The 72,089-nt window shown below is 43.8% G+C and overlaps 1 protein-coding gene across 1 annotated transcript; it reads left to right on the top strand.

The window, feature by feature from the left end:
- Positions 1-12,281: 12,281 nt before the first annotated feature.
- LOC147447479 (pentatricopeptide repeat-containing protein At1g62350-like) lies at positions 12,282-66,074 on the top strand. Its single transcript, XM_086523264.1, has 3 exons — positions 12,282-12,476; positions 12,544-12,821; positions 65,247-66,074. The coding sequence occupies exons 1-3, from the start codon at positions 12,347-12,349 to the stop codon at positions 65,637-65,639; spliced, it is 801 nt and encodes a 266-aa protein (XP_086379390.1). The 5' UTR covers positions 12,282-12,346; the 3' UTR covers positions 65,640-66,074.
- The last annotated feature ends 6,015 nt before the right edge of the window (positions 66,075-72,089 follow it).

The following is a 72,089-nucleotide window of genomic DNA, read 5'->3' as shown; positions in this document are numbered from 1 at the left end:
TATACAATAACTGATGAAGTGGCCGAGACTGTGAACCTAACACAGGATGTACCTGATAATGCCAATGAGCTTATGGTTGCTTCTGGCAATATGTTTGTCGATTCTATTATCACAGAAGCAGATTCCATAATTGATGGGTTTTTGGCCCAATCTGAAGGAGAAGGTTATAGCAGTATAGCTCAGCTTTGTGATGCATGTACCCCTTCAGAAGGGGTGCCTGATGAACCTTTTCAAAGTAATAATGGCTTGCTAAGTAGCATGGATGCAGATGAGGAAGCAGAGGATGATATTAAAGATTGCCTACATCATTGTGAACATGGTATTGACATGGATTTTACATCTACGTTTATATATGGGCTACAAGAGGAGCCAACTCCTATAGCTTTGAAGAATGTTGAGACTTCCAAGAGTGATTTTCTCAAGGATGCTATGGATGAAGATCTTCAAGATAAAACTATTATTCATTATCAAACTCAAAAACCAGGTAAAAATATCTCTGATGATACAAGTTCAGAAAGTCCTAAGGTTTTTCGTGATGGCTATGAAGCTAGAGGGGGTGATGATGATAAATCATCCTTGATTCTACATAAAGTGCACAGGATTTTTCATTTTCTTGGACAATGTGCCAAATGTGGCTGGATTTGGATACTATTCTTAGTAATTCCTATGTCAGGGATGTCCTGGCTACCAGTAAAAGGGAGTCAGAATTCTTTAATTCTTGCTGGTAAAGACCTTAAGTTACCGAAAGTTTATGAGATGTGGCTGTTGCACTATGCTTCTGGTGAAGCTCTAGTATATTGCGGAGGCCATCAATGCTATGTGATCTTAATCGTATTTGATCCAGGTGATCAGATCTTCAAAAACAGGTTCACTATGGATGGGTATTTTTTAGTATATAATGTGGTTTCTTTCTTCTAGATCCTGGAATAGCATATTTGGAGTAGAAATTCTTGAAGTTGATTGATACAGGATGTGTGTGCTCATGTGTATATTATGCTGCACCACTATTGGGGCAATTCCTTATTATCCCATTTGATCCTGGGAGCTATTGAAGAGCAACTTGCAGATTCAAAGATCTCGTTTATTTTCCTGTAGCAGGTTACTTGGCAGTAGATTTGTTTATGGATGTATGATAAGGCAGAAGTGTTTTTGGTTATATGATCAGTAAGCTTAGATGGCTAGCTTCCAGTTGACATCTTTGGATAATTGTTATAGTATCTTCACATCGTTTGAGATGGTTCTACTACCAGAACTTGACGACCATTCTGTGTGCAGACAGAGTAAGGCATACTTGAGCTTGGCAGGGTTCCCTAAAGAGAACTGATGGTCAAGCCGTGTGCATAAGTAACTGGAGCACTTGAGTCTGGTGGGGTTCACTAAACAGATTTTCATAATTGAATGCTTTGGAGATACGACCACTACGGTTCAAAGATTTGTGATGGGACAATTGCTAGATAATTGAGCTAGACTATTGATGCTATGATTTAAACCTTCTTTTGTTTTTACATGTCTTTACCAGCTACATGAGCTTGATGACAAGTAACTTAAGGTATTTATAGAAGATGCATCTTGAAGACCGATTGGCATAGACCGGAGGCTGTGCAGGTTCAGAGGGGGTGAATGTCGTGCCGCTTTGCTCCCATGACAAGAAAACGAGCAAAGGAAATCCAATCAGGTGTATTTGAATCCTACATGATTATTCAATAGTTATAAGGGCTTGCTAGCAAGCCAATTTATAAGATAAAAGTGTACCAGATGGGGATCTAAGGGCCAAAAGATGTCTTGGTAATGCTAAACAGTGAGTATGCTTGAAGTGGTCATGGCTAGGGTTTTATTAATCAAAGTCAAAGTACTTGACGGGCTCTACGTGCCTATCTTTACGGCTCGTCAATCGGAGCTACGGATAAGAAGTTATAACAATTTTAATTTCAATCAGTAGCAGATCCGTACCGGATTGAGCACATGCTGATAAAAGGTCAAAGATGAAAGAAATGCATGAGTCCAAAGTTATCTCTTTCAGGAGCATGTCGATCTTTCCAGTTCGTCAATCGGGGTTTCGATTGGCAAGATATGGCCAATTTTAAGTATCATCAGGGGCCGGGTTCGAATTGCCCTGGTCTCCCTGATCAGTCACGTTCATCTGGCTTAATGCAGTGCGGTGCCCGATGTGTATGCCAAATGTTTTTTTATAATATGCCTAGCCTTGACAGGACAACTCTCCAAAAGCAGTCACTTATACTTGCATCTGAACGGCTGTGGCAATGTCTGCAACACTAAAACGGGCAACAAAACTCATGATGTGAAAGTCAGTCCATGGCTACTGGAGGAAAATGTCGTGCTTAGGAATGCCTTGCTAGATTATGTATGCTAAATGTGGTGCCCAACAAGGGCCAAGGTCCACCCTAATTAAACCCAAAATGTACGGCCAATTGAGGGGAACCAGAGTCGTGCTTGGCATTGCTGTGGTCGGGGCCAATATGTAGAACAAATGTGGTTGCCATTACTAGAATCTTGGCCGCCCAAAGGCACATCTAATGGTCGCCCGCCCAAAAAACCCAAAGCATGGCCGCCCAATTAATAAAGAAAAGGGCTTTAGTGTGTATGAAAAGGGGGAGAAAAAAGCGTGAGCATGGCGAGCAGTAAGCAGCACTGCGTAGGGAAGAGAAAGAGATCCGCACGAGGAGCATGGATGCTCAGGAGGCAACGAGCAAGAAGCGGGAGTTACTGTGCCCACCCATGCGGTGCTAACGAGGCCGATTGCGGTGCATTTCGCGCAAGTTTGAAATCTTGCCACGTTATCAAAGTGCCATTTCCATTAGCGATATCGCTAATGGGATGGCCGAAAATAGGAAGGGGCAAGCCATGCAAACTACAAAAGGGGAGGAGACGGCTCATTTTTGGGGGGGTGTTCTTTTGTTGGGTCGTCCCTTCTCTAAAAGCTCTCTCTTCGGAGAGAAGAAGCCAAAACCCGGGATTATCTCCTAAGCTCGGAATCATAAGCTCTCTTATTGGATTAACATAAGCTCTCATAAGCCAAGCTTGATCTCTAATCTCGCTTAAGCCAAGCTTTCCTAGGCCTTTAATCGGAAGCCATCATATTCATAAGCTCCTTAATCTAGGCCAAAGCTCTTAAGCTCTCATAAGCCGAGCTAATCTTTATATCCTTAAGCCAAGCCAAAGCTTCTAAGCTTGATTAGCCATTTGAATCCCCAAACTAAACCTCCATAATTCATCCTAAACCTATTCTAAGCCTCATTAGCCATTCGAATCGGGAAGCAAATCATCCACAACTCGTAATAATCCTAAGCTAAACCTCCTAGTGATTCAAATCGCATTGAAGCCCAATAATCCTAAACTGAATCATCTTAATCCTAAGCTGTTTCATCTCAATCCTAAGCCGATCTATCATAATCCTAATCCAAAGCTTGATAGTTATGGTAATTCTAAGCCTCTCTTATGCAAAAAACTCCCAAAGCCATAGCTGAAGAGAAGATCAGTCTCTCTCTCTCTCTCTCTCTCTCTCTCTCTCTCTCTCTCTCTCTCTCTCTCTCTCTCTCTCTCTCTCTCTCTCTCTCAGCAGCATGAGGGAGCGAAGCAGGTCATTATTGATTTTTTTCGATTAACACTTGGATTAAGCCAGGTTCCACCTTGTAAGAAGCATTAAGCCTCCATTAACGATTGATTAATGATGGTTAGAATTGGTATTAAGAGAACTGTTTGTTTTGAGCTCTGTTTTTGTTAATTGTGCCTGTTGCACCTCTTTCCCCATGCCTCTCATAGCTAGGGGCCTGAGGTGTGGTGCCTTCCCGGCTCACCTTTCGCACAATTATCCCTTGACATCGCCTTGCGGGAATTTGAGCGCTTCACTTGTCGTTCGTTGTAAGAACACCTTTGATGATTCTTCACAAAAACTCGTCGTTTTTGTGAAGGCTTTTCTTCACTTTGAAGCTACCTCCTTGAGGAAAAAAGAATTTTTGGAGGAAAACTTGCCTTCCTCCAAGAAGTGAAAAGGAAGGGTGAAGCTACTTCCTTGAAGTTTGAAGCTTTCCCTTTCCTTCTAGATTTCCTTTCAACACAAGTAGACTATCTTTCCTTGTTATACACAACAAGGGCCAATAGCTTGATGGTAAAGTGTTGGCCTCTTACCCTCATGGGGTGGGTTCAACCCTCCTTCATGCAAGGGTTAAGCAAGCCTTCCTATGCGTGCAGCCAATGATGCCTTCGGAGCCTCGGTGTCGTCGAGTTTTCGCTCGAGTTTGCCTTGGTCGCCCGCCTTGGTCGTGTGCTGTGGGGGCATAGATGGATCTGTTGCTGCCTGTCCACACGATGCTCACACAGAAAACTGTGTCTGCCTTCTTTTTGCTGCACAGCGAAGACGTCGTTGTCTGCGGAACGTGGGAGAGAAGCTGAGCATTGCACGCACATGCAAGACTCTTTTAGCCTCCTCCCAAAAATAGCTCGGATATCAGTGAAAGTGCGGTGGTAATGCATGTGCTAGCCTCCACCCAATTGTGCTATCTTATAGCTTCCCCCTAGCGTACACATTGTCCGGCCGTGCCGGTGGCCTTGCCCATAGGACCCATGTCCTTACAATAATGTTGAGTGCTACTATTGCCATAAGAAAGAGTGTATGAAGCAGGATTGTTGTGCTCCACAAAGAGATGAGAAGTCTCCAGAGGCCAAGAAGTCTGAGAGTGATGCAAAGGGCAAGGCTAAGCTTGAAGAAATCAACATTGTAGAGTATCCCAAGAATCGTGATGTTTCTAGAATGACTCGTATCTCAAGCATCTTGGTTTTTACCTCAAATTTTATTACAGATGGCCTTGCCACACAAGATGCTATTTATGCAGCACATAATTGGATGATAGATTGTGGTGTGAAGTTTCATGCTATGCCACATAGAGAGTGGTTTTCCTCTAATGCAAATGGGCTATTAGGATATAATCAAATTGAGTGATTCTCATGCGCTTGAGATTGTTGGAATTGGAGACATAAAGCTAGTACTTCCAAGTGGCATGGAATTTATGCTAAAAATGTTAGACATGTTTCTAAGTTAGATAGGAGCTCAATTTCTATTGGTTTTGTTGGACAACAAGATAACTTGGGATACACAGATATGTTTGGGAACATTTTATGGATTGTCAAGAAGGAAACCTTGTAATTATCAAAGATCAAAGACCTTGTACTTTGTACTACATGCATGTATCTTTTGTAAAGGATGATTTTATTTCTTTAGACGAGCTCCGGCTAACCTATATAAGCTAGAAGGGAACAAAAACTCTAAAACATTTTGGTTATTTTCTAGTGTTGAGTTTTAGAGATTTTCTATGCATGGACATTGTATTTATGCGAAGCAAACTAAAACTGCTCATTTGCCATTGAATAGAAGGCGTGTTGGGTCACTAGAGCTCGTACATAGTGACGCATGTGTTTTAATGCCGACCAAGTCTCTAGGGGGGCTAGTTACTTTGTAACATTTATAGAGGACTCTGCCTGGAAGGTGTTGAATTACCCTTTGAAAGATAAGGATGAGGTATTCTCTACATTTTAAAAGTTCTTGACACTAGTTGAGAGTCTGTTGGGAGAAAAGCTTAAGGGCTCGAGGATTGATAATGGTGGGGAATATGTCTCAAAAGACACGATAGACTTTCGTGCCAAGACAGGGATTCGATGGTAGTTTCATGCACCATACACATCTACCCAAAATGGAGTAGTTGAGCTTTTGAATCACACAATTCAGGAGAGTGTTATAGCTATGCTTTCCATAGTAAATTTGGCACAATGCTTTTGGGATGACACTGCCTTGACATCGGTTCACATTATCAATAGATTTCCTAGTATGCCATTGAATTAAAAGATTCCATAGGAGTTATGGTTAGGCAAGAAATCACACTATGATAATTTATGTGTCTTTGGTTGTGAGGCATATGTTCATGTGCCAAAAAAGCTAAGAAAGAAGCTTGATCCAAAGTCACATAAATGCATCTTTGTTGGATACGGTGCAAATGGAAAGATGTGCTATTATCTCTGGCACCTAGAATCTAGTAAGATTATTCACAGTTCACAGAGATCTTTGATTAATCGTAAGAAGCTTGTAATAGAGGTTGAGTACAGAAGAGTCACATTTGAGGATGTTGCATGAGATTATGTAACAAAGAAGTCTCGTGAGGAGCCTTTCCCTAACAACACTCCGAAGAGAGAAAAGAGCAACAATCTAGCCTTGCAATGCTCTAGTAGAGCCTCACATCCACCTTAGTGGTTTCACCCATGTGTGGATTATACCATGCTGCTTGATTGTGGAGAATTGTCTCGCTTTTAAAAGCCCTGTAGATGGATGATAAGTTGTAGTAGGAGCAAGCTAGGCAATCAAAATATGATTCAATTGTCAAAAATGAGACTTGAGAATTGGTCAAGTTGCATGAGGGAAAGAAAGATCTACCTTGCAAATAGATTTAGAAGTAGAAGTTTACATTGGGAGATCTGAAGCCTATGTACAAGGCGAGATTAGTTGCTAAGGGTTTCAAGCAGTAGAGAGGTAGATTTTGACAAAATCTTCTCACCTATGCTCAAGATGACTACTTTTTGTATGGTGCTTGGATTAGTGGCTTTGAGAACTTTGAGTTATTTGAAATGGATGTGAAGATGACTTTTCTTCACGGTGATTTCCAAGAGATGTATACATGCACCAACCTAGAGGGTTTGTTAAGGCAAGCAGAGAAGAGCCAGTGTAAACTCAAAAAAGAGATAGAAAACTTGAGACAAGGCTCTAAATAAAGGTATAAGATATTCAACACATTTATGCACTCTCATGGATATAAAAGGAGTTACGAGGATCACTGTTTGTACACAAATTTGAAGCAAATGTTAAGTCAAGACTTTTTCTATGAAGGATTTGGGAGAAGCTAATGACTTTCTTGGTATGCACATCGAGCATGATAGATCCAAGGGATTCTTGAATTGTCTCAAGAATCGTACATTTGGTTCACTCATTATTCTTTTTGTGTTTTATGTCAATGACATGCAAATTGTTGGGACGAACTCTCAGGAAGTTGCCGATTAAAGCAAATGTTAAGTCAGAATTTTGCTATGAAGGATTTTTGAGAAGCTAGTGACTTTCTTGGTATGCGTATCAAGCATGACATATCCAAGGGGATTCTTGAATTGTCTCAAGAATCGTACATTTGTAAGGTTTTGCAATGTTTCAATATGTAGGAGGAAAGGCATTGAATGCCCTTATGCCGGCATATGTAAATTTTAGCAAGGATGATTCTTCTAAATCGGATGCTGAGAAGACCAAGATGGCTACAATTTTGTTTTCCTCAGTTGTGGGAAGTCTCAAGTACGTGATGGTGACTACAAGACTAGGCATTGCATTTGCAATGGGAGTGGTGAGGCGGTACATGGCTAACACTAGCAAGAAATATTGGGATGTAGTGAAGTATATCCTTGGATACCGAAAGGTAGGTTCTTATGCTTTGAAAACAGTGATGCATCCATCGTTAGATACGTAGATGCAGTTTATGCAGGGAATGTGCACAACAAGAGGTCTACATTTGGCTATACTATTTTCATTCTTTTCACATTAATCTATAAAACATTCAACTATGTTTATGCATGTTGTACTAAAACGGTTCAATTAAAGATAGTTTGTGACATGCTTTTCTCGTAGTCTCTATACCCCTCTCTCAATCAAACAATTGGTTAAGAAAATTTCTAACATCTCGCAAGGGTTGAACCATGGCGGGTGCGCTACGCATTCCCATAAAACTAGTTGTTGCTTCGCATAAGATTGCTTTAAAAAAATGAAAATAAAATTTCTAACATTATTAAATTGATATTGTCTTCTAATTAATGTTTTTGAAAACATTTCTCCTCCTCTCTTTCTCTCTCGCTCACACACACGAATCCTCACATTCTCTCTCTCTCTCTCTCTCTCTCTCTCTCTCTCTCTCTCTCTCTCACACACACACACACACACACACACACACACACACACACACACACACACAATTAATATCTTAATTTTCATGATTCTATTTTAAGCATATGCCGGTCATTTCAAATTAAAGGTTACATCTACTCCTCCTCGCTAAGGCAAATCAAATGCATCTAACGAAGGTCTCTCTCTCTCTCTCTCTCTCTCTCTACCATCTGCAATTAGCACTACAAATAAAAATACGCAATTCATTACAAACTACTCTTGTAACTTGTATCCAGCTATTTTCCTACCTCCCAAGCATGCATACATGGTGGAATTATATGACTTCTTTTTACATTAACTTGGAAACTTAGATGCTAATGAAATGTATATCATGCACAACATTTCATTTTGTGTCCAATAAGGCAAGACACATTTTTTTGCAAATAAAACAAGTAGTTCTTTAATTTCTCCCTCTTTCTCTATCTCCACTCCTACACATTGACTCTGTTCAAGCGCATTAGCATGTAAAATACTATATTATAGATAACAAGGCATTTGGAGACAGATGCTGGCACTTTTGTTCTCTCTCTCTCTCTCACTCTCTCTCTCTCTCTCTCTCTCTCTCTCTCTCACACACACACACACACACACACACACACACACACACACACAATATCTAGATGACATGCAGTGGCTGGTTTATCACACACACACACACACACACACATAGTAGCTATCCTTTGGCGAGGTTGAATCGCACACTTTCCTGATAATATAAGGTTTTACAGGAGTTCCCCTGCGTGTAAGTTGCTGTACCGAGCTAATATAAAGTTATACACACTACGGCCATGGTGACTCGCCAAGTAACAAAAAGCATATCCGTAGCAATTTCTTGTTCTGGTTGGGGCAACCAAACTTATTTGACTATCTTGATACATGAATGCGCTCCCTCAGTTTCTCTATCCCCAACTCCAAGTACCCAGATGCATGTGCAATTCTGGAATATATACATATACACGTCGTATGGCCTTTCATGAGATAGAACTCACAATGGCCTCACCTACACGAGCCTATTTTTAGATGGTTTTTATAAAAAAAACCTTCATACAACCTACATATAATACTTGGCATATGGCATTACCTACACACAAAATTGCCAGCCTATTACACACATACACACATGGCGCACATGCAACAAAGTAACTGCTTGCTTGCAAGATATAGTGTTTCCGTTTCTTCACACATACCCTATCTTTGTTCTCAGCCTACCGGGATCGCCATCGCATGATCTAATCCATAAGATCCAGGGCTGGTGTTCTGGAGCTAATCCTCGACGCGGGTGATTGTGATGGATTGGCGTATAAAACCCTTTGGTATGCCTCACTCCACACACACACACACCCCCCGCAATCAAGCGTATATACCTTCTAACTAGGTCTTAACTTCTTTCAATGCTAGCTTTCTTATCATACTGTTGTGCTATGAGCAGGCAACCGTGTTGAAAGCCTCATATTCATCACACACACGCACACACGCACACACACATGCGCATGCGCACGCACGTGCAGTTCAACGATTGAAAAAATCTGCCATCAGGCTCAAGTCAGGGCTTAAATGTATCGAGAGCAGGAGATGACATATACATGCACTTCGTGACTCTGACAAAGGTAGGCAATTGGAGTAATCACATCGGATCAGTAAACAAATCAAGAATGCATATGGAAGCACACACGGAACGTGATCTCATCACAACCTGATTTTGAAGAAAGCAGTCTACTATATTTAATTTTCAAAGCGAAATGTCCATCAGGTAGGTGCACATGTACCTACTTAGAACAAGCTGTGCTAGTTCTCATGTATTCAAAATTATATGTTCATTTGGTGTTTATTTCCTAAACCTATATATGCATTTCTGAATATTAGAATGAATTGACTGGAAGAGCATGATCTACATTCATAACATCTGTAGGTATGTATACATTAGCATCTGGTTGGAACGCCTTAAACCTCTCGTGGAGGATCTTGAGAGAGATGGCATATACTGATTGGGAAGTCGGTTAAGGCTTTTTTATATACTGTGATCATTATGATACATTGTCTGGTGGCTCTGTATGAAGAATGATGAGTAGAAAAAAACATTGAAGTCTTCTGCTTAGAACAAAACATTGAAGTCTTCTGCTTTGTATGAAGAAAAAACATTGAAGTTATAAAAGTTTCACACATTACATTGCAGTACAGAAAAGATGTGTTGACCTAGCCATGTCTTGAGAAAGATAGCAATTGGCTTTTTGTACAAACAGTTCATTTTGCAAAATAAAATGCATAAACTTATAAACTTAAATGGTTTAATGACTTTTGCTTTCAAAAATTAAGAAGGAATTTGGGTATAGCCATGAATGGTGACCCATAAACCTCCCGTGGGGGGTCTCATTGTGACATGGCACCAACTGAATTTTTAAAAATTTGTTCGATTTACAAACAAAATGTTGTCCGATTTTGGCTAGGTAGGTAATGTTAACCGTACATATTGAGAACTTGGTCTCTTTGATTCAAGCTGGAGTGACATAGTGACTCATACTTAGAAAAGTATAGTGACTCCTACCAAAGTGACAATGATGGTTAAGTTGTATAGATGGTGGCAAAGACCAGTCGTAGATAGAATCTTTGGTAAATTTGATACTACTTATGATTTTTGTATTAAACCTAATCCTCTTGTTGAGTGCCTCAAGAGAGATCGAGTTCATAGATCTTTGAGAAAGCTATTTCAAATTGCAGCAAATTGATGCCCTAAATGGGTTAGATTTGCTTACATAAAAACCAATGTTTTGGAACACACTTAGTTTTTATTGAGATAATTGGTGGAAAGGGTATAGACATTGCATTCATATTCTGGCATGGTGATTGACATTACATAAGCTGAAAAATCATTGATACTGATGGGTTCGTGAGGACTATTGATTCTCATGCATGATTGAACATATATGATATGACGGGATGTTCAAAAGGAATTACATGCAAAGTATATTAGTCTCTAATATGTTTTGAGGATGCTACCATATTTTTGAGCTAGTAACATGTGATATACTGTTAGTTTTTGAGACATGAGATATATGTTAGTTCTTGAAGTCGTAAACTTCCGGTGGGGAATCTCATTGGGAGATGGCATAAACTAAGTTTTTTGAAATACTACTCGAATTGCAAAGGAGGTACTGTTCGATTTTTGCCAGGTGTTCTACATTGATAGATAACCCAGAAATACATAGATATTTGCATCATATATGGTAATCGACACTAGTAGTTCTTTGAGAGAGCTCGGTGAGTATTGGGATACACATGTATATACATTTAGATTTTATCTTACTTGAAACCTTAACTTAATAGTCAATCCTAAGGGTAAGCTGTAAACTAGTTCTACAGGTGTGACATGGATGACAACTGGATCCAGTGTCAACACCTGCAAAACACACAAACATAGCCAGTCCTAACTGAATGTTTTTGTATGGATGCAGGTAACAGCTGGATCCTTCTCCATGTAGATGTAGTGGAAGCTCATCCCAAAGGGTGGACACACAGAGTTACAAATTAATATATCGATTTGTATTGATCAAAGATCAAATGTCTGATCTAACTGACAGTATTATCTATTAGATACAGAACGTTGTATTGCTGTATATGAAATGTTAATTGAGTTTATGACATCTTGTTTAAAAATATTGTTAATTAATATATTATTTAATACAATTGTCTAAGTATGGTTCAATTATGAGAGGATTTTCATACTTAAACACACACACACACACAAACACACACACACACAAAGAGAGAGCTATTGTTAAAATTTGAAGGATACACCACTTTACAAGGATTGAAACTCCCTCAACAATGGGCATATACCCTCCCTTTATGCCAAAAGGTAGGGTGGAGGAGCCAGTAACGAGATGACATCCAATGTTGAGCCAGTCTTCCCCCTAATAAAAAAGATGTTTTAGCTCCCATATTAAGACAATGGTGTTGGTGTAGTGGTCAGAAATCGATGATGCATCATTTCACATGAGCAAGGTTTGATCCTTACTATCATGCATTGCTCTAAACATCCCTAGTGCTAGCTAGCTTCCAAAAGGTTCGCATTTCTGCTACACACAAACGCCAAGATGCAGTGTACGCTTCTTGTCTGAGCGGCATCCTTGACCAAAAAATTTGAGGCAAATAGCCTTTCTCCTAAGCTTTCGCATGTGCTACTCCTTGCAAAAGTATGCGGGATGCAAGCGTGCCCAATTTCATCGTCTTTACAAGGGGACATTTACCCTAGGTACTGCCATTAAATTTTTCTCCACACTCTCAACATTTGGGATTTTTTTGGCACCGACAGCAACTGCAAGTAGGCTACGAAGGCTCACACCTCCACGGCTGGCGGCATGAGGTGGCATGGCCATTTCCCGCTCGAGAAACAAGCTTGTAAGGCTTGCGTTAATCACTCTGCACTATAAGTCCTTCAGTTCTACGACTCTTCGTGACCTTGGAAACCATCGCGAGGAAGACGAAGATGACGAGAAGGGTAAGTTTTGGTATGGTCGAAGTGTATCATGAAGTCCTTCCTGACCGCTGTCTTCATCTCAATGCAGTTGGATTTGTTCGAATCCCAGAAACCGCCAAAACTAGGGCAGAGATAGAGGAGGAAAGGCGTGTAAATTGGTTTTACCTCCAAAGAAGTCCCTTGTGGAAAGGCAGAGCTGGTAGCAAGGAAGCGTTACTGGTTGTAAGAGAGCTGAAGCGCGCAAAAAAGGACCCATGGAAACTCCATGTCATTCTGAGCACGAAGGTTGATCGCCTCCTCAAACTTGACCTTATAGCAGCCCTCAATGAGCTTCAGCGCCTTGAGGAGGTTGATCTTGCCCTCATGGTGAGCAGAGAGAGAGAGAGAGAGAGAGAGAGAGAGAGAGAGAGAGAGAGAGAGAGAGAGAGAGAGAGAGAGAGAGAGAGAGAGAGAGATATGCAAACATCACTTGTGAGATCAGAATTACACATCTAAAATCCTTATCACATCAAAACTATACAGCACTATGTGTACGTGACCAGATCACATAATGGTAGATTGGTAACGATGAGGAGCCTAATATGAATTAGATGGTCAGAGAATGTTATTGCATGGGCTGCCTTGCCTAATATTTGGTTAGCTAGGTGGGGGATAAAGTATAGGTATGCTTATAGACCAACCCTTTAGCCGGTGATCTGAAAAAATTCTTATGGGTGGTTTGGAGGATAGAGGGGGGATTTGATAGGAGTGATTTAGAATGTATTTCAATGATCCCTGATATTTGCCTGCAATGATGAAGAAGGGCTGGTGGAACGTTTTGTCTCTGTCCTAAGGTGGAGCTTATCTGTAGCTCTCTCAAGCGACACTTTCACAACCCTTGTTGTCTGGCTTTGCTCTTTGTCTTCCCATCAACCACCATTTTCTTGGACGGTTGGACTGACTAGTATCTACTTTTTTTTGGCCTTGGTGTATGTGGAGCTTGAGGACAAATTGTTCCAAGCATCTCTAGTTTGTAAGTTCGTGGACTCAGCTTAGGTCTACGTCCTTCATGGAGCCACATGCATTCAGAATGCAAACAGAGGTGATTACATTTTGAGAGAAGCCGAGAACTTCTAAATATCTTCCTAATGCCACATGCCTTCAAATGCAAGCGTAGGTGGTCACATATGAAAAGAAGCCTAGGAGCAACAATCGCTGAAAATAGCCCAAAATGTCCTGGCCCTACGTGCATCAAACACACCGCGCAAGAAGTCCAAGTCTAGGTTATGGAGCAAATGCACTGGCCCCAAAGATTGGCGCCCCTTTTGGTATTCCTTTAGTATTATACTCGCAACTGGCAGTGATGCTTCAAAGAATCCATAATGCCACATGCCTTTCAAGTGCAAGCATAGGTGATCACATGGAAAGAAGCCTAGGAGCAACAATCGTTGAAAATAGCCCAAAATGTCCTGGTCCTACCCGCGTCAAACATACCGTGCAAGAAGTCCGAGTCCAGGCTATGAGGCTCTTCAAGAGGATGTGCTTTTAATTATACCCCACATTTCAAACACACCAGCTAGAGGAGGGGGCAATGACTCTTCAAAGAATTTGTAAGGCTCGAAGCTGCATTAGGCTTTAGTAGCTTGGGACTGTGCTTCTCATCACCACACCTGCTGGAAGAAGTATGTTGCAATAGGCATTGCAAGCAATGTAACTTTCTAGTACAGCCAGGCATTGGGCCGCCTTACATTTGCTACTTGCACCGACGTAAACCTGCCCTACTAAGGAGTTTAATGTAGCTCGTCACATCCCCCATGATGTGCTATATACAAATTTTGCCAAGGCCATGTAAGTTGCTTGTCATGGCATAGCAATAACAAATGAAGTAGCTAGCATCCAAGACAAATCCTTCATTTTTATAGTGCAAATAGCAACCATCCAATGTAATTAGATCTCCCATGGAGTCTGTATAGTTTTGAAGGGCTTTTGGCACAAACTGAGTCTGGACTTTGACGAGACCTTTGCACTGACCGCACGGATGGTGACTATTCGGACATTATCTTCTCTAGCAACCTATTTTGGATGGCTCGTGTTTCGGATGGATGTTATTGCTAAATTGATTATTTTGAGTAACTTCTATTTAATGAAATTAAGATATTTAAATGTGTGCGCTTGAGAACTGTTAAGTTAGGAATTGTAGATCTTCACGAACTGACAAAAGCCATCAGGAATGGACATCTCTTGTCACGATTGTGACTATGTTGCAGTGTTACATCTACTCCTAGTTGCAGATATGCGAAGTGCCATGCCAAGGAGGACTCCTACGCTTGGATGGTCACACCTCTTCGCCCAAAAGACGCGTCTCTTCGCCAAAAGCCACACTCCTTCGACGACTGGTCACACCCCTTCGCTCTATGGGTGCGACTCTTCGCCCAACGGTTGTAGCTCTTCGCCGAAACGATGTGTCTTTATGTCTAAAGTCATGTCTCTTCGCCAGGAGATGTGTCTTTTCATTTGTGTCTCTTCGTCTCCTATATAAGGAGCCTATTGTACTCAGTTTCAAGCAGTCATCAATCAACACAGAGTCTTCTAAGTCTTGTTTCTGAGTTCAATTCAAGTTTCTTAAGTCTTAATCATGAGTTTAAGTACTTAATTAAGGATTAGTACCTAGAATTCTTACAGTGGTATCATAGCAAAATTTTTCCCGGGACCCTACGATTGTGAGCCTCTCACCCTTGATGCTACACTCTACCCCTTTTCCGGCGTTGTATGGAATCTGAAGAACGTGGCCTACGCACACATCTCGACATGAGGTAACTTAATTTACTTCTGTTCTCGTATAATACATATTACAACACACCAGAAACAACAGCATGGCTGTGTACCCGTACCGGTCGTGCTCGTGGTGATGTGTCACAAACTGCTGATGTGTCAAAGCCTAAAGAATGGAGCCAACTTACAGATGTGGCCGAGGGGCCCTAAACCCTAAGAAGAACAAGTAACAGAAGAAGTCCTACCAACTCATGGGGACCCCGTCCGATGGGGCCCCAAGTCAAAGATTAAAATAAAGCAAGACCTTACACACACACACACGTAAAAACTGATCACATGGCAGATTTCCGAACATTGCGCTGACATGATTACGTGGCAGGTTGTATGGATTTCTGCGTTTTGCGTTGGTTGCTGACGTGGCAGTTGTATGGATTTTCGTGATTTACGTTGGCAGCTTTTTGGCCTTGCTTTTTGAACCAGATGCTTTTGAGTTAAAAGGCTTTTCATGAAAAATTGCTTTTCAGGCCAAGGGCCTTTAAATATGAGGTTAGGACTCATTCTCTGGCATGCTTCTTGGAGAAGGTGTAGAGTCTGGAGTACCGGCTTGTACTTTGATAATGCAATATAAAGAAATACCGAAAGGGGCGCCAAGGTTTGGGGCCAATACTCTTTGGGGTGGAATTCCGCCACTCCGTGTCGCGTGTGCTCTCTTTCAGTTTCAAATGTTATTGAAGTGCTAAAAGTCTGTTCAATCTGTTCTTTTCTATTGGCACGTGGTGCCCGTCTTGTTACAGTGGTATCAGAGCATCAGGCGTGTGCTTTTCTGAAAGCATACCGGTCCTACAAAAGAGCAGACAGAGCTATTGGAATTTTATTATTCAAGGGATCTTATGCTTTTCTGAAAGCATACCGGTCCTACAAAAGAGCAGACATAGCTAATTTTATTATTCGAGGGATCTTCGCCCTCCAAAGCATACCGGTCCTACAAAAGAGCAGACAGAGCTATTGGAATTTTATTATTTGAGGGATCTTATGCTTTTTTGAAAGCATACTGGTCCTACAAAAGAGCAGACAAAGCTAATTTAATTAATTCGAGGGATCTTCGCCCTCCAACCCGGACTCACTAGCCACTCCCACCCTTACTACATCGTGCATCGGGCGCGCTCCCGTCTTCACCGCTCATGTCTTATAGGGCATAAGCCAATTAAGACCACTTGCAAGAGAAGGATCGTGATTTGTTTCAAATCACTGTTTTTCTCAGAAGCAGTGCCATGCAGATGTTGATGTCTACAGCTACCAAGCAACATACTCCAAGTACTTGGCAAGCTTTCAAGATTTTTTTTTTCCCTGAAGTTATATGGTTTTTGACATCCTCCTTCGGAGTGCAACTTCTGGCAGAGTGGGGTATCTTGAAATGCTTGCCATGGAAACCCTAGCAGATCATAACTTGAAATTTTTGGACAACTCTCAGTAGATGTCTCTTCACGAGCGGATGACCTTGGAGATTCGGTGCGATTGCTATGTCTTGGGACTACCATTGCCGCCAAAGAAACATTATCTGTCTAAGAGCTGATGGATCATGCTGTGCTCGGCTACGACCTTACGGAATGAACCTAACCCTAATTTTTGGTGCAGGTTCCAGGATGGAAAGTCGGTCGACTTTTCGAGCTCGACTAATGTGGAGATTGTTTTTTAAGTTTGAAATCTGTTTGAGAACTTGTTTGGTGATTCTGTTTGGAATTTGTTTGAAATGGATGGTATTTGTTTTGAACCTGTCTTGGTGCCGATTTGAATTGTTCGACTCTGGTTTTAATACTGGTTTCAATGATTGGTGATTTTACTCCCAGGTGGAGTAGTGAGAAATTATGTTTGAGAATGCTTGTTCATACTCATGGCCCGGACCCTTGTGGTTATTTGCGGGGGGAGTATTGAATGATTGAAAAGTGTTGTTTTTACTCATGGCCAGGACCCTTGTGGTTATTTACGGGGGGAGTATTAAGAAGTCTGAGTAGTGGCTACTCTCAGCACCTCCAAATGACGCAGGCTGCGGTCTGGGGGGCGTTTGGTTGTAAAAGGCCTCTATATCTCATGGCCCGGACCTTTTTAGGTTATTTGCGGGAGGAATGATGAGGGAGTCGTTGAACAGCTCATGGCCCGGACCTGGATGGTTATTTGCGGGGGGAGTGTTCATCGGCGGCTTTATGTTTCTATGTCTTGTAACATGCATATGTAAGCATTTGTGTTGCATTGTGATGTGCCAACCACTGAATATTCCTAATTGGATGAGATTGCCTGGGTATGTAATTTAGTGCAGCAGGACACTCGTGAAACACTGTGGTTTGGGTGTGATGGCTAATTTTACTACGTCGGAAAATCAAGAGTTTCGATCTGGATGAAAGGAGAAGCTAACTCCTTGATCAAAAGAGCAAAAACAAGAAGCTAACTCCTTGATGAAAACAGCCGAAAGGAGAAGCTAACTCCTTGATCAAAAGAGCAGAAAGGAGAAGCTAACTCCTTAATAAAAAGAGCAAACTGATTGTCCCTTGGAAATTTTTGAGCTAACTTGAGTTGTTTTGCAGATATGCTATAATCGAGGACGATTACTCTCTTTCAAGAAGGGGAGATGTCACAAATTGCTGATGTGTCAAAGCCTAAAGGATGGAGCCAACTTACAGATGTGGCTGAGGGGCCCTAAACCCTAAGAAGAACAAGTAACAGAAGAAGTCCTACCAACTTGTGGGGACCCCGTCCGATGGGCCCCAAGTGACAAAGATTAAAATAAAGCAGGACCTTACACACACGTGTAAAAATTGATGACATGGCAGATTTTTGAAAATTGCGTTGACATGATGACGTGGCAGGTTGTATTGATTTCCGCGTTTTGCGTTGGCTGTTGACGTGGCAGTTGTACGAATTTTCGTGATTTACGTTGGCAGCTTTTTGGCCTTGCTTTTGAACCAGATGCTTTTGAGTTAAAAGGCTTTTCATGAAAAACTGCTTTTCAGGCCAAGGGCCTTCAAATATGAGGTTAGGGCTCATTCTCTGGCATGCTTCTTGGAGAAGGTGCAGAGTCTTGAGTACCGGCTTGTACTTTGATGATGCAATATACAGAAATACCGAAAGGGGCGCCAAGGTTTGGGGCCAATACTCTCTGGGGTGGAATTCCGCCACTCCGTGTCGCGTGTGCTCATTCTCTTTCAGTTTCAAATGTTATTGAAGTGCTAAAAGCTTGTTCTTTTCTATTGGCACGTGGTGCCTGTCTTGTGACATGATGCATGGGTTAATGCGAAAGAGTGTGCCCTTTCAAGCGCTAGTGTGTATCTCTTCAATTGAGTACCCCTTGGTGTGCGCACCCTTTGGCGGGATTTCTGCACATACGGGCTGAATTATGAAAACGCTGGCCTGAATTTTGCAAATGCTGGGCTGACTTCTGCAAGCGCTGGCTGCAATTTTCTGAATCTCTGGGCTGAAAAAAACCCCTTAGCTGGCTACCTTTACACCTCTTCGCTGGCTGCCCTTGCCCTTTCACTGGCTACCCCTTGTGACCTTTCACTGGCATGCCTCTTTGCTGCCCTTTATTATACATAAAACCTCAGCAACGTGCAATGTCTAAAACCAGCAGCGCCAGCGTTTTAAGCAACGCAAGTTTTTTTTAACGTACAACTCCAGCAGCATAATACTTAAAAAAAAACTCAGCCCAAAGGTTTTTATTTAAATTGACCAGCTAGCCCCAATTTTTTAAAGCCCATGTGGACACACCTTTTAAGTGACCACCTCTAAACTTACCCAATGTGAACTCACTAAGAGTTATATTAAAAGAAAATGGGACAAAAATGTGGATTTTTCCTTGTGGGCAACCGTATTCCTTGTATGCTCTCTTCCCGCATAGCCCTCGCCACTGGCTCCTTGCACGTATGGGGCTCCCCTCTACCATGGACAAGGCCTTCGACGTTCCGGTACCCTATCTCTTGTACATAGATAAAGTTCCCACAAGCAAATTGTGGAAAATTTGTTCCCTTCATGAGGTTCTTGTCATTCCGGATTCACCCTACCCAAGCCGGAGGTATCATTATTCCCAATTCCCCAACTCCAAAGTCAAAACCCGTTCCAGACACAGTTTCTGCTCCTGAAGTATCAGTTCTTAAGCTTATTTCGGAGAAACAGTTACTTTCGCTGAACAATCGGCATGGTTGAATCACAAGATGGCGACGACAATATATTACCCGAGGATCTGATAGCGGTTCTCAAAAAGCAGATGGAAGCAATTTCAACAAGCCTCGCATAGATTCATACTCGCTTGGATCAGATGTAGATGCAAACCTCTTCTCGGAGTCACCCAACAGCTTCTCGGACAATACATGCATCTTCTTCGGACGCTTCAGTGGTCGACCAGGAAGAACCACTCAAACAAAGCCTTTGGAACTTAAATTTTCTCACCCAAAGCATGGTTTTTCAGAGACAACTAGACACAAAGTACCTTCGTCCGAGCAGCAAAAGTCTCAGCATGAATATTCTTAGAAATGCTACAGTTCTAAGCAGCCAACTTCTTATTCGAATCATCAGCAACAAAAGTAGCAATATGAAGCTTCCAAGGGATCACCAGTGATATCAAGATGGGCTTACTTAGTGGCACAGATATCCGATCCTAGTCGAGTACTCGGTCGTGAATGCCGCGACACTGGACAAGTTCCCCCTCGTGAGCCATGCCCTACATTTAAGTCTTTCTTATCTGTTGGTGGTAAAGTTGAAGATTTATTGATCCTTTCCTTGTGCAAGAGGATCCTTCAAAGGTTCAAGAGGCAACAGCTCCCTCGACCTCCCCCTTCTCAATTGGAAGCCTTAATACCTGTTGAAACAATTGAAGATTCAGAAGATTCTGGCTCTTGTGTGACAACGGATAAGCACAGGACCCCTTCTATGGCTGTGATCCAGGTAGGAAAATTCGCCTCATCACCGCCCTTGAAGAATATAGTCTTTGTCTCTAAACAGATACCAAATGCTATGGTGAATGATAATTCTTCAAACTTGAAGACTCCAATCCTTGCCTTCAACGGTGCAAAGGATAAAGCAGATGCAGACTATTGCAGCATGACTTCAGTCGCTGCAATTGAATCTTTGGACACAACTTGTTTCATGGAAAAACCTTTACAGATGGAAATACCTCTAAACACTACTCTGTCTCAGTCTACAACATCCCTTCAGGAGGATTTTACTGTTCCAAACAAATCAGTGGAATTGTTAGGTGCAGCGGAATGAATGTTTGAACTTTGTTTATGATCATTGCACTCTCTCATTAAGAACAGAAGGCTCTCCCTTCCATAAGAACAAAAAGGAACCTTGAGCACAGTTCGGAGCACTCATCTTGAGCAAAGTTCAAACATTCATTCCGCAATCTAAGGTGCAGCGGAATGAATGTTGTATTTTCTCAAGATTAGTGATCTTTATTGCTCAAGGTTCCTTTTAGTTCTTAGGGAAGGAGAGAGCCTTCCGTCTTATGGAGAGTGCTATGATCACGAACAAGGTGAGTGGATATTGTGCGTGCGAGTGAATGAGACTGAGAGAAGGAGAGAAAAGAGATACGACACCCGAGAGGTTGTAAAACCCTCCTCCGAAGGCCCCACTCTCGTCGGCGAGAGTGGTCTAACTTTGATTGCACAAAGGTGTACAATGATGATGCATGGACTGATGCAAATGGGGACTATGTCGATGACAACGATGATGACTTTAGGGCTGTTTTTGGTCTTCTTCTATCTGCTGTCCAAAAGGGGGAAAATGTTGAGGTTCTGTGTGATCTTGGGGCTGATTCATATGGCTGAAAATCCCTGCTTTTGTCGAGGTGTTTAGGCTGAATAAAAATGCTGAACATGCAGGGTTCTGGCTGCGTTTTATTTGCTGTTATCGTAGGCTGAAAACGCCGATGACTGTGCAGGCAAAGCTGCGTTTTGCTGGGCTGAATTCTCTGCTGTAAAACCCTGTCAATGGCTGCGTTTTCAAGGCTGAAGGGCTGATGAAAAACGCTGGTTTTTGCTGCCTATTGGCGATACAAAAACGCTGGGGATTTGGGCTGCCTGAAGGGGAGAAAACGCCAGGGACAAGAGCCTTTATGGCAATGGCTGAAGCTTGGGAAAAACGCCAAGGGGAGAGGTTGGTCTAATGCTTGAAAATGCTAGGGGTGCTGAGAGGGGGGGGGGGGGGGTACTGCTGAGAAGTTGCTTGTTGAGCGGGAAGCTCCTGGTGCCTCTTCTGTTAGAAAGTGCTAACTTGGGTTTGCTTATATATTAACTTAGCAAAATTGCCCTACCTACTTTTGTTGGAAAGTCACTTAAAAATAATAAGTGAAAATAACCAAAAATAGGGAAAATAGGCTAAATGCACTGGAAAATTCCCCTGACTGAATCTGTTGGATTCTGAAGGGAATACTGATGATCATGCTGTGTGCAACCGGAGGATATACATCTATGCTAAGTGATTGGGCATGCACGGTCTCTACGAATAGACTCACAAAAGTGCCAGATCACTGCTAATCTAAACTGGTTGGATTGACTGAACCCTGCTGTGGTGTAGCTTGTCCACGGACACATAGGGTTGGGATGTGTCACGTGACAGGAATACCTTATAGATTTCCAACCAATGGTCATCACTCAACAGAAAACTCAAGTCAGTTTACCAATAATTTCACTCGAAGCAGATACAGATTCAATCTTTTCTTGGACAAAGCTCGAAGTTACAAATGACTTTGACAAAGGCAATAATCAAGTTGCAGATGTGATACTCGTACTTTTGACAAAGATGCGACAAGTTGCAGATATGATCAGATTTCAGTTTGGCAAAATAGTCATGGTCAATAACAGTGCCATGATGTGGGACATAATAGAAAGAACTTTGGATTCAGAAGCACTACAACAATACATTTCCTTCTTCCCGAAGTTTCTTCAACTACCCTCGGTTTTATTTAAAGAGGGAGGGAATGTCACGATTGTGACTATGTTGCAGTGTTGCATCTACTCCTAGTTGCAGATACCCAAAGTGCCATGCCAAGGAGGACCCTACGCTTGGATGGTCACACCCCTTCGCCCAATAGACGTGTCTCTTCGCCAAAAGCCACACTCCTTCGACGACTGGTCACACCCCTTGGCTCTATGGTTGCGACTCTTCGCCCAATGGTTGCAGCTCTTCGTTGAAAGGATGTGTCTTTATGTCTAAAGTCATGTCTCTTCACCAGGAGACGTGTCTTTTCATCTGTGTCTCTTCGTCTCCTATATAAGGAGCCTATTGTACTCAGTTTCAAGCAGTCATCAATCAACACAGAGTCTTCTAAGTCTTGTTCCTGAGTTCAGTTCAAGTTTCTTAAGTCTTAATCATGAGTTTAAGTACTTAATTAAGGATTAGTACCTAGAATTCTTACATCTCTGATGTGTCATACGATGGGTGACGACTGTTGTGGAGCGTGTCTCGAGCTAGAGAGGAGGCGTTCACAATATACAAGAGCATAAGTTGGTTGGATTTAAAATATCTTCACCCACTTGGTGAGGATCTGTAAGAGCAGTCATCAATCAACACAGAGTCTTCTAAGTCTTGTTCCTGAGTTCAGTTCAAGTTTCTTAAGTCTTAATCATGAGTTTAAGTACTTAATTAAGGATTAGTACCTAGAATTCTTACATCTCTGATGTGTCATACGATGGGTGACGACTGTTGTGGAGCGTGTCTCGAGCTAGAGAGGAGGCGTTCACAATATACAAGAGCATAAGTTGGTTGGATTTAAAATATCTTCACCCACTTGGTGAGGATCTGTAAGTTGGTGATAACTTTTTCTTCTTCTGTTGCTTCTAGGGTTTAGGCCCCTCGTTTGGGATGTGCAAGTCGGCTAGGGTTAGATTTGGGGAACCCTACCCCGTCGGGTCTTTAGTGTCTTGTCATGTTCAGCAGCTTGTGACATCCCCACTTCTTGAAAGAAGCGTAAATGTCCGCGGTTACTTCATATCTACAAAACAACTCAAGCTAGCTCAAAAATATCCGAGGGTCATTTTGAGAGACAATCAGTTTTGTCATTCCATATCGAAGCTCTTGACATTATGGCGTATCAAATTGCCTTGGTTGGTAGGGTCCCCCATATCTAATCCTAGCCGACTTGCAGATTCTGGTTGAGGGGCCTACACCCTAGAAGCAGTAGAAGAAGACAGTTCTCACCAACTTACAATTCCTCGTCAAGTGGGCCAAATATTTATAGTACAAACAACTTATGGGAGCCGGTTCGATGGGGTCCAAGTTACTAGAAGCAAAGCAAGACCCACACAAACAAAAAAGACTTGCTTGTGAAGTTGATGATGTGGTAGAATAATACAACGCACGGATTTTTTGCTGACAGGTTGACGTGGCCTGTAGTACGGATTCCCTTGATTTACATTGCTGACATGGCATTGTATGGACATAGCAACGTTTTGCGCTGTTGCTTGTTGACGTGGCAGATTGTACGGACAACCCCTTTAACATTAGCTTTTGGGAGATCAGATGCTTTTAGACTGTATCCTTTTCATGTACTACTCTTGGATGGGCCTATGACCTTCAAATATGAAGGGTTGGCTCTCTCTTTGGTATTCTGGTGTCTTTTCCATCGGCACATGCTGCCCATCCCATTCCACGGAGCCTTTATAGGAGTATTCTTTGATGACATGCTAGTCTTCTCTCGATCGGAAGAGGAACATCAAAAGCACTTGGATATAGTGTTTCAAGAGTTGCGTAAGCATGAGTTTCATACCAATGCAAAGAAAAGTGAGCTCTCTCTCATAGATTTACTACCTATTCCATATAATCTCTTACAATAAGGTGAGTATGGATCCAACAAAGATCCAGGTTGTTCAAGACTGGCCAACTCCCACCAGTGTACTGTCAAAGGTGCAGCAAGAAAGGGTGAATTGGGTGATGCACTTGTCTACAACCGCTAGCAAATCTCCTCTCTGGACCGGGCAGCCAATGGATCTTAGATCTATTGCGATAGATCTCCTCGTACACAAGCTCCTAGCGTGTACTGCCCATCGAACAGGCACGGGCAACCAAGGATGCATGTCACCATCGTGTAGGGACAACACGATTGGAAAAGGGAGCGCTAGAGAGAGATGGTGAGATCGCTAGGTAAAACGCGAGAGAGAGAGAGAGAGAGAGAGAGAGAGAGAGAGAGAGAGAGAGAGAGAGAGAGAGAGAGAGAGAGAGAGAGAGAGAGAGAGAGAGAGAGAGAGAGAGAGAGAGAGAGAGAGAGAGAGAGAGAGAGAGAGAGAGAGAGGATGAGGCGGCACACAAAGAAAACGCTAGCAAGAGAAATTATTTGAAGTGCTTAAAGTTGTTCAGTCTGTTCTTTCTCTGTGGGCACATGGTGCCTCAGCTGTGATAGTGGTATCAGAACTTCAAGCGTGTGCTTTTTTGAAAGCATATTGGTCCCACTATAGAGCAGACAGAGCAAACCGGTGCTTCCAAATTCTACTGGAATTTTATTTAAAGTATCTTCGTGTCCCGGCCCGGACTTATTAGCCACTCCCACCCTTACTTCATCGCGCATCGGACGCACTCTCGTCTTCATCGCTCTGTCTTACAGGGCATAAGCCATAAAGATCACTTGCAAGAGAAGGATCAAGGACTTTTCAAGCCACTGTTTTTCTCAGAGGCAGTGCCATGCAGTGGTGGATGTCTATAGCTACCAAGTCGCACACTCCAAGGACTTGGCAAGCTTTCAAGAAAATTTTTGTTGAAGTTATATGGTTTTCGACATCTTTCCTTCAGAGTGCAACTTCTGGCAGAGTGGGGTATCATGCTTGCCATGGAAACCCTAGCAGATTATAACTTGAAATTTCTCGACATCTCTCAGTAGGTCTCTTCTCGAGCTGATAACCTTGGAGGCCCGGTGTGATTGCTATGTCTTGGGACTACCATCGCCGCCAAAGGAACACTGTCTGTCCAAGAGCTGATGGACCATGTTGTGGTCGGCTACGACCTTATGGAAGGAACCTAACCCTAATTTTTGGTGCAGGTTTCAGGATGGAAAGTCAGTCGACTTTTCGAGCTCGATTGATGTCGAGATTGCTTTTTAAGTTTGAGTTCTGTTTGAGAACTTGTTTGGTGATCCTGTTTGGAATTTGTTTGAAATGGATGGTATTTGTTTTGAACCTATCTTGGTGCCGATTTGAATTGTTTGACTCTGGTTTAATACTGGTTTCAATAATTGGTGATGTTTACTCCCCGGTGGAGTAGTGAGAAATGATGTTTGAGAATGCTTGTTTATACTCATGGCTCGAACCCTTGTGGTTATTTGCGGGGGAGTATTAAATGTTTGAAAAGTGTTGTTTTTACTCATGGCCCGGATCTGGATGGTTATTACGGGGGACTATTAAGAAGTCTGAGCAGTGGTTACTCTCAGCACGTCCAATCGACGTAGGCTGCGGTTTGGGGGGCGTTTGGTTGTAAAAGGCCTCTATATCTCCCGGCCCGGACCTTTTTAGGTTATGCGAGAGAAGTGACGAGGGAGTCGTTGAATATCTCCCGGCCCGGACCTTGTTAGGTTATGTGGGAGGAGTGTTCATCGGCGGCTTTATGTTTCTGTCTTGTAACATGCATATGTTGTTAGCCTTACATCGCTCTGCTGCTTCACTCAGTTCTAGGGCACACATGCACAGCTAGTATGTCTCCGGGTTGGCCACCCTTTGCATATGCATTTAGATTGCATTGTCTGGCCGCCCACTTTTGGGCCGGCCGTCCACCTTGTTCGGGCACCCTCATATTTCATTTATTCCTTGTTGGGTCGTGGGGGATTTTATTTGGCATTTCCCTACCGCCCCCTTGGGCACCTTTATATGGGGTTGGGGGGGGGGGTACCCACAGATACACACATCTGATTGTATAGGCAAGGTCTCTTGTTCTGGTGATCAGTGGGCCACCTTTCCCTACACAGGCGTTGTGTTCTACTGCCTCTCTCTCTCTCTCTCTCTCTCTCTCTCTCTCTCTCTCTCTCTCTCTCTCTCTCACGCTTCCGCACACGCACTCACATGGTATCAACAGCTTCATGCTCTCCATGGACTAGGCGCTTCTGCATATGTTCTCCTCCCAAGGAATCATATCAGCCTACATTTTTTGCAAGATCTGCATTTTCTGCTGGGCTGCTTGCGTTTTTGCATCAGGCTGCCAGGGCTGGCCTTTTTTGGGCAATTTCGTCGCCGGGAACCCGTCCTTTCTACCTATGTTTTCTGCCAGGTCTGCGTTTTTGGCAAATCTGTGTTTTGGGCTGAGATGCCTTCGTTTTGGACAGCAGGGCAGCGTTTTTTGCAAGAGCGGGCAGCACTAGCCTCACCCCACTGTATCTTGCCTTTCTTCCAGGTTTTGCATCCGGTGCATTGCCGGCGAGAATCCTCTTCATCTCCTACAGTTTTCAGCCATAAACACCTGCTGTGTTTTCTCTGTTTTCAGCCCTCCGATGGCTGTGCACACAGGGATAAACCCTCCCTACACCCTCTGCACCGCTCCGGACCTTGCCGGGAGCGTACGAGCGTGCTGAAAATCACTGGACAGCAGCGTTTTCATTACCCCGCAATTGCGTTTTTGGGTGGACAGGAGCCTCTTGGCTTGTGTTTTCAACAGAGGATGAAGTTACCTCCTGCCAAGACACCATCCGGTGGTGGTCCATGCGGTCTCTCAGTGACTGTTGCAGTACACGGTATCTTTGACATCAGCTTGATCATCTACGGGCGTACGATCCTTGGGAGATCCATTCACTCCAGCCATCATTTGGCGGTTGCGCACTCCAGAGTGGTGACTCGTGGTTTGCTATGGACACACCTATGCACTCATCAGAGGAGTTCACACGAGATATGGCCATGCTCATGGCATATGGGATTTTGACATTTCCAGAGAGGACACCACCATCTTGGGTGGACATACATTACCAATTGACCTCGACACGTCAGATCACTTGCTTACATAGGAGCATCTACATGGACTTAGGGAGAGGAGCTTGGATCTCTTCTTGGACAGGGTCATTGCTTGAATTTACAGACTGGAGTGGGACTTCATTGCTTTGGACTCTCTTGGAGAGTTCACCCGCGAGATGCGGGAGATCAAGCATCATTACGCGACTACATCCGGAGTCACCCGGAGCTTGGCTTGGATGGTAGTGCAGTTGCTTTTCTACACTCCTGATCATTTGGATTGCTATTGTCACAAGACGGACACCACGTGCCAATAGAAAAGAACAGACTGAACAGACTATTAGCACTTCAATTGAACCGAGAGAGAGAGAGAGAGACGACACGTGACACGGAGTGGCGGAATTCCACCCCAGAGAGTATTGGCCCTAAGCCTTGGCGCCCCTTTCAGTATTTCTTTATATTGCATTAACACAGTACAAGCCGGTACTCCAGACTTTGCTCCTTCTCCAGGAAGCATGCCAGAGAATGAGCCCATGGCCTCATATTTAAAGGCCCTAAGCCCCAAAAGTAGTTTTACATGAAAAGCCTTCAAACTCAAAAGCATCTGGTCCAAAAGCAATGCCCAAAAGTTGCCAGCGTAAATCACGGAAATCCGTACAACTGCCATGTCAGCAGTCAGCGCAGAACATGGAAATCCGTACAGTCAGCCACGCAACACAAAATCAGGGTTTTCCGTACAATTGCCTCGTCATCAGATTCTACGCTGTGTGTGTGAAGGTCCACGTTTATTTTAATTCCTGTCTCACTCGGGTCCCATCGGACGGGGTCCCCATAAGTTGGTAGGACTTATTCTTTTGTTGTTGCTTGTTATTCTTAGGGTTTAGGCCCCTGGGCCATGATCTGCAAGTTGGCTCCATTCTTCAGGGCTTGACACGTCAACAGTTTGTGACAGCTACCTTCAGAGTTGCTTACACTCACCCTCAATAACCTTCCAACAACTTATCCCCCGACCTGGGTAGTAGGCCACTCCTAGCTCATTTACATTGAGAGCCACACCGAGTTGCGGTTTGGTGGCGTTGTTGGCGCGGATTCTGTTTTGGTTGACATCGGAGGATTGGAGGCAGGAGATACAGGCAAGACGGCGCAGACAGATTGGTATGGCCTGCTCAGAGATTATTCTTAGCGCAGACTGCTCAGTCTGGCTTCCCTTCTTCATACAGGATGATCACGGTGATGCAGATAGCTTGGTCTAACCACACCTCTTCTCAGAGGCCCTTCACAGCGTAGATTGTTGAGTCTGGCTTTCCCCTCATCTGGATTACTCTACCTACTGACAGGACACCATCCAGTGGTGGTCCGTGCTGTCTCCCGGTGACTGTTGCAGCTTATGGTAGCTTCTACAGTGCAGACTGTTTAGTCTGGCTTTCCTTGATTTGGAGGATGTTTACGAGGCAGATTGCTACATCTGGCCTTCCTAGAGTTTTACATAGCTTAGCCACCTGGCCACCTTGGGTTGCAAGTTCATGCATTGACAGGCTTCCGATCATACTCGTGACAGTTCCTGGGCTTCCCCATTTTCTCCAGACGGTCTGATTACAAATACCACAGATCCTGTTGGGCAGGACACTTGCACCTTGGGGTTCACCTCTCTAGGGGTTCCAAGTACCTATAATATAAGTACCCGCAACACAAGCACTCCTTGGCGTTTCTCCAAGCAATTGCATTAGCATCTCTAGTGTTTTTGCCATCATCATCGCCAGAGCCATCAATGTCTCTAGCGTTAGCAGTTTCAGCCCACAGATCATAGATTCCACTTAACGTTTTTGGATCAGCAGTTAGCCCATTATCACCTATAGCAAATTTCAGCCATGCCTCATTAACATCAATGGAGATCCCAATCATTGCCACTAGCATTTTTAGTTTTCATTCCTTAGTTTCGCAGATCCAAGCATCTATTGCAAGATCCCATCAACATCTTATCATCTAGGACCATTGTTTGAGCATTTGTGCAATCTAAAGCCGAACTACTCTAGCGATAGAGAGCGGCCCTTGGAGGTGGTGGCATCAGAAGATGCAATGAAGTCAAGAACTGGCTTGTGATTCGATGGACACCTTGACTCCGATCTAGAACACCCTGCAATGCCAAACACGTGAACAAGGCACATGTGGAGAAGAGAGATCAATGAGGTAGAAAGAGATGGGACATCTGAGAGAGAGAGAGAGAGAGAGAGAGAGAGAGAGAGAGAGAGAGAGAGAGAGAGAGAGAGAGAGAGAGAGAGAGAGAGAGAGAGAGATCTGGGAAAGGCTCTCCATGCTGATAACAAGTTGCTCATACAAGTGACCAAGGGCATGCCTCATGGCTAGACCCAAGGTACACACAACTGTGATTGCTAATGACACTGCCAATTGCTCCTGCACACGAGACTGATGACACGGTCTCCACATGGGCTGCCCTAGGTTCTTGAGAAAGCAAGGCTCTGATAGTATCTCCTCCTAGCAAGAGAACTGGTTTGGATGGAGAGAGACATGCCTCATGGCTGTTAGACTTACACCACTCTGCTGCTTCACAGGTCTAGGGCATGCATGTACGGCTAGTGTGCCTCCGGGCTGGCCACCCTTTGCATATGCATTTAGACTGCACTGTCCGGTCGTCCATTTCTGGGCCAACCGCCCACCTTGTCCTGGCGCCCTCTATATTCGTATTTTTTCTTGTTGGGTTGTGGGGGATTTTTCTAGGCTTTGCCCTACCTCCCCTTGGGCACCTATTTATGGGGCTAGGGGGTTACCCACTTCCATTATCTGGTTATTGTGTATTGGGTCTTCTGCTCATGGTAGTCATGGGGGGCTGATCGCCCCCTCTTCACCATATCTTGCGTTTGTGCTCTCTCTCTCTCTCTCTCTCTCTCTCTCTCTCTCTCTCTCTCTCTCCCGCGCACACGCGCACTCACTTGGGATCGGTCACCAGAGTTTGGGACGCGGTCACCTTCCGCAACAGGTACTTCTTTCAAGGGATCACATCAGCCAGCGTTTTTGGAAAGCATTAGCGTTTTCTGTAGATCTGCCAGCGTTTTGCAAAAGCCAGGCATGTGATGGACTTTGGCACTTTTCTGTCGCGGAGGACCCCCCTCCACCTGCCTTTTTTCAGATCATGCCAGCCTTTTTAGTGCTGGCTGCCAACGCTACACTTTCTGGGCAATTTCGTCACCGAAAAACCCCTCCAATCCATCAACATTTTTGCTGCCTCTTGCATTTTTGGGGAGCACTTGCGATTTTGGGATCTGCTGCGTTTTCAGCATGGGGGGGCAGCGCTCAGCTTCTGGACCCTACAAATCTTGCTATCCCACACGGCTTTGCATCTGGTGCGTTGCCGTCGAGAATCCTCTTCATCTGCTACAGATTTCCGCCATACACCTGCTGTTTTTTCTCTGTTTTCAGCCCACCTGGGGTTGCTACATTGATTCCCCACCTCCCTACACCCTCTGCACCGCTCTGGAGCCTACCGGGAGCGTATGAGCATGCTGAAAAGTGCTGGACAGCAGCGTTTTCATCACCTCGTAGTTGCGTTTTTGGGTGGACAGCAGCCACATGGTTTGTGTTTTTCACAGAAGATGAAGTTACCTCCTGCCAGGGCACCATCCAGTGGTGGTCAATGCGGTCTCTCAGCGATTGCTGCAGTACATGGTATCTTCGACATCGGCTTGATCATCTACGGGCGTACGATCCTTGGGAGATCCATTCATTCCAGCCATCATTTGGCGGTTGCGCACTCCAGAGGGGGTGGTGACTTGTGGTTTGCTATGGACACACCTATGCACTCATCAGAGGAGCTCACACGAGATATGGCCATGCTCATGGCATATGGGATTCTGACATTCCCAGAGAAGACACCACCATTTTGGGTGGACAAACACTTACTACTTGACCTCGACACGTCAGATCACTTGCTTACACAAGAGCATCTACATGGACTTAGGGAGAGGAGCTTGGATCTCTTCTTCATTGCTTGAATCTATAGATTGGAGTGGGACTTCAATGCTTTGGACTCTCTTGGAGAGTTTATCCGTGAGGTGCGGGAGATCATGCATCATTACGCGACTACATTCGAAGTCACCCGGAGCTTGGCTTGGATGGTAGTGCAATTGCTCTTCTACACTCCTGATCATTTGGATCTCTACCTTCAGAGTTGCTTACACTCACCCTCGGTAACCTTACAACAGACTTATCCCTCGACCTGGGTAGTAGGACACTCCCAGCTCATTTACATTGAGAGCCACACCGAGTTGCGGTTTGGAGGCGTTGTTGGCGTTGATTATGTTTTGGTTGACACCGGAGGATTAGAGGCAGGAGATACATGCAAGACGGGCCACGACGCAGACATATTGGTTTGGCCTTTCCTCTTTCTCAGATGATCTTCACAGCGTAGATTGCTCAGTCTGGCTTCCCTTCTTCATATAGAATGATTACAGTGCAGACAGCTTGGTGTGACTACACCTCTTCTCAGAGGCCCTTCACAATGCAGACTGTTGAGTCTGGCTTTCCCCTTATCTTGGATTACCCTTCCTACTATCAGGACACCATCCGGTGGTGGTCCGTGCGGTCTCTTGGTGATTGCTGCAGCTTATGGTAGCTTCTATAGTGCAGAGTGCTTAGTTTGGCTTTCCTTGATTTGGAGGAGTTTACGGCGAAGATTGCTACATCTGGCCTTACTGGAGTTTTACACAGCTTAGCCACTTGGCCACATTGGGTTGCATGTTCATGCATTGACAGGCTTCTGGTCATTCTCATGACGGTTCCTGGGCTTCTCTATTTTCTCCAGACGGTTTGACTACAGACACCACAAATCCTATTGGGTAGGACACTTGTAGGTCTATTGGCACTTCTTTTACAACATGGAGTTGTTTTCACACTCAGTTCGGGACCTTCATGCAATATCTTCACCCCATATCGACGGAGTAAAGCAGTTTGCTACACTGCTTGTGACGATACTTTACCATGCAGATCTCTTGGCGGTTGTGACACCCCAAATTGCTGCTACACTCATGTAGTATTGTCCTTCAGTGGACATCGCAGTAGACATCTTCATCATTTGCCTCACATCTTCGGCTTCACGCGGTTTGTTCAACATCCGGTGCTGAGAGGGGTGTTAGACTTACACCACTTTGCTGCTTCACAAGTCTAGGGCATACATGTACGGCTAGTATGCCTCCGGGCTGGCCACCCTTTGCATATGCATTTAGATTGCTCTATTCGGCCGCCCACTTCTGGGCCGACCGCCCACCTTGTCCGAGCGCCCTCTATATTCCTATTTTTTCTTGTTGGGTTGTGGGGGATTTTTCCAGGCTTTGCCCGGCCGCCCACTTTTGGGCCGGCTGCCCACCTTGTCCGAGCACCCTCTATATTCCTATTTTTTCTTGTTGGGTTGTGGGGGATTTTTCCAGGCTAGGGGGGTTCTCACTTCCATTATCTGGTTACTGTGTATTGGGTCTTCTGCTCATGGTAGTCATTAGAGGATTTCCCCTCTTCACCATATCTTGCGTTTTGTGGTCTACTCTCTCTCTCTCTCTCTCTCTCTCTCTCTCTCTCTCTCACGCTTCCGCACACGCGCACTCACAATGGCAAGGGTGCCATCTAGCGAGCATAGGACATCTCCACTCCTCTGGCTGCACCTTGGATGTGGTGTTCTGCATCACGATGATCAATCACGTCGTCTCTGTCTAGATGCTCTCAGAAGAAACGCAAGGGTGATCCCTTGCTGCCCATCATCACCATCGATATGCTGCCTTACTGTTGGTGACCACGACTGCATGGGTTGCCAAACACGCCAGGCTGGCTGCACTAAAAATGCTGATGGAGCAAAAGACATCGTGCACACATGCACACACCCTGACACCTTAACACAACCCAAGGAATTCACTCAATTTCTTCACCCCACACACAACCACTCAAGATGTCACAAAATGCTGATGTGTCAAGTCAGTGAAGAGCAGAGCCAACCTTCAGATTACGGCCGAGGGGCCTAAACCCAAAGAAGAACAAGCAACAACAGAAGAAGAAGTCCTACCAACTTATGGGACCCCGTCCGATGGGGCCTAAGAGACATAAAGGATTAAAATAATGTAGGACCCTCCAACACACAACCCGGATTTTCCACTGATTGCTGACGTGGCAGAACTGTACGGACTTCCGCGTTTCACGCTGATAGTGCTAATGTGGCAAATTTTTGCAAAACGCGTTGACAGTGCTGACGTGTAGTTGTACGGATTTCTGCAAATCGTGCTGACAGATTTTGACGCTACCAGTTGCTTTTGAGTTTGAAGCTTTTCACTGTAACTGCTTTTCAGGCCAAGGGCCTTTAAATATGAGGTTAGGGCTCATTCTCTGACATGCTTCCTGGAGAAGGTGCAAAGTCTAGAGTATCGGCTTGTATTGTGTTGATGCAATATAAAGAAATACCGAAAGGGGCGCCAAGGTTTGGGGCCAATACTCTTTGGAGTGGAATTCTACCACTCCGTGTCGCGCGTCGTCTCTCTCTCTCTCTCTCTCTCAGTTCAGTTGTTATTGAAGTGCTAAAATTTTGTTCAGTCTGTTCTTTTCAATTGGCACGTGGTGCCCGTCTTGTGACAGTGGTATCAGAGCATCAGGCGTGTGCTTTTGCATATCGGTCCTACAAAAGAGCAAACAGAGCTACTGGAATTTTACTTGAAGTATCTTCGAGCCCCGACCCAGGACTTATTAGCCACTCCCACCCTTACTTCATCGCGCATCCGACGCGCTCCTGTCTTCATCGCTCTGTCTTACAGGGCATAAGCCATAAAGAACCCAAGACATAGAATTTATGGTTTCAGCAGAATATTTGCAGTTTCTGCTCAACGAGCTTCACGACATTCTTTTGCGACATCCTCAACAAAATCTTCTGATGTTGCGAAGTTTTCAACAATTTTTGAACTACATGTCACCCCCTCTGATGCCCCAGGTGATACCTCCTCCTCTAACATCAGAAAGTACGAGAGCTTCCAACCGGCAACCTTCTCAGCCGTCTATTCCGATCAGGGGAGTCTTCAAGAATATGGTGAAGCCATCTGACCCTGAATTAGTGCAACCGCCTTTGCCACCGCCATTGCCCCCACCTCCACCACCACCACCGCCACCAGGCTACAATGGTTGGAGCCCATATGGATACCCTTATTATCCATACCCGGGATATGCGCCTAACCAACCCAAAGATTTCAAAGACGTCGGCATGATAGTCAAATTTTTCACTTTTTCTGGGGTGAAAGATCGCAAGAAAGCATTGTAGTCCTACAACAATTCGACAACATCTATGCTTTGGGGAACTATACAGAAGAATCCAAGATTTCTCGAGCAGCGGGATTTCTTAAAGATAATGCTATGCAATGGTGGAGTTCAATTGCGACACAACCACATGCTCCAAGGACCTGGCAAGCTTTCAAGACAGTTTTTGCATGTAGTTACATGACTTTGATGTTTGAAGTCCGGATTTTGGCAGAGTGGGGCAACTTGAAAATGCTTGCCACCGAAGCCATGGACGACTATAACCAAAGGTTTCTCGACGTGTAGCTTTCGATGTCCTTCTTTAAGTTCATTTCCTTGGAGGACCAGTGCGAGCGCTACACCATTGGACTACCATCACCATTGCAAGAATATTGTCTCTCCAAGAAAGTCTCTACCATGCAAGAGCTTATGGGCCATGCCGCGCGGCGCGATCGGGTACAAGCTGATGAAGGGAAAGTTGGAGTTTACCATAGAAGAACCTCCGGCCACTAACCAGAACTTCTGGCAACAATGAACAAATTCTTGGGAATCGTGTGAAGAAGCAGATGCACTTTGATTATGATGCAGAGGGTGGAGAAATTGAAGCCGAGCTAGCCATGGGGCAAACTCAGAAAGTGGTACCGCTCATTGGTGCTCTTTCAGTGACTATACAAGATTATCATGGAAAAGCCGATTTCCACATTATGAAGTTGATCAATTGCGATGTTCTCTTGGGCATGCTCTTGCACGACAAGAATGATGCAACTCTCCAAGTTCGAAACGGAACCATCACCGTGATGCAGAAGGGCAAGCCAATTGTCCTTAAAGTTCGGTTGTCCGAACAAAGCCCTGAATGACCTCTCTAGTTGTTTTCTAGTTAGATACTTTTGAGAAAGTATTGTTTGAAATGGATGCTATTTGTTTTAAACCTGTCTTGGTGCCGATTTGAATTGTTTGACTCTGGTTTTAAATACCGGTTTCAATGATTGGTGATTTTACTTTTGGGTGGAGAAGTGAGAAATACTATTTTGGTATTGTTTGAACCTCGGAACAATGCAGGCCGATGCCTTGGGAGTGTTGTATGTTTGAAAACCTCGGAACGACGCATGCCGATGTTTGGGGAGCGTTCCATTGTATGCTAGAAAACCTCCGAACAACGCAGGCCGATGCATGGGGAGCGTTTGGTTGTATGCTTGAACCTCCAAGCGACGCAGACTGCGGTCTGGGGAGCGTTTGGTTGTACAGTCCTCTGAGCTCATAGCCCGGACCTTTTTAGGTTATTTGCGGGGGGAGTGACGAGGTAGTCGTTGAGTAGCTTCATATTGCATACCGTTTGTCTCAGGGGAGTGCTCAATGGCGCTGTTTGTTGTGTCTTGTAACATGCATATGTAAGCATTTGTGTTGCATTGTGACGTGCCAACTACTGAATATTCCTAACTGGATGAGATTGCCTGGGTATGTAATTTTAGTGCATCAAGACACCCATGGAAGATCAGTGCGGTTTGGGTGTGATGGCTAATTTTACTACCCCAGCATATCAAGAGTTCCGAATTGGACGAAAGGAGAAGCCAACTCCTTGAGATCAAAAGAGCGAAAGGAGAAGTCAACTCCTTGATTAAAAGAGCTGAAAGGAGAAGCCAACTCCTTAACAAAAAATATAATTAGCAAATTGATTTTCCCTCGGAATGCCCCTCGGAATTTCTTTTAAAGCTAACTTGAGTTGTTTTGTAGATATGCTATAATCGCGGGACGATTACTCTCTTTCAAGAAGGGGAGATGTCACAAACTGCTGACGTGTCAAGTCAGTGAAGAGCAGAGCCAACCTTTAGATCACGGCGAGGGGCCTAAACCCTAAGAAGAACAAGCAACAATAAAAAAAGAAGTCCTACCAACTTATGGGATCCCGTACGATGGGGCCCAAGAGACATAAAGGATTAAAATAAAGCATGACTCTCCAACACACATCCCGAGATATCCGGTTATTGTTGACCTGGCAGAATTGTACGGATTTTCGCGTTTCACGTTGACAATGTGGACGTGGCAGATTTTCGCAAAACGCGCTGACAGTGTTGACGTGGCTGCTGTACGGTGTCACAAAGTGATGACGTGGCAGACAGCAGAAACCCTAATTTCTACCAGAAACCCTAATTTCCGAAAGTCCCTATATATATATATATATATATATATATATATATATTTGTGGAAATGATGAGCGACGCGAATTTTACTTTTTTTATAAAAAAAAGAGAAAAGACTCTCTAAGAGAGAGAGAGAGAACTGATGCTTTTTATTTTAAAAGCTTTTGGGGCTCTGCTTTTGGGCATCCCTTGTATCTTTAAATAAGTGGTGAGGGCCTCACTTCTCAGAGCATCTGGACGCAGAGTCTGAGAGTGAAACCCTAGCCACTCTCTTGTACTTTGAACTGATTAATATAAAAAGAAATACAGAAAGGGGTGCTAGTCTTTGGGGCCAATATCTCTAGGCACGGAACTCCACCGGGCCAGTGCAAATCTATTGTGATCTGTGAATTGTTTTGAAGTGGTTATTTGGTGCTGTCGCGATTGATTCTTGACTTGGAGTGTCCAAGTCTGTTACAGCAAGAGGGGGGTATGTCACAAAGTGATGACGTGGCGGACAACAGAAACCCTAATTTCTGCAAGAAACCCTAAAATTCCTGCAAACCCTAATTTTTGCCAGAAACCCTTATTTCCGGAAATCGCGGAGGCTTTATATATATATATATATTTTTGTGAAAATGATGAGCGATGCGAATTTTGCTTTTTTTATAAAAAAAAGAGAAAAGACTCTCTAAGAGAGAGAGAGAGAACTGATGCTTTTTATTTTAAAAGCTTTTGGGCATCCCTTGTATCTTTAAATAAGTGGTGAGGGCCTCACTTCTTAGAGCATTTGGACGCAGAGTCTGAGAGTGAAACCCTAGCCACTCTCTTGTACTTTGAACTGATTAATATAGAAAGAAATACCGAAAGGGGCGCCAGTCTTTGGGGCCAATATCTCCAAGCACGGAACTTCGCCGGGCCAGTGCAAATCTATTGTGATCTGTGAATTGTTTTGAAGTGGTTATTTGGTGCTGTCGCGATTGTTTTTTGACTTGGAGTGTCCAAGTCTGCTACGTACGGATTTCGGCAAATCGTGTTGGCAGATTTTGACGCTTTTTAGACCAGTTGCTTTTGAGTTTGAAGCTTTTCACTGTAACTGCGTTTCAAGCCAAGGGTCTTGTAATATGAGGTTAGGGCTCATTCTCTGGCATGCTTCCTAGAGAAGGTGCAGAGTCTGGAGTACCGACTTGTATTGTGTTGATGCAATATAAAGAAATACTGAAAGGGGCACCAAGGTTTGGGGCCAATACTCTCTGGGGTGGAATTCTGCCACTCCGTGTCGCGTCTCTCTCTCTCTCTCTCTCAGTTCAGTTGTTATTGAAGTGCTAAAATTTTGTTGAGTCAGTTCTTTTCTATTGGCACATGGTGCCCGTCTTGTGACACGAGCTTCATGAAAAATCTCCCTCCAAGCTCAATTCAAACTCCAAACACCTCGACTTACAAGCCCTTCCCTACCTGTAGACACTACCAGGTGAATCGAGTTGATCAACGCTTGAAATCACACTCGATGGTGACCAAAATATGCAAGAAAAACCACCAAAAACTCAAAAACTCCAGCCACAAAAGGCCTCTCTCAAACCATTGCAAAAGCTTCACCAAATTCGAGTCTGTTGGACTCTTTGGAGTAGCCCCAATCCTAATGGCACCGATACAAGGTCACATAGTCTTGTAGAAAGCCGCACCTTCTTCCCTCAATTCCTCGTGCACACACATCCATGGAAACCTTAAAACTTCCATAGACTCTCCCAAGTGCAAAATTGAAGAGAATAACCTCTCATTCACTCCTCCACACACTCAAAAACAGGATGCGAACAAGACGGGACTACATAAGACCACTTGTGGAAACCCTGCTTCCTTCCACACACAAAGGGGTGAAAGTGCTGATCCCTCACTTCAAAAGTTCTTCCTCAACCTAAAAACTCACGGCACCGTTAGTGATGTGGCAATTTGAAAATTTTGACCCCCTTTTGACCTTTTTTTGGCCATTTTTGGCCAGTGTTGACCCTCGACGGGCATTTTTCGTGGGAAAGATACCAAACGGACTCTAAAATCCACCAAATTTTGTAGTGTTTGGTCCTATTTACCCAAACATTATTGCTATACGCCCACATCCCATTTTTGACCACTTCTAGGGTGGTTCGCGCATTGCTACATATCAGGTGCCACAAATAGACAATTACCACATATGTCAAACATCTTGGGTGGGGACGAGAGTGCCCACACCCTCCACTTGTATTATTTACATTCTAAAAAGCTCACACACATTCCCTAGAGCCAAAAGAAGCCACTTGGGGCCACATCCAAAGCTTCGATACCCTATCCAGGCATGTACGTGTGCCCGATTGTCGGCACGCAAGCATGACTATTTACAATGTGTACACGTTGCACCATTTTTGAAACTTGAAACCACTTTACAAAGCTCCCAAATGCATGTATTTACACGTTTTTGTACATATGACCATGTATATATACGCTACTTTGTACACGTCAAAAGTGGTTTATCATCATTGCCTAACCCCAAGTTGAGCATTTATGTTCAACACTTGCATCAAACATTGACATAAAGCCTCGAAAGTGACCTCAAAGTTCCTCCTGGATCATATGGAAACTCATCAAGTTTCATAGCACCACCTATGTGTCCAAGCATTCCACTCACATCAAACAGGAAAGCATCTATCGTCTTGCCCTACCCATACTTGGTATAGACAAAGGGCACTTCATGCCTGCGGCAACACACAACTTTCTCTTTTTCCGTAGCGCTATTTTCAATGCTTTACACATGGAATTGGGCTCTTTCTCTTGCAATTTCATCTTAAGGACTGGTCGCAAGAGACTTGCGAATACCTGTATTCTTTTGCTATTTGTAAAAGTGGAATAAAATTCCTCTTTAGACATGGCTTCCACATGCAACATAACATCTTTCCAAGCTCTCCAAGCACGATCAAATCTTGACCGAATTTTGCAACAGACTCATGCTCTTGCCTAAACAAACCAGTGACCTATTTCCATGCATCTTGGTGAGGAATCACCTTCTTGAATTGCTTCAAAAGCATCTCTTAAACCTGTCCCAATTCACTTTGTCATCCTGTGACAAGCCCTCAAACCATTCTCTTGTATTACCTCTAACCACCATATTGATACCTGCAAGCTTTTGCGCCTCACTTGAAACTGTACGGCATAAATATGTCAAATCAAGCTCATAAGACGCAAGCCAGTCCTCTGCATCCTTAGAACCTCTGAAAATTGATGGTTGGAAAGGATTCCATTCAACACCCAAAATATGGATACATCACCGCTCGAACTTCAAATTCTGAGTGCACAACTGGCAATTTTCTCTCTCCAGCGGGATCGCCAAAGGATGATGGAGCAAAAGACACCGTGCACACACACTCACACACCCTGGCACCTTAACACAACCCAAGGAATTCACTCAATTTCCTCACCCCACACACCACTCGAGATTCATGAAAAATCTTCCTCCAAGCTCAATTCAAACTCCAAACACCTTGACTCACAAGACCTTGCCTATCTGCAGACACTACCAGGTGAGTCGAGTTAATCAACGCTTTAAATCACACTCGATGGTGACCAAAATATACAAGAAAAACCACCAAAAACTAAAAAACTCCAGCTACAAAAGGCCTTTCTCAAACCATTGCAAAAGCTTCACCAAACTCCACTTGGTTGGACTCTTTGGAGTAGCCCTAGCCCTAATGGCACCGACACAAGATCACATAGTCTTGCAGGAAGCCACACCTTCTTTCCTCAATTCCTTGCACACGAAAACCTTAGAACTTCCATAGACTCTCCCAAGTGCAAAATTGAAGAGAAGAACCTCTCATTAACTCCGCCATACACTCAAAAACAGGATGCGAACAAGACGGGACTGCATAAGACCACTGTGGAAACCCTGCTTCCGTCCACACATAGAGGGGTGAAAGTGCTGATCCCTCACTTCAAAAGTTCTCCCTCAGCCTAAACATTCACGGCACTGTGAGTGATGTGGCAATTTGAAGGCTTTTCCCACCTTTTTTTACCCCTTTTCGACCTAGCTAGTTTTGAACCTTGGTGGACATTTTTCGCAGAAAATACAAAACGTACTCCAAAATCCACCAAATTTTGTAGGTTTGGTCCTTGATACCCAAACATTATTGCTACATGCCTACATCCCATTTTTGACTACTTCTAGGCCGGTTCGCACATCGCTACATATCAGGTGCCGCAAATAGACAGTTACCGCATATGTCAAACATCCTGGGCGGGACAAGAGTGCCCACACCCTCCACTTGTATTATTTACATTCTAAAAAGCTCACACACATTCCCTAGAGCCAAAGGAAGCCACTTGGGGCCACTTCCAAGGCTTCGATACCCTATCCAGGCATGTACGTGTGCTCGACTGCCGGCACGCAAGCATGACTATTTACAATGTGTACACGTCGCACCATATTGACTCAACCCTATGTTGGAGCAGAGCAAACACTATCACTGAAAGCTCCAAAGCTAAAGCTGAGACCCCCCTCCCCCCCCCCCCCCCCCAAGATAGTAAGTCCCCCTCCCGCTCAATCCTGGGAAAAGAGAACGAGTACCACCAGAAAGAAATCTGAGACTACCTGTAGTAAAACTGTTTCCTTTGTAACTGAATAGAAAAATTTGGAACTCATGGAACTCGAGACTCAAAAAGAATCACACCGTTGGTAAACTCGGATTGCTAAGAATAGGAAAACCTAAAAGGCAAAGTTACATGAAACGAGAACGGAGAACGGGACGTGGGGCTCTGGGATGCTTCCGGAACGGGGGGCCCTCAAGGTGGCGGAACGGGAACGGAGGCCGGAATGGTAGCCTTGAGGGAAAGGGGGAGAGAGCCTTGAGGGAGAGGGAGAGAGAGCTTCGAGGGAGAGGGTAAGGTAGAGAGCTTGAGAGAGAGGGTTTAAAGTCCTCCTTTATATAGGAGAGGTTGGAAATAACACCCTCCCAAAAGTTCAAAAGACTTGTCCCAAGTTGTCTTTTTTTTAAACTTTGGCGTTTCGGATGCCATTCCGAGCCCCGTTACGGTTGTTGTTCCGATTATGCCTGGGAAGGGAACGACGTTCCGTTCCCGTTTCCGTGTCGAGGAGATGTGGGGCTTCGGAACGCGTTCCAGGAATGAGAAGGCCTCGTTCCGCCCGTTCCCTGTTACTATGCTTAAAAGTTATCATGTGAGGATCATGTTTGCCAAAGAAGCCGTCAGGGTCCAACAAGAATCTAAACCAAATGTGTGCCACTCCTCTACATTTGCCAAGATCAAACGTGTAGGTACAATCCAATACAATATGCAAAACTGCATACAGACTCAGAAGAGCTCATACACTCCCACTATTGTAACTTGCTTCCTTAAAATCTTCAATAAAATTGTCCTTTCTACTTGTGCTAAAGGGAATATACCCACAACTGAACTGTGCAATCAATCTCCAATACACAACATGATACTAATAAAGGAAGAGTAAAGGATTCGGCTCGGGGAACAAGCCCATGATAAATGTTGGAGCTGATCTGTAACATACCAGAAAGCTAGGAAAAAAACTGCAAGGGAAGAACCTGCTATACTCGCCAGCCGTGGCTGGATCTGCACCCGAAGGACTTCCTCCAAGGTCGAAGCTCTCCAAAGGGATGTATGGAAGTGTAAGGTGCAGCAGAAGTGAATGCTGATATTACTCAAGATGAGTGCTCCGAACTGTGCTGAAGGGTTCCTTTTACTTACGGAAGGGAGAGCCTTTCGTGCCTTTTAGAGAGAGTGCAATTGTTAGGTGCAGCGGAATTAATGTTTGCGCTTTGCTCAAGATGAGTGCTCCGAACTGTGCTCAAGGTTCCTTTTGTTCTTATGGAAGGGAGAGCCTTCCGTTCTTAATGAGAGAATGCTATGATCACAAACAAAGTGAATGGGCACTGTGCGTGCAAGTGTATGAGACAGAGATTGAGAGAGAAGAGAGATACGACATCAGAGAAGACGTAAGACCCTCCTCCGAAGGCCCCACTCTTGTCGGCAAGAGTGGTCTACTTATGATTGCACAAACTGGTACAAACGGTATGCACGAGACTGATGCAAGTCTAGGCTATGTCGGTGATGACAACGGTGATGACGAGACCGACCTAAGGGCTGAAATCTGCAATCTTTTATCTGCTGTCCAAAAACGCTGATGGCTGAATTCTACCCTGCTTGAAAACGCTAGGAAAAACGCTGATCTTGCTGGTCTTTATGGCTGAAATTCTGCATCTACTTTAGGGCTGAAAACTGAGGTTTCTTGGCTGAAAACTGATGGTCTTTCCGGGCTGAATCGGCTACTCCTTTAGGGCTGAATCTGCTAGTACTTCATTGCTGAAAAACACTGCAATTGTAGCTCTTCAAAAACCCTAGGCATGGGGAAAAACGCCAGGCTGATGTTTGTCAAAAACGCTAGGTATGCTGAGTTTCCAAAAACGCTAGGGAAGGTCTTCTGCTGGCGATGGTTGCTGATGCAAAAACGCTATGCACTGGGGTTTTCTGGCGATGGCAAGGCTGATGCAAAACGCCAGGATCTGGGAGGTATGGTGATGACCACCTTGATGGAAACGCCAAGGTGTTGAGTCCTTTGCTTGGAGGGGAGACCACCAAGTTCTTGTTGAGAAGTTGCCTGTTGAGCTCGGCTCCTGTTGCCTCTTCTCCCAAATAGTGCTAGCTCTAGTTTGCTTATATACAAACTTAGCAAAATTGCCCTACCTACTTTTCAACAAAAGTCACTTAAAAATAATAAGTGAAAAATGTCAAAAATAGGTAAAATAGGCTAAATGCACTGGAAAATTCCCCTGGCTGATTCTGATGGATTTTGATGGGAATGCTTATGATCATGTTGTGTGCAACCAGAGGATATGCATCAACGCTAAGTGACTCGGCATGCACGGTCTACGAATAGACTCACAAAAGTGCCAGATCATTTCTAATTTAGACTGACTGGGCTGACTGAACCCTGATCATGCTATAGCTTGTCCACGGACACATAGGGTTGGATGTGTCACGTGACATCCCCTCCTTTTCAAAGTGAGGTACTGGTACCGAACTGTATGGCGTCGAGGGAGATCGTCAATAGCATCCGGAATCCTAGAAGGGACTCTTTGCCGGCCCACTCTGATGTGTGGGTCGTACGGTACTTGGACTTCATAAAGGTCTGTAACGCTTGCTTCTTTGGGCCGCGCCGAAAGCGACACAAAGTCTTCTGTGGCTCCTTCGATGCTTCAACTTCGTCTAGAGTCATGCTTCTTTCTTCTTCCATGAGTGAAACGTGCTCAACATACAATATGTCATGCCTAGTAAAAGGGATCACATAAAGATGCTTACGAAAATACAGGAAACGATCACGAATTAAACACTCGTACAAAGCGTGCGTATGAATCATGCGAACACAAAATACTTCTTGTGAGGGTTCTTTGGACTGAGGCTCGAGAGCCAAGATCAGTTCTTCCTGAATGATCAAATCGTCTTGTGGGGGTTCTTTGGACCTCGACTCGAAAGCCAAGATCGGTTCTTCGTGATTGATCGAATCTACAATGAGGTTAGCTTCGTTAGAAAAGGCATCCATCAACACATCATCCGTGTGAACAATCACATCATCTTCATGTAACTCATCATGCTTGTGAGAAATCACATCTTGATCATGCAAATCATCATGCTCTTGAGAAATCACATCTTGATCATGCAAATCATCATGCTTGTCAGTGTCATCCAAATCATCATGCTCATCATTATCATTCAAATCATCATGCAAATCATTGTCATTCAAGTCATCATCATGCAAAGCATGTGTGTCATGCTTGGGAGAAGAAGAGACTGAGAGAGTCTCTTTTTCCCGAATCTCTTGCATCTGTGCCTGAACTTGAGAAAAGAGTCGGAAGAACTCTTTCATGTGTTGGTCACTCTTTTCTTTGATGGCTTTGTTCTCGTGATCAAATTCGGCTTGTCTTGCTTTGTTCTCGCGATCAAATTTGGCTTCACTTTCTTTTTCTTCCAAGTCGTATTGACGCTTTATGGCTTCCATTCTTGCATCGTATTCACGATCTATGGCTGCCCATCTTTCTTCGTAGTCACGATCTATGTCTGCCCTTCTTCCTTCGTAGGCTTTTCTTTTTGCTTCTCGTTCTTGGTCCAACTCCTCCATAGGAGTTAGCGCAATCCTTGACGTAGATGGGAAAGGGGGAGGGTCGGAAAAACCTCCTGGTGGGGAAAATTCTTCTTTGCCTCTCTCATGCTCATCACCTCCAAGCGAAGTATCCATTCCGCTTCGAGTGATGACCATTTTGAAGTCATGGGTTCTTGTGGGTTCCTGTGGTCTTGGTTCTTAAGTTCACGAGGAACTTGGGTTCTTGGGGGTCTCGGTTCTTGAGGTTTTCTTTCGCTTGCAAACCGTGTTTGAGAAGGATCTTCTCTTCACCCGAGTTCTACTCCTTTCTGCGGGCGCACCCCTTGGAGGCCTTGCGCTCACACCAAGGTTGCTTTTTCCCACCTCACGTCGATTGGCCGGCCGCTAAGTGCACGGTCCGCTCTCAATGAGTGAAAAGAGACACAAGGGGAGGCTGGACAAGCCCTTCTTTCTTGGGATTCTTGACACTCTTCAAAAACACGATTAGGAATCGACACGCCCAAGCGAACTTGGGTTCGTGCGACCGCAACAAGCAAAAAAATTCTTGTGATTCTTGTGGTTCTTTCCTTGAGTGATACAGAACACTGCCAAAGCTCTGATACCAATGTTAGGTGCAGCGGAATGAATGTTTGCGCTTTGCTCAAGATGAGTGCTCCGAACTGTGCTCAAGGTTCCTTTTGTTCTTATGGAAGGGAGAGCCTTCCGTGAATGCTAATGATCACAAACAAAGTGAATGGGCACTGTGCGTGCAAGTGTATGAGACTGAGAGATTGAGAGAGGAGAGATATGACACCAGAGAAGACGTAAGACCCTCCTCCGAAGGCCCCACTCTTGTCGGCAAGAGTGGTCCACTTATGATTGCACAAACTCGTACAAACGGTATGCACGAGACTGATGCAAGTCTAGGCTATGTCGGCGATGACGACAGTGATGACGAGACCGACCTAAGGGCTGAAATCTGCAATCTTTTATCTGCTGTACAAAAACGTTGATGGCTGAATTCTGCTCTGCTTGAAAACGCTAGGAAAAACGCTGATCTTGCTGGTCTTTATGGCTGAAATTCTGCATCTACTTCAGGGCTGAAAACTGAGGTTTCTTGGCTGAAAACTGATGGTCTTTCCGGGCTGAATCTGCTACTCCTTTAGGGCTGAATCTGCTAGTACTTCATTGCTGAAAAACACTGCAATTGTAGCTCTTCAAAAATGCTAGGCATGGGGAAAAACGTCAGGCTGATGTTTGTCAAAAACGCTAGGTATGCTGAGTTTCCAAAAACGCTAGGGAAGATCTTCTGCTGGCGATGGTTGCTGATGCAAAAACGCTATGCACTGGGGTCTTCTGGCGATGGCAAGGCTGATGCAAAACGCCAGGATGTGGGAGGTATGGCGATGACCACCTTGATGGAAACGCCAAGGTGTTGAGTCCTTTGCTTGGAGGGGAGACCACCAAGTTCTTGTTGAGAAGTTGCCTGTTGAGCTTGGCTCCTGTTGCCTCTTCTCCCAAATAGTGCTAGCTCTAGTTTGCTTATATACAAACTTAGCAAAATTGCCCTACCTACTTTCCAACAAAAGTCACTTAAAAATAATAAGTGAAAAATGTCAAAAATAGGTAAAATAGGCTAAATGCACTGAAAATTCCCCTGACTGATTCTGATGGATTCTGATGGGAATGCTTATGATCATGCTGTGTGCAACCAGAGGGTATGCACTTTAGGTGACTGGCTACAGTTTTCACGCTTGTCAGAGGAGCTTCAGAGCATCCAACTACAAGGCATGAGAAGGGTGCAGAGCATGTGTCAGGATATCACAGAGGCAGTACTAGCTGAGTGGCTCACACCTCTCGAGTCAGCCGCGCCTAGATGGATGGAGGCCTTCACGCGACACGACAAGATTCTCTTCAAAACAGTGCATCGACACTAAGTGACTGGGCATGCACGGTCTACGAATAGACTCACAAAAGTGCCAGATCACCTCTAATTTAGATTGACTGGACTGATTGAACCGTGATCATGCTGTAGCTTGTCCATGGACACATTGGGTTGGATGTGTCACGTGACAGCAATGATCACAAACAAAGTGAATGCCATTGTGAATGAAAGTGCTGAGACTAAGAGAGGGGAGAGAGAGAAGAATACGACACCAGGCGGTTCTTAAACCCTCCTCCAAGGGCCCCCCTCTCTATGGCGAGAGAGGTCTATGCTATAGACTGCACAAATCTGGTACAATGGTCTAGATGCAATGGACTTGTTGACAATGTTGACAACGACGACGGGCTGAAAACTGAAAACACTAGGGCTGAAATACTGAAATCTGGAAAACATTGACTTTTTGCTGAATATTGACACTGTCGGCGAGGATGGCGATGACGACAACTTGACGACGATGCGCTGAAAACGCAGATGCTGAAATCTGAAAACAGCGGGCTGAAACTGAAAACAGCGGCTGATCCGACAGTACGGCGAGGATCTGTTGCGGGTAGGTGAGAAGTGCGAAGCTCAGGACTGAATCTGCAATGGCTAAGGGCTGAAAACTGAAAACGCTACCTGACTTGGCTGAATCTGACGGTGGAAACTGTCACAAGACGAGCACCACGTGAACAAAATTTTAGCACTTTAATGTCAGCACAAAATCCGGTTTTTTTGTATTGTTGCCACGTCATTTGATCAACGTAGATTGCAGTGATCCATACAGTTGCTCCGTTCTTCAGTGGGTCAACACGTCAGCAGTTTGTGACAGAAACTGCAAAACGCTAGGAGGATCTGCAAGAAGCAAGAAGGCCAGGCTTGATCTGCAATAGAAAATGCTAGCATGTCTTGTTGGCTGAAAACGCTAGGGCTCTTTGCCGATCTTGCTAGGACGATGCACTGCAAGTTGCTGGAACTTCTTCTAATGCCTCTTCTGTTGGAAATGAGCACCCCATCCTCTGCTTATATACCTGCTACACGTTGGATCGAGCAGTCCTCCCTACAGCCCCACGACCTCATAAAATGTGGCATAATAAATAAATAAATAAATAACATGCCTGCAACTGAACTGCCCCAAAATGCCATGGAAATTTGGGTGTGCTACCTTGGACAATGCAAGTGCTGGGTGGTACTGGGTGTGCAATCAGAGGATATGCAACTACTCTAAGTACCTCGACATGCACGACCTGTGCACATGCTCACAAAGGTGCCAGAACACTTCCTAGACTAACCTGAACCCTAGACGTGAGATAGCTTGTCCACATGCACATAGGGCTAGATGTGTACGTGACATCCCCTCCTTTTTAAAGTGAGGTACTGGTACCGAGTTGCATGGCTTCCTTGTAGTGTGCCAACAACTCTGGATAATCTCTCAAAAAATTTTCATCAACCCACACTGCCTCGTGGGTTCCTCGATCCTTGAACTTCAAAAAGTACTGTCGTACTTGCTTCTTTGAACCATAGTGAAACCGATGCAATAAGACTTGCTTTGGTTCCATGACTTCGGCTTCATCTATGATTTCTGGTTCTTCTTCTTTGGAAATGTCCTTTGGAGGTGTACCTTGAAACATTTTCAACCAAGCATAGTTTCTCCACACGACAATCACACGTCGGACGCACACGGGTACGGAAGTACGTTCAGACTACCCGAAATTCCACACGTCATCTTTCAGATAGCCTACTACATAGGATGCTACATACTACACCACCTGGCACTGGGCAATGGGCACCATGTTTAAAACTTTATACACAAAGACAAAACCATAGAATCTTTAGAAATTTCAATCGGGCATATAGACAGAGAATAAAAAGTGGAGAGATGGTTCCTCTAAGTAATAAAGTAACCTCCAAACAAAAAGGAGTGAGGATTGTAGAAGCAGGCCAAAAAACATTCAGGAGTGTAGTCTCTTGAAGGCTGAATCCAAAACATAAGTAGAGACGGTCTGCTAGAATCTAATTATAGATACTAGAGTCAACAGTGAACACCATACGGCATAAATAAATGTCCAAAACCATGGTCCAAAGCAGGTGGCTATGTGCAGTGAGCTCTAACTCTCACCATAGCTGACATCCTCATCGGCATAAGTAGCATCATTCTCGTTCTCATCTTCGTCCTAATCCTCATCCTCATCCTCATCACCACCAATTGAGCATGATGCTCCAATATGATTGGTACCAGCAATGGGAATAGGCTCTATCGCATCTGTAGTAGCAAGGCAAGCAAGCGGTCCTCATCTTTTTCCCTATTGAGCATTTCCAATGTGACCTCCATTCTCTCATAGCCGCGCTCTTTGATTTTGGATATGAGCCTCAAGTTCGTGTGTATGTATACAAGATTCTCTGTATGAGATGGGACCAGCCTATTTCTTCTCTTGGTATGAATGAGAGATAAGGTGCTCCAATTTCTCTCACATGGAGAGGCACATGTCCCTTGAGAAAGCCATAGTTACCGGAACGGGAACGGGAACGGGAGGGTCCGGAACGGGACGGGAACGGGGAGGAAGAGGGGGGGCCGGAATGGTCCACCTAAAGTAAGGATTGAATTACCTCCATTCATCTTAGTCCCAAATAAACTCCTAAACAGCCCCAAAACTGTCCCCAAATCTGTCCCCAAATCTGCCCCCTAACTTGTCCTCAAATTGCACAAACATGTTCCTTGAACAGCCCCAAATTTGCCCCGAAAAGCCCACTTTTTTTCCCCCAAATACCTACTTTTGCTCATTCCGCCCTGCGTTTCGCTGTTCCGCCCATTCCAGAACACCGTTCCGATTAGTAGATTACACCCTGTTCCGGAACGGCGTTCCATTCCCATCTCCGTTTCGGGAACGGGACTCGTCCGGAACGCCGTTTTGGAACGTTTGGGCTGTGTTCCCCCCGTTCCCTGTTACAGTGGAGAAAGCACCCTCAAAGCAAGAGCTTGCAAAGCTGGTGTGCAAGCCCCAAAAGTTTCCCACCATTTCACTCCCTCTTGAATCCTATTTGAATCTTTTGCAATTGGATGAGCAAATGACTTGCTTTCAGCTTTATAGATGTCAAACTCATCAATTAGGGTGCCTTGCAAGGTCAAATCACCCTTGGTGTACCTGTCCAAGAATGTCATCCATCCTTCATGCACCTCGCCATCACTGTCTTGCCCTCTTCCTCGCCACATAGAATGCAACATGTATCCAACAGCATGTAATGGTGTGTGCAACATATTTCATCTTTCAATGCATACTTCCCTAATCTCTCTCATCCTTGCAGCATCAATGCCTTGCATGTTTTCAATTTGCTCTACCATGCGATCCGTAAGCTTGTACATAAGCCCCATGGTGGCTCCTTCCTTGTCAACCAAACGGACAATTTTCAAAATTGGAGCAGTTATTTTCAAAATCAGCCTGGCCTCTTGCCAAAAGGATGCATTAAACACAATGTTAGAGACCTCGGTGGCCTTTTCAGTCTTGGATCTCTTCATCTTCACAATTTACAGGCTACACCTTTTCATTTGGCTCAATAGCGATTTCGCGGAGTAGCAAGAAGCAGCCTACAATTGCCTTATCATCCACGGGGCCGAGTATCAGGCTGTTCGCAGTCCTATATGCGAGATCGTGTGGTTACGGAGGCTAATATTGGAGATTGGCTTGCCGTGGTAGACGACCACGATCTACTCTCATAACCAGATATGGCCAATTCGAGGAACTCGTTTTTTTATGCCCAGACCAAGCATATAGTGTCACAAACTGATGACGTGGCATGCCTAAGCGGACAAAGGGCTATTGATGAAGTTGTTCCAACTTATATGCACCCTGATGCGGAGCCCCAAAGGGACACTAGAGAAATAAAAAAGAAGCTTACGGAATGTTGTACAGATTTCCGAGATTCGCGCTACTGACGTGGCTGACTGTATAGATTTCCATAAAATGCGCTAAGTTGTTGATGTGGAAGTCGTACGGTTTTCCATGATTTGGGCTAGGAGCCAGCTTTTGGGGAGGCCTTGTGCTTTTGAGTTTAAAGCTTTTATGTAACTGCTTTTCCATGGCCAAGGGCCTTTAAATAAGATCGGTGGGCTCTCTAGCTCATTCAGTACCAACGAGCCGGTGAGTAGAAGAGACCCACGGGCAACTGTACTTGCTCAAATATTAATACAAAAATAAATACTGAAAGGGGTGCCAGTCTTTGGGGCCAATCTCTCTTAGCACGGAACTACGGCGGGCCGTGTCGACTCAATTAAACTGTGATTTAACTGTGAAGTGTTTGGAGTGACTCTCTCTCTCTCTCTCTCTCTCTCTCTCTCTCTCTCTCTCTCTCTCTCTCTTGTCGCGATAGATTCCAGACTTGGGGTGTCCAAGTGTGTTACAATGGTATTAGAGCTCAATTGATTTCTCTTCTACCGAGAAATCCGATCCCTTTCTCGCGACACACATGGATTTAAGTAAGAATCAGACGACTCCTCCTGCCACCTCGAGAACGTGAGGCAGTACGAAGAATTCGAGTGGATTAGCAGATCACGAGTACGGACCACCTCGGCCTATGCAGTATCAGCCTATGGAGATGCAACGTCAACAACAGGTTGATGAGTGCGCAAAGTAGATGCTCCAATTTGTAAAGGATCCACAGTATACCAAATTTTTGACCCGACACCCGATTGACGAAGTGCATATATATTGACAGAAAGACATTGAGTCACCCATAAAACCGACCCTCAAGAAACCTCCTACCCCAAGGATGTTTACTGAAGAAGAACTTAATGACGTCGTCGAAAAACGAATCAATCAACTTCTGGAAGGGACGAAGCCATTGAAGAAACAATTGAAGAAGCGCAATAAAGGGACTGACTACCCCGGTTATTTGGTCATCAATCTTCTTTTGCAAATGCAAAAAAACATAAGAAACATGTACGTTTCAAAGGACTACCTAGTTCTTCTTCTTCTGACAGCTCGGATAGCTCTTCCTCTTCCAATTTGAGTAAGGAGGACAGAAAGGGCAAGAAGCGAAGCAAGAATCAAAGTTTTGGAAAGAACAAGAAGAAGGCAAAGAAGAGCAGATCCTGACCCGTTTCTAACACTTCTACTGAGGAGTCATCCTCCTCTGATAGTTCGGACTCCAATGATCACATGTTCTATGCAAAGAAGAAACTCTTCTATAGAGCCAATCAATATGATTTCTTGAGGACAAGGGTAAAAAGACCAAGGAATTTAAGGAAGGTGGACAATCTGTAAAGTTTGAATCCTTTTCAGGATTCCGAGATGCTCCCAAGGCTTTAGCCTTTATTCATCAGTTTGATATAGCATTCTCAGGAGGGCGCTACTCAGAGCACTTCAAGAACAAGAGGGCAGGATCATTTCTGAAAGGAAATGCACAAACATGGTGGTCCATCCTTCTTTTATGAAAAGAAGCCCCTACCAAGTGGTTAAAGTTCAAGCGGCTCTTTATTTCTTCTTGGCCGACTCAGGAATACGAAAGAGATGTGATGACCGCTTGGAACCATCTACGGATGACCAAGGTTGACACTTTGGATGCTTATTGTGAGAGGTTTTGGGATGCTTTTCTACCGGCCTTTTCTCTCAAGGAGGTCACTTTTAAGCAACAAATCGAGCGGTTTTGTTGTGCACTTCCTAAGAGATCAAAAGTCCAAATCCATACAACAATTGATGGGACATGCTAAGCGGGAATTCACTATGCATTCGGGTAACTTGACTTTACCCATTGATCAAGTTTCGATCCCAAGGACTGGACAAAACTCAACAATGACAATAGAAGAAAGAGGAAGTTCGAGAAAAAGAAGGATGCACGACCCCGATTGACCGAGGAACAGAGATCATATTATCTCAAAGAAGGGAAGTGCTTTGATTGCGGGGAACAAGGACGCATCTCTGCAAGGTGCCTCAAAAAGGTACAGCGAGGACATCAGAAGATAGGCCAGAGAGCTCCTGAGCAGCGGAAGAGTGTGGCAGAAAAGGAAAGATCAAAGCAGGACTGGTATCAGATTGTGTGGGAACTGACCCGAATTAGATGAACAAAAGCACAGTTGCTTGATGTAAAATTGAAGGGCGAGTCCGTCCCTATTGTATCGGCTTTGGCCATTTCGAAATTAATGAAATCCAGTCTTTTTGTTTACTCGATCTACTTGAAAGAATTGAATGATGACCAAAGAACCAATGTCTGAATTGGATAAAGAACAATAAGAATTTTTGTACACGTGTTGATTGCTTCTCTGAAGGCCTACCAGGCGAGTTACCTCCATCTCGTCCCAAGACCACACGATTGATTTGATTCTTGGAAGTACACCACCGAACCAGCCACCTTATCGAGTTAGTCGAGCCCAGAATGAAGACATCATGAACCAAGCTAAAGAATTTCTAGAAAAGGGTCTCATCCAACCTAGCACATCACCTTATTGTTCTCCGGTTTTGCTAGTATTAAAGAAAGACGGATCTTGGAGAATGTGCATTGATTATAGAGCTCTCAATAAAATCACCATCAAGAACAACTTCCCTATCCCAAGGATCGATGATATTCTCGATAGACTTCAGGGATCCTCTTGTTTCAGCAAGATTGTTTTGAAAAGCGGATATCATCAGATAAGAATCGCTCCGGAAGATGTCTACAAGACAACCTTTCAGACTAGTTTTGATTTATACGGATTTTTGGTGATGCCTTTTGGACTCACAAATGCTCTAGCAACATTTACTCGAATGATGGATAGGATTTTTCGACACTATCGGTCTTTTGTCAGCACTTTCTTTGACGACATTGTAGTTTTCTCCAAGAATGAAGCAGAGCATCGACATCATCTGCTATAGATCTTTTAGGCGTTACGCAAGCATAGGTTGGTTATCAATGCCAAAAAGAGTGAGTTTTTTTTATCGGAGATACATTTTTTGGGACACATTGTCTCAGTAAAAGGAGTACAGATGGACCCGACCAAAATCGAGATAATTCGCGATTGGCCTGACCTAAAGAATGTCCATGAAGTTCGAAGCTTCTTGGGCTTGTGCTCTTATTATCGGCGGTTCATTCGGAAAGATGCATCGTTTCGGAAGCCCTTGGTTCTGGCTATTTCCGCGATTCATCATAGAAGCTTCAAGGATATGGTTGACAGAACGCCACAGATTCCGACTTTGCAGACATTTTTACTCGGATACAGAACGGGGAGGCAATTTCAGGTTATTCCCTGCGGGATGGCTATTTGATGTGGAAAAAGATCTTATGTGTTACACAGCCTTTGAGGGAAAAGGTCTTGACAGAGTGCCATTGTCTACCTTTTACGGGTCACCGCGGCATAGACACCACCTTGAAGGGTGTGGAGCGTTACTTCTAGTGGCAAAGATTCAAAAAGGATGTGGATGACTTTGTTCGCAAGTGTTTAGTATGCCATAAGGTCAAGTTTGACAGGCATAAGGCACAGGGACTACTACAGTCTTTACCCATTCCCACTAGCCCCTGGGAAAGCATTGCTATGGATTTCATCTTTGATCTCCCCAAGACTCAAAGTGGGCACGATGGCATTTGGACTGTCATTGACAGATTTAGCAAGCAAGCTCACTTCATTCCAATAAAGAAAACAGTCAAGCCTGATCATTGCTCAGATTTTTCGGTTACATGGCATGCCTGAGACCATAGTCTCCCACAAAGATCCCCGATTCACGAGTTTGTTTTGGAGGGCTATTTGGGAGAACATTGGCACGTGGTTGCAGTTCTCGTCATCATTCCGTCCGCAGATAAGCAATCTGAGATAGTGAATTCGATGGTTTTGGATTTATTGAAGTCTATCTTGGATCATAACTTAATGGGAAAAATATTTGCCTCTAGTGGAATTTCCCTACAAAAGCATGTTCACTCCTCGATGGGGAAGGCGCCATTTGAGGTGGTCGAAGGTGCTAAGAAGGTTCCTCCTTTTCTAAGCACCAAAGACAAGATTTTTAAGCCGATCAGTATACGAGGGATTTGGATAATACTTTTGCCAAGGTTCGCGAGGCTCTAGAAAAGTCTCAAGCATGGCACAAGAAGGCAGCAGATCGACATCGACACGACTTGAAGTCTTATGTTTTGAAAAGGGACGCCTAAGGAAACGAAAGGGAAAGGAGCGGCTTTTTCCAAAGCTTAGCATGAGGTATTATGGCCCTTTCCAGATTAAAGAAAAGATAAATGATGTATCCTTCAGACTCAAGTTGCTAGATACTTGGAAGATTCACAATGCATTTCATGTGAGCACTTAGTCTTTTGAAACCCTTGAAGGGTGAGGTGCAAGTTGATGGGGGTATCAAACTTAATCATCATTTGATTCGCCTTTTCCGTTATACCTTTGAAAGATGATGCCAATAGAGGCATTATGGTGACTTTGATGCCCTTGTGCCACCAACATTGCATTTAGTTGTGGTCCCATGCCCTCCCTCTTGACTCCAGGAGAGGCTGTTATCTCTCTAGAAATGAAATTGGCCTTGGCTCTATTGTTGAAAAAGATGAAGGCCTCTTGATCTTGTACTTAGCCCTATGCCTTGTAGAGCTCAGTACTTACTTAGCCCCACGCCTTGTAGAGCTTGGTACTCTCATCTTTGTGGCGTTGGGCGTCCCCATGAAATCTTGTACTAGTCTTGCTTCGGTTTTCCCCTCCTTAGTTGCTCATTCCTTTGCCGCTTCATATGTTTTTGGTTTGTCTTGAGGCTTCCTCCTCCTCCTCAAGAAGCTTTGCCAAAATGTGCTTGTCACGTGCATATCTAACCTTATGTGCATGCGGACAAGCTGTACTCCTACTTCTAGGGTTTAGGACAGCCTAGAAATTGTTTTGGCACCTTTGTGAGCTTGTATGCTGGACGTGCATGTCCAGGCACTTTAGAGTAGATGCATACCCTCTGATTGCACATGAGCACCGCCATTGTCTGCTAGTGTAGGCACTAGGGAGTGTTCCCATTATAGTCCTTAGTACCCGGCAGAGGTAGTTATCAGCATGTGAAGCACCTCTTATCAGTAGGTTCATTAACTTACTAATAATTGACATTTATGAGCCAAGTCTTGGGGATTAATCTGTAGACTTCTCGAACCAACATTTTTATGCTATAAAGGTGACAACCATTTGGTACCGAGCACCATGGGCAGTCAGTGCACACAACACCCAACAACACCCTCACTCCTCTAGCGTTTTTCCAACTTTATTAGCAACCTCAGATCCACCAAGTACCATCAGCTTTTTCAGCCCATTGCATCATCAGTACTTGCACATCCAGATCAGCCACAACTTTAGTGTTTCAAGCCCTCAAGCATTAGATTTCAGCCAGCGTTTCCAGATTCAGCCCTAGCCTAGTAGATCAGCCAACGTTTTCAGATCCCAGCCATGGCACAGCAGATCAGCCAGCGTTTTCAGATTTCAGGCCATCCTCATGATCATCATCAGCATCCTTGACATCGGTATTAGCAGATGAGTCCATAGCCTCGTCGCAGTTGCAGATCCCAGCAGATTCCACTAGCTTTTTGCATTTTCAGCCCTTAGCCTCTAAGATCCGATCATCTACGGTAAGATCCCATCAACACCTCAGCAACTAGATCTACTGTATCAGCATTTTAGAGAGGGGGGCCTTGGAGGGTGTTTGGGACCACATTTGGTGTTAGTTCTTGTCACAATCTGGTGACGTGGCCCGAGCTGAAGATCAACTATTGAAGATCTAGCCAACTTACGAATCCCGGGTGAGGGGCCTAAAACCTTCAACTGAAGACTAAGGGGTTAGGATTAAAAATCCTAACCTTGACCAACTCGCTCGTATGCCTACCCCTATTATCCACATTGTGGATTTGCTTTGCATTAGCCAAAAGATTTCAAGGATGGTGGATCTACAATAAAGCTTTTCACCTTTTAAGGGGTGATTGATAGAAAGAAAGCCTTGCAGTTCTTGCAATAGTTTGACAACATTAACATCTATGCCCTGGGGAACTACTTAAGGATTAAAGATCCTTTCGAGCCGCCGGTTTTCTCAAAGATAATGCTATGTAGTGGTGGAGTTCTGTAGCTACCAAGCCGCATGCTCCAAGGCACACAATTGCGATTGTTACTGACACTACCAACCACTGACACGGTCTCCACATGTGCATCACCTCCAACATGCTTTGAGAGCATAGATCTGGTGCATCTCTTCTTGGCTAGATCTAGATGTGGATCTAGATCTCAGTCTGAAGGAGTACGAGCGGAAGTGCGACGCGAGAGAGAGTGCGAGAAGAAGAGCACGACGATATGGTGAACTCGCTCTACTGTAATGTGTAGGGCATAGTGAGTTCTTATTAGGTTTTTACAAAAGAATATGTGTACATACCTGGCGGCCCGCCCACTTACCTGGGCGACCACATTGGGCTTTATACCCCAACAACCTCCCACTTAAATTCCAATGTGGTACTTTAAGTGTGAGAGAAGCTAATATACAAGAGATGTAGAGAAGTGATGTACTACGCTACACCTAACTGCTTGTGAAAATGCGCAAAGCTCTCTGAGGGAAGTCCTTTTGTAAGTACATCGGATTGATTTTCTGTGGTGTGAACTTTGACAAGCTGAAGTTGCTTATCCTCGAGCATTTCCCTGATGAAATGATACTTCACATCCACATGCTTTGTCTTTGAGTGATAAACTGGATTGCGAGCCAATTGTATAGCACTTTGACTATCACAATATAACACATGCATCTCTTCTTTGATTCCCAAATCTGTTACTAGTCGATTAAGCCAAATTGATTCTTTGCATGCCTCTGATGCTGCAACATATTCAGCCTCTGTAGTAGACTGAGTAACACAATCTTGTAATCTGGAACGCCATGATACTGCTCCACCAGCCAATGTAAGACATACCCTGACGTAGACCTTCGGTTGTCTAAGTCATCTGCATAATCTGAGTCTGTAAAACCCTTTACACTTAACTCCTGACTCCCATAGCATATACGCATACTCTTTGTAGCTTTCAGGTATCTCAATATTCCTTTCACTGCCTCCCAATGTTTCTTGCCTGGGTTTGACATGTATCGACTTACTACTCCCACTGCAAATGCAATGTCTGGGCGAGTAGCAATCATTGCATACATCAAACTACCCACTGCAGACGCATATGGAATCTTATCCATTTCAGCCTGTTCTTCCTTAGACACAGGACAATCTTGTTTGCTAAGTTTCACATATGGTGGCAATGGAACACTCAATGCCTTTCCCTTCTCCATATTGAAACGTTGCAAAACCTTGTCAATATACTCTGTTTGAGATAACCAAATCAACTTCTTTGATCTATCTCTCTCAATGCGCATACCAAGTATATGACTTGCCTCACCCATGTCTTTCATGTCAAATGATTTTGCCATCTTTGACTTCAAAGCTGAAATTTCTTCCAAGTGCTTGCCAGCAATCAACATGTCATCCACATACAAAATAAGGATCAGCCAACTGCCATCCTTAGCCTTCTTTGTATATAGACAGTGATCGAACTCAGTACGTTTGTAGCCTTGAGAAAGCATAAACTTGTGGAACTTACGGTACCATGCCCTTGGTGATTGTTTTAAGCCATAAAGACTTTTTAACAACTGGCATACCAAATCTTCCTTGCCTTTCTCAACAAACCCTTCTGGTTGCTGCATGTAAATTTCCACATCTAAATCACCATGCAAGAACGCTGTCTTGACATCCATTTGGTGCAACACCAAATCTAATATGGCAACCAATGCAAGAAAGCATCTCAATGTAGTCATCTTGACCACCGGAGAGAAGACTTCATCAAAGTCAATGCCTTGTTCTTGCTTAAAGCCCTTGGCAACAAGCCTTGCTTTGTACTTTGGTTGACTATCATGAGCGGTGATCTTATACCTGTAAACCCATTTACAAGGTAGAGCCTTTTTGCCCTGTGGTAATTTAACTAGCTTCCGTGTCTGGTTTTTATGCAGAGCTGTCATCTCTGACTGCATGGCCAATTGCCAATTCCCGGAGTCCTTCATTTGCACTGCTTCCTTGTAACATTAAGGCTCATTGCAATCAGTCAACATGACATAGTTCATAGATGGAACAAACCTATCAGGAGGTCGCGTGATACGTCCAGATCTACGCACAATAGGTGGCTCAGGCTCGGCCACAACCTGTGGTTCCACTCTATCCTATCCTTGCTCCTCTTGAGCCCTGACATTTTGTCTTGCACGTGCAGGTCCATCTTCTTGGAAGACAACTCTTCTAATCTCCTCAACCCTCTCTGGTTTAGAATGATATTTGGCTTCATTAAAGTGAACATCATTGCTACGGATAACCTTTCTGGATTCGGGATCCCAAAGTCTGTACCCCATCTCACCAGAATTACCATAGCCTAGAAAGATGCACTTTCTACTCTTTGGCTCAAGTTTGTTCCTAAATTCCTTTGGAAAATGAGTATATGCCTCACAGCCAAAGACTCTGAGATGCTTGTATGAGGGCATTTTGCCTGACCATACCTTCTCTGGCACTGAATCCTTCTGCAAAACCTTGCTAGGAGATCTATTTTTAAGATGAACAGCTGTTGATACAGCTTCAGCCCAAAACCCATTTGGCAGTTGTGCATTAGACAACATACTTCTGACCTTCTCTTGTATGGTTCTATTCATCCTCTCAGCAACACCATTTTGAGGAGGATTGTAAGGAGCAGTAAGTTCACGTTTTATACCTTTTGACTCACAAAAGTCTTGAAAGGCCTTTGAAACATACTCTCCACCATTGTCGGTGCGTAAGCATTTAAGCTTCTTGCCACTCTGATTCTCCACAGGTGTCACAAACGTTTTGAAAACACTAAACGCTTCATCCTTGTGCTTGAGAAAGTAAACCCATACTTTAATGTCATAAAGTAAAAAGCTCAGCATAGAAGCAGTAGAAGAGATACACAATTGGCAATTGTTCATAGTGATTTGTGTGGACCTATGCCTAACCTATCTCTAAATCATTAAATGAAAAGCCAGGCAAATAACCAGAACGAGACAAGATTTCCATTCCCTTCTTGGACATATGTCCTAACCGGCTATGCCACAAAGAAACGTTCGGCTGCTCGGTTACATTGATTACATTTTTAGAGACATTTGATACATAAATCATGTAAAGTCCTCCAGACTTTACTCCATGTGCTACTGTCATGGAACCCTTGGATATCTTCCACATGTTCTGTCCAAAAGTGGTGACGTAGCCAACATCATCAAGTAAACCTGTGCTGATCAAGCTCTTTGTAATTGTGGGAACATGTCTCACATTTTTCAGCGTGAAAGAAGAGCCATTCTGAAACTTCAATTGAACATCTCCAACACCTAAGATCTCACATGTCTGCCCATTGCCTAGCCGAACATGATCTTTAGTGGTCACATAAGAGGTAAACCACTCCTTGTTCGGAGACACATGAAGTGATGCCCCTGAGTCTATAATCCAGTCACTCAGTGCATTTCCATCAGATGCTGTAAGAAGAGTCGAGTCCATTGTATTCTTCAAGAAGTAGATGTCTCCTGACACTAGACTGTTATCCTCTGCAACAGTGTTTGTCACATTTATTTCTTGAATCTTCACTGAGGACTTGTTCTTCTCACCATGGTCTTCAGCTTTCTCTTTGCCTTTTTCTGCTTTCCATTCTCTGCAGTCTCTTTTCATGTGACCCTTCTTGCCACAATGGTAGCATTCTATGTCACTCTTGCCTTTAGCACTGCGGGACTTGCTACGAAACTGATTCCTCTTTCCACCTTTGTACTTTTCTTTGGTCCTTCCCCTGACAACTAAGGCTGTTGCTTTGCCTTTGTCCATTGTCTTTCTGTTGGTTTCTTCAGTAAGCAGACTGCCTTCTACACCTGCTATGGTCAAACCATCTAGAGGTGCAGAATTAAGCTGTGCGAAAAGTGTCCCAACTTTCCGGCAATGTGATCAACAAGAACATAGCTCTAACAGGTTCATCAAACTTGACACCTTGAGCTGACAACTGACTGTAGATGGTGTTGAATTCATTCAGATGATTGGACATAGGTGTCCCTTCTTTCATCTTCAAGTCAACAAGCTTCTTAGCCAGTATTTCTGTGAAGCTGCACTCTGCTTCTCATAAAGGTCACTCAGCTTTGTCCATGCTTTATAAGCTGACATCTCGTCTGCTACATTGAAGTAAACGCTTTCTGCCAAAGTCAGCATAATGGTAGAAAGTGCCAATTCATCCATTTCGCTCCATTCATCTTCGTCCATATCTTCTGGTTTTATCCCCTTGAGCTTTATAGGTTTTATGTGCTTCTTTTGTACCAACACGTGCCAAATCTGTTTCTTCCACAATGGGAAATTGGTTCCATCCAGCTTCTTGATATTGTAAAGAGCAGTGTCCTGTGATCCAGCCATAGCTACGCTTCACAGTAGTTTACTTTCCTGGGAAAAATTCAGCAGAGTTTCCCCTGTAAACTGACCTCTGAACCAATATCAACCTGTCAAATGAACCAAGAAAGCTTCAGATTCTGCATAAATTTCGGCAGAGTCTCCTTTGTAAAATGGCTCTGGTGTACTCAAAAAATAGACCAAAAAAAAACCACTGTCTCTCTAACACTGTAAGCTGTGGGTAAACCTGTCCTCCACCTGTACTGTCTCTCACTGTCCTGTCACTGTCGTGTAAGCATAGATTGCGACAATGCCTCAACGGCAGTAAAGCAAAGATGCAATCCCAATTGTCTAACTCCCAGTCAATACATCCTAGCTGCCTATCTAAGGGTGCTCGAGGGATCGCTCCAAGACCTGTATCACCGAAAGGATCTCAACATTCGAGAATCCCCCAGCTCAATAAAAAATCACTCGACCCTCAACAAAGGCTGCAGTAAATCTGACAGTACATAGACTTCCCACAAAGTCATACATCCACAAATTTCCCACTATATGCTGTAACCGCTGCGGCGGTTGTTTGCTGCGTGACTCACAGCCAGCAAACCCTCAACAGACATACATCATCTCTGACAATACATCCCATGTGGAAGTACCTGCAATGTCAGGATGAAATCTGGAATATCAAGCAGCAAACACAAGCTACCTGATGAACTAGTGGATGTCGCCTACAATCTGTGAAGATGCGCGCGTGTCGTATGTGACACGCCTCCAAGAACTGTGAGCCGTCCTTCGATGTGTAGACAGCCACAAATCAGCACTCTGGGAGTGCCGATATCCTCAGCACCTGCAGTCGTAGGCCGAAACCACAAATTTTGCAGAGTCGGATCTGCACCCGCCGAGACCACGTAGTCGAAAATGGCCTGCGCAAAACTTTGGCGAAGCCGAACGGTGGCCGAGATGACCTCAGAATGAAATTCTGAGAACACCTAGCCCTTTGGGTCCTCCCACAGGATTTGGGGCCGTGTCTTCGCCTGTCGAATCTCACTCCAATCTGAGCAGGTGACTCTGGCTACCTGCAAATGCTGCCCCGAGCCTCGATCTGAGCTCTGATACCAGTTGAAGGAGTACGAGTGGAAGTGCGACGCGAGAGAGAGTGCGAGAAGAAGAGCACGACGATATGGTGAACTCGCTCTACTGTAATGTGTAGGGCATAGTGAGTTCTTATTAGGTTTTTACAAAAGAATATGTGTACATACTTGGCGGCCTGCCCACTTACTTGGGCGACCACATTGGGCTTTATACCCCAACACAGTCGAGGAAACCTGTGCCACTGCATGGTCACAAGGGCTATGAAAGGCTGCCTTGAGGTGGTACTGCACCATAGAGATGATCTCCGAGCATTGCATCTGCTGCCCATGAAAAACATTGGGGCTGAATTCATGAGCAAAAATGCTGGCTGATCTGTAGCAAAACACTGGCTTTTCTGCATGTGCACCAAGTCCCCTTGGGGCACCCAAGGGAGGGCGCCCCCCTCTGGGCTGTACTGCAAATTCTATAAGAGGTGACTCTCCCCTTGCATATATAGGCCAAACCTCAGCCTGCCTGACCCAACCCTATACCTCCACGACCTTGAAAAAGGGAGAGCAATAGGAGATGGGCACTAGATGACTGAGGAAAAATAGGGCGAGCTTGGGATAAATTATCCCAAGCCTCTAAGAGCCAACTGGACATGGAACCAAGCCTAAAAGCCAAGGCTAAACATGGCTAGACACAACCCGACATGAGAAACCTATCTCATACTGGCCGAGCACAGCCACAAAACATCCCACACTCCCTAACACCTGTCCCTGGGAGAAACTGGGACCGACCGGATGAACCAAGGGAGATGCCTGAATTCTAACACCCATAGCACTTCTCTTACTTGTAGTATTCTGCCCTTTGCTTGGTGGACATCTGAGGGGTTGTGGACTTCTTCTGAACAAGCTTCGTACCTTCTTCTCTTTGGAAGTCTCCTCCGAAGATTTAGATACAGGGGTATTCGCAAATGTCAAGGAGCCTATCAATAGTGAATGACCATCTAAAGCCTAGTATCAACTATTGAATGATGGAAGACTTTTGCTTTAAGTAGTATTTTTGTTGCTCTTTTCTTGAGTGAGGTGTGAGTGCCTATGATAGTCTCTTCAAAGCAGACCAGAGGAACAGTTAGCTTTGATTCTGTCCCCATGCCTATTGAGCCTCAAGTATGCGTGCAGGCTTGCAATTTCTTAATGCAGGTAATGAAAAAGGAGCTTGAGCTCAACAAGGGCTTATTTGTATGGAGCAGTAGCTCATGGTTGACATTATGACCTACATTGTGAGCCTCTAGCAAGACGTGCATGTCCAGGCCGGTCAATAGATTGCATACCCTCTCTTGCACAATATAGCATTTTCAGCATGTAGGCATTTTGTGCCGCGTGAACCACCTCTTATGAGGACACTTAATTAACAAATGCCTTTTAGCAATTTAATGAAATTGTGGCTTCCTTGTAGCCTGCTCGACCCATCTCTAGGTACCTATAAAGGGCAGCCCATGGTCAGCGCTTGTAGGCAGGAAGCAAGGCCAGCGTTTTCCCTACACTCCCTCGGCGTGTTCACCACAACAATCCATCATTTTTGCTCTTGTTGCATCAGCGTTTTTCAGCCATAGCCTTGCGGTTCCTGCATTCTCCCCGAATCAGCAGCAGCCAACGTTTTCCAGATTCAGCCCCTTTAGCATCGCTAGTAGCAGGAGAAGAGGTACCAGAAGCTGAGCGATTGCAGCCCAGCAGGCAGCGGTTTCAGCCCTCTTCTCAGCAGCATTTTCAGCCAAGTAGAACCCGCGTTTCAGCCCAAGGAAGCCAGCGTTTTGCAGCAAGAACACCCAGCGATCTCAGCTTTGGAGCGTTGCAGATTTCAGCCCCTAGCCTCGTCGTGGTTGTAGACCCCTAACCATCGACCTCACTAGCAATTCAACATTCAGCCGTATGCCCGTCATCGTCATCGCCATCATCGACTTCGACATAGATCTGGCAGTACCCAGCATTAGTAGCATCAATACCCATTAGCATCAACATCTCAGCATTCAGTCATTGTATTAGCATTTGTGCAAGAATAAGAAAGTACTTGCTCTGGCAACAGAGCAAGGGGGCCCTTGAGGGTTGGGACCTGACATCCCTGTATCGTCTCTTTTCTCTCTTTTTCTTTCAGTTCAGTTCAGTTCCTTCAAGTGAAGTAAAGTGTCCCGTGTGTTTGTGCGGAGTACTAGATCCGAGCTAAATCCTTAAACACTTCCGCTGCACCTAGCACCTTGTTTCCATTGGTTAATAAATGTATGTCAACAATTAAAGGCGTTGTATGAAATTGAAGACCCAGATGAGCACCATCGTATTTCACAAGGCAAGTATGGGGTTTTTTTACTGTTAAGAGTGCTTCTAAAGTGAAATGTCTTGAATGAGCCCAACCTTGTGTAAAGTGTGACGATGACATCAAAGGCCAATATGATCCCAATAATATGGCAGTTTAGAGGCTTGAGATTTTGGATGAAGGCCTCAGCAAGGTGATCACAAAGATACTGCATTTGGTGCAAGGTGATGCGCAAAAACTTGAAGCCATGTGGAAAGTGCATCTTTGGATTTGTAAGTTAGGTTTAATTTCTGAAGTTCACCCTGAACATTACATCTAGCCTTGTCATGAAGTACTTGAATTGAGAGGAAAATGTTAATCTGTGAAACTCATGGGATAGATTTTCCTCTGCAGTTCAAGTACCGACACAAGTAGATGTTATTTTGATGATCAAAACCGCAAATGAAATGGGAGGGAGAGGTACCAAATGCACAAAACACAAGTGTTAGGGGGAGTGAGACTGAAAGAGGGACCCCAAAACGCACATTAACATTTAATGATGACAAATGATACAATATGCTCCCCCCCCCCCCAAAAAAAAAAAAAGAAAAGAAAAGAAAAAAACAAAGAAAAATCACTTCAGCAGCAGCAGCAGCAGCAGCAGCAGCACATATATATAGAGATGTACCAGGCTGCTCAACGTCCCAATGGCCCTCATGACCCAGAAAAGAGGGAAAATGGATGGAAAAAATGTGGAACAGATCCCTTTTCTTCTTCCCCTTCCTTAAAGGTTTCGTTTCATCTCCCTCATCATTTGTGTGTTTCTGGCACTTGTGTGCTTCTCCCCTTTCTTTCTGTGGCACCATGAGAAATTATAGAAGTTTTTGGTGCATATAGAAGCTCTGTTAGTCTTTGAAGTGAGACTCAGTTCTTTTCTTTAGTACGATGCGTGAGAAGTTTACATAAAGCTTTCCTCCTTGCTTTATTTTGCAGGTCTTTGTTGTGGTTCGGCGGGAGCCTTGGTATAAGCCGGAAGCTTATCTCTTCCGGGACATGCTGAATTGCCTTGGGAGAAACAAACGAGCAGCACAATCTCGTATCCTGCTTAATGACTGCAAAAGAGAAGGTATAAAGCCCAGCTCTTCTTTATGCACTGAGCTTATGGTTGCATTTCTGAAACATGGGATGGTTTGTGAGGCCATTGAGGTCTTTGAAGAGGTGAAGGCAGTGGATGCTTGTGATAAGCTCATTTTTCGCATACTTATGAGAGAGCTTCTTCGACTTGGGAGGGATGACCTTTGGTCAAAGTACAGAAATGAGTATGAAGAAGCCTATGGAGCAGAGTATGAGGAGGTGACTTGTTCTGAATTTGAGTCGTGGGATTGAAAGGATTCAGGCTTTCTTCATTGTGATATTGCAGAGTGCATGCTTATGGTCTGTCAAACTTATTAGGACGTCTTCTGTTAACAGTATCAGTTTGACGGCGGGGCATTGAAGTAGTTCTCGTTTTGGGCATATGTTGTAATTGCATGCACACTTCATTACAGAGTATGCTTTGGGCAACGTTGCAATTGCATGCATGCTCCATTAAAGAGTATGTTTTATAAGGGTAAGCTTAGGGAAGGAACAACCTTGAAGTAGTTCTGGTTTGGGTTCTCCTTGATGGGTGAGTATCTAACAGCCAATTCTGAGGATGCGAATGGATATGGATGATGTGATCCTGTTGTTGGTGGAACTTGTAGCGAAGACAATCGTCTAGTCTGTCTGTAGAGACTTGAAAAATTGGATTATTGAATTGAGGAGAAACTGTTCTGTTCTGCTTCTAGCATCTTTTGTAAAAGGCGGCAAGGAGTGAGTGAGCATGTCCTCAAACATTCATGGCTGTCAACTGAGTGGAAAGCATTTCCTGCTTTCTTTGAATAGAGCATTTTTCCACTGTTTAGCACGAGTTGCAATTGGATCTTGCAAGTCTAACGGGGACACTTCAAGGTCTTGTTTCCTTCATGACGTTTTTGTTCTTTTGTGAAGCTATAAACAGGCTTTCTCTGTCTTGCTTTGTTGTGGTCAGGTTATGAAATGAAATGAAAGAAATTTATTTTTTCCAATGTAAGAATGAATGCTAGATGAAATTTTGAATGTCCCCAAAATTTTGAGTATGTTTTTCCCAACATTTCATGAGAGGATAATTAGGTTCTTCACAATTTTGGAAAAATAAAAGCCCTTAAAAAATTGCAAAAATGAAGGGTGGTAGTGTAGGAGATCAGAATGTTTTGGACGTTGAAAAGACAAAAGGCTTTTTTGTTCCCTATTATGAAGATGGTACCCACTGTCTCGCATGCATGCAAGCCTTTTCCTTGGCGTTTTCTCATCCTTGAAGTTCCCTTGTACTAAGTAGAAATTGTACTTCACAAACTGAAATCCCTTTGATATTCAAGTTTATAATGAGAGATTCATATGCGAATCCTAATGTCTGTCCACTAAGTTTTAAATTAAGTTTTAGCTTTACAAGGGCATAATTCTGGTCTTACAATCTCTTCTAGGGCTCTCAAGATGACGCAAGCTTTTGAGGATCCAATTTAGCATTCTTATTGTCTTGCATTACTTATCATACAAATAACATTCATGCCATACAATCCTGGAGGGATATTGTAGACATTTCAATTATGACTTTGTTAATGAATTAGCTATATTCTATTTTTGTTGGTGAAATGTTTCTCAACTAAAGAAGAATATGTGTGCACAATGTTTGGTGATGCAAGAGAATTAGTTGTATCCGTAGTTTGTATAAAATGCAGTTCATACCATTATTGTTTAAATGATAGTAATGTAATGCAATTCAAAATTACTCAGGAAACATGATGCAATAGTGAGCACTTTCAAAGGTCATTGCGTATAAAATAGTCATCTACAGAGTGGAGGGGGTGAGAAAGTTTCCAAAGATGGCTCGAGTAGAAAAAGCATCATGACTTGAAGATTGATGGAAAAGAACCAAGAATAAGAGGATGTTTAGCCTATATGATTTCTGCTTGTCATGGAATGGTTATAAATACAACGAGAAATATGCAAGCACGACGATGGACATTACTTGATTTGTCCATGTTTGTATAGAGGAAGCTATCTAAGATGATGGAAAAATGCCACCATTGTGTTTAACTAGATTAGGGCATGGAGACTCTCTCTCCCCCCCCCTCCCCCCCCCCCCCCCACTGCCGCTACCCCCCCCTCTTTTTCCCTCCCTCCCTCCCTCCCTCGCAAATGGATACATACTCCCTGATGGGGGTACACCCTGAGAATAGGAGGTTTGTAATCATCTCGTATGGGAACTTACTTTGAAAAAAAGGGATGGATTTCTTTTTGCCCCCCCTACCATACTAGGAAGGGAAGTTGAGAATGTCTTGCTCACAAATTGATGGGCTCATCTAGTTTGAAGAATTTTGCTTCATGTTGTGGCACTTCAATGAAGCACACTATTTTACCAACAATGCCCATTTTATTCCTCTTCTAAAAGCGATTGTGTTGTTTTTAGATGGGCACTTACTCAATAACACCCATCTGCGTGCTCTCTGATAAGACGGGATGTATTATGTGCTCCTGTGGGCTATGCCCATATTCTCATGCACCCCTTTTGTACCAGCGCTAGCATCATGAGCTTCCATTGTGCCCCCTTTACACCTTCGCTAACATTCCAATTTTCACTGCCCATATCTGAGCGCTCTTCGACATCACAATGGTAGATGCGTACTCCAATGGCCTCTTGTCATGATCAAAACTATGTCTAAGATAAGAAGAGCTTTCACCTACTTAGAACATGCATTCATACTCTTGTTATCTGTTGATTTAGATGTACCTCACATATTAACACGATTAAACCCCTTTCAATTGATTCCTTTGTGATGCTCTTTGATTTGGATTTTTTTGAAGTGGAAGTAGCCAAACATGATGCTCGCTCTTGCTCCTCTCTCTCTCCAAGGAAGCATTCTTTTCTCTAGATACACTTGAGCTTGATAAATGTAATAATCCTCTTGTCTATTTCCAAGATAAAGCCCCTAGCCCTCATGAGTACAACAAGAAGAACACATTTGCAATTGTTGGAATGCTTTCATACCTTATGTTAAATGAAAATTCTATTTGAGCAATATTGATTGCAAATCTAGCATAATGTGGTTGTCCCATATGGAGTGAAAAAGGGCCTTTTGATTTACTTTTACTTCCACTCCCTTATCTTTGATTTTGCAAAAGCCTACTCTCTCCTTGATTTTAATTCTTCCTCCTTGGTACCTCATGCAAAAACCTCCTCCCTTATCCCTAGAATGTTTTCCCTCAATCCTTCTTTTGAGGGTCCTTAAAGAAAACTCCGACCCAACCTTGGCACTCCAAGTTCAGCTGGTTCTTCATCTTCTTCAGCTAGGAAAATGCATGGTTCCAAACTCAACAATTCAAAAAAATGAGATGTTCAATGCCAATTTGATTGCTCATCTTGATTTTGCAAGATATTGATGGTAAGCAATCTCTTTGCATAATCAAGAATCAGCTAGATGGCTTAAAAGTTTTGAAAGATGAAAGATATTGATGGTAAGCAATCTCTTTGCATCATCAAGAATCAACTAGATGGCTTAAAAGTTTTGAAAGATGAAAGATATGTGCATGTTATTTTTTGTAATAAGATCTTGGATTTCATCTTTCCTAAAGTCTCATATAGAAATCTCCAACTTTTTCTTGATCCTTAAAAGTCTCAATTGTTTGATAAGTTTGGATGGTGATACTCACCTAATTTAAATCGATTCTTTACAAACTTGGCGATGTGTTTGTAAATTTTGAGAAATTTGACTCTCCTTGCAATTGTAGGTCTAGTACCTTTATGAACTTCTTGTATGATTTTGCCTTTGCTAGTTCTCATGTGTTGATTGTTGACCTTAAGGTTTTCCATCATCATCTTCTTGCAAATATTCTGGAAAAGGGGTTAAATCACATCCCTCCTATAGTTCTTAATCCTCTAGAGGCAATCTGTCATTATGGCATAGATGGCTTCATACTTGTTCACTTCTAGAAATTTTCCTTCTCATGATCACAAGATCATTCTTGAGAACCCCTTCATGAAAGATTTTAGGTGTAAGTTTCCTAACTTTGTTTTGACTCCAAGGATAATATAAACTCATTTGATTGTAGATCCGAAGTTCAATGGTTCACATATCGCCTTTATTGCTCATGCCTAGATAAATCTAACCAAACCATGTTGTTATGTTCAATGGAAGCACGTGCTAGATTTTCTTCTACTGAACTTTTTGATGAATTGCTATCAAAGTCAAATATAGGGTTTGGCTTTTAGCTGACCTAAACAAGTCTAAATTTAACAAAAAGCATATAGCTATTGTCAGAGTACCAAGGGAAACATCTGTGTAAAGTTCATCACATTCTACCACTGAGGTACATGGATCGTGATCCATGTCCCCCTATCACAAATTGAGACCATAATTGCACCATAGCTAGATCTAGTCATAAGAAGCCTAGTGGTATTTTCAAAATTAAATTTGGATTTCATTTGGGGATTTTGCAAACTTAAATAGAATTTGTACCAAAAGTGTGTTTGTTTTGTCAATTCAAGAATTTTTGACTAGCTGAGCGACTGTAAACTCATAGCCATCAAGTGTTTGTTGTATAGATTACACGAGCTAGAGCATTGCAACTTGAAGTGACTTTGAGTTGAAGAATTGGAAGTGGCCAAAGAGGTAACATGTCAGGGTTTTGCAAGAATGATTGTTCAATAATGTATTTGAGATCAGGTAGATTCTATCCTTAAAAACCGTATTGTAGGAGACCAAGTGAGCAAGAAAGTGTGAATCAAAGACCATAGCCTCCCTTAGAGCCAATCACAGAGGAAAGCGTGTCTGATACGTTGTCAGAAAGATCTTATACCTACATGATTGAGGGATTCAAAAGTGTGAGTTTGAAAGAGGGAACAAACATGAGTGCAGGACCATCCCAACCAGCACCCACAATGAAACTGTTGCACTTAAATTATCAATTTGAAAATGACCAGAGTGCAAAAAATTTACAAAGACTGTATGGATCGTTACTGCGTAAAATTAGAAGAGAGGCCTATCGAGTTCTAGGACCTAGTGTCGATGGATTATAGTGGTGATTGATACATCGATGATGAGAAAATAATGTATCTACTTGTGCAAAATTCCTATATTGTGGAAAATTGATAATGACAGGTACAAAAAGCAAAGTTGACGTAGAACTGGAGGATAGGTCACCTAAGTTGGACATTCCAAATGCAAAAGTAAGGCGAGTTAATGAAATGACACGAGTCAATATGGACAACAATCACATGGGACTGTACATGTACGATACCGGTTAGCAAATGCTCTATTACAAGCGTAAAGAGCCCTACTTAGAAGAGTTGTCAGAGCACAAAAAATTATATATTTTTACATACATTAAAGGCAAAGACACCCATATAATCATGCTTGACAAGTATGGGCAAAGATACTCCACATTAGAACACAAAGAACTTGAGTGATACACGTACTTTGGAGCCCACTCCGTCAGTATTGTGTCACTCCTAGCACGTTCAGGCCTGCATTATGGGAGACAAGACTTGAACCAGGAAGATTGAGTTCAGAAAAAACGAGAATTGCTGATTGATTGGATCAACCGTAGTTTTCGATACCTAGACCAGTGGGATCCTTGGTTCAAGGGTTCTAATCACTACTTATAGGGACCGTGAAGCTCCAAGCACGATCTATACAGCGGGACCTCCAAAAACCTTGATGAAAGTGAGAGATGTACGTCTAGAGGAGAAATCCACAGAGAGAACTCCAAATATAGTTCCTAGTGGGGGTTACGAGGCTAGAGATGTCCTCGCAACAGAACCTCAAATTGTGAGGATGGTTGCTAAAACACAACGGATGTGACCATCACAAGTAGCTAAGTGTGTTGCCAATAAGTACAATGGTTAGGAGATCCATATGAACATGTTTCACTCTTACACAAGTTTTGAGAGCAAAACAAGTGGTGGATTTCCACATTCAGTATGAGGGATTTGGGTTGACACTGAAGGAACAACTTTGATATGGTTCCAACGTTTGAATAGTAAGAGATTTTTCAAACATAGACTAACTTTTGCATGAATTTACTTAGGAATTCTCTAAAAGGGAATCAAGCACAATAATGTGTTCCAAATCTACGCTTTCAAGCAAAAAGAGAATGAGAAATTGAAGAAAGCTTCACTTTGCTTCAAACAATACATAGAGATATGCCTTGTACGAGGGTTATTAAAAGACAAGAGACTATTGGTTCTCTTTATAGAGGGCTTGAGGAATGAGACTCTAAAAAAGGACCTGCACTTGAAAGCTTGCACCACATTTGAGCAAGTCACTAGAGAAGCACCATATCTAATTGACAATTGTAAGGCTTACAGAGAGGTAATGAAAGATGCAGACAACACTACCAACAGCCGGTGGAAACACTCACAAACCAGAAAATGTTTCCATTGACTTCATATTACAAAGTACCAATAGAGACATAAGAGAGGGAACTTGAGAGTAATGCACATGCTGACAAAGGTCTTTCTTATTGGACGAGTACCAATGATGCTGTAGAGCCATCCTATGTTATACAAGAAAGAGAAAATCACTATATAATGGAGAAAAACAAACTCATGTTCATAGAAAATCAGAATTATAAACCTAGAGGATATTCTCCTAGCTCAAGACAACCAATGAGGGCACCACAAGTATCCCAATCAGAAGATCCATGCTATGAATGTGGATGTGAATATTGGGCAAGAGTTTGCCCACAAAAGGGCGAGCTCAAAAAGATTTTTGGATTTGT

The sequence above is a fragment of the Adiantum capillus-veneris genome, chromosome 11 (genome assembly GCF_014529385.1).
Source record: "Adiantum capillus-veneris isolate H3 chromosome 11, ASM1452938v2, whole genome shotgun sequence".
Taxonomy (NCBI): Eukaryota; Viridiplantae; Streptophyta; class Polypodiopsida; order Polypodiales; family Pteridaceae; genus Adiantum; species Adiantum capillus-veneris.
The sequence above is the reverse complement of the archived record's forward strand: the minus strand, read 5'-3'. Positions and strand labels throughout refer to the sequence as shown.

Excerpts from the sequence above, each read along its gene's own strand:
- LOC147447479 (XM_086523264.1), top strand. The coding sequence starts at position 12,347 with ATGGCCATTTCCCGCTCGAGAAACAAGCTTGTAAGGCTTGCGTTAATC. Across the intron at positions 12,477-12,543 it reads AGACGAAGATGACGAGAAGG|TTGGATTTGTTCGAATCCCA; the intron begins GTAAGTTTTGGT and ends ATCTCAATGCAG. Across the intron at positions 12,822-65,246 it reads AGGTTGATCTTGCCCTCATG|GTCTTTGTTGTGGTTCGGCG; the intron begins GTGAGCAGAGAG and ends TTTATTTTGCAG.